This window comes from Brassica napus, chromosome C6 (assembly GCF_020379485.1).
Source record: "Brassica napus cultivar Da-Ae chromosome C6, Da-Ae, whole genome shotgun sequence".
NCBI lineage: Eukaryota > Viridiplantae > Streptophyta > Magnoliopsida > Brassicales > Brassicaceae > Brassica > Brassica napus.
Window position 1 is genome coordinate 46,547,117 of NC_063449.1, and position 68,213 is coordinate 46,615,329.

A 68,213-nucleotide genomic window follows, 5' to 3' on the forward strand; every position below is an offset into this window, starting at 1 on the left:
AACTGAAACCGATATAAACGGTCGGGTCAGGCTGAGGATCCGACGGTCCATATCATCCGTACCCGACTCCGTTGTCTCTTCTTCTCTATGCCTAACTCCTCGAGCCTCGAATCTTTCTAACGCCGAGATTTTCTCCGTCAACACTCCTAACCGTTTCTTTAACGGCGGAGGAGGAAGTGGTGCACTTCAGTTTTATAACGGTAATAACGAGATCATGTTTTGTAACGGTGATCTAGGCGGTTTCGGGTTTACCCGACCCGGTTGTGGTGTTAGCCCTAGGAGGCTCTCGGGTTATGCTTCTTCCGATGCTTACTCGTTGCAGCCGACGCCACGTGCCTCGAACTTCAACGAGCTTGACGTTAACGGAGCCGGTACACCTGTTTGGATGAAGTCTCCAGCCGCCGGGAAAATATACCGGCACGCGGCGTCGCCGAAGATGACGTGGGAGTCAGGGCAGAGACATGTAGGCAAGGATAGTATCAACGGTACGTTTTCTTTGAAAGATGTGTGGTTAAGCACTGACACGACGCCGTTGAGTCGTTTTCCTTTGCTTTTTTCGTATCTTAAATTATTTATTTCCTATCTTTTATTAGTTTGTCTTTAGTTTTATACAATCTGACGAATAGAAAAAACCTTGGGAGGCTACGTAAAATACAGCTTTTTCAGATTAAAACTTGCTTAGCTTATGTCACTTTTATCGTACAAAACCCAAGGAATACAAATCTTACTAATTGAAAAACAATTAATTAATTTCACTTGATTTAATAATTTAGTGTGCATATTTTGAATTTTGTTAGCAGTATCATTTATCTCGTGTTTTAGAGCTTAAGATTCTATTGAAACAACATGATGAAGCATGTTAATAAAGCGGACCCCTCATACCACCCGCGAGCTTACTATAATCAATAAAAATCACATATATGGTGAACAAGATGTTGACTTTTTGTATTCACAATTATTTTGGTCTCACAAGTCAATTTTTTTTTCCGAGAAAGAGAGATGCTATCATATTCCTTCAGCACGTGTGTAATCATCAGTGAAACCGACGCATGATTTTTATATACTTTCCTATTTAATTTAGTATATGTTATTAGTACATCCCACAACCAGGAGTAACACGACTACATATTAGTGTATGCATTTGCTGACGTGTATAGATGATTATTTATCAATTCCAGAGAAGGAGATCAGCTTCAGAGACGCACTTAGGGCTGCACCACCGCCTACGGCAGCCGGTGTTGCTTGTTCCATGGAGGAAGGAGCCGCCGGAAAAGAAACAGCTCCGGTTGCTGCTATTGGCAGGCAAGAAATGCCAAGTGCCGCTTTGATGGTGCGGCTCATACTGACTGTCGTGGGACGCAAGCTTTCTCGAAACCCTAACACCTATTCTAGCATCATAGGTCTTGTCTGGTCACTTATATCCTTCAGGTTAGTAATCAATTCTTTAAATCCTTCTAGAATCATATATCTGATAGTTTTTTTCTGCTAAAAACCATATATCTGATAGTTAAATTTAGCTTTTTATAACAATGGATGAGCAGATGGAATATAGCGTTGCCAGATATTGTTGCGTTTTCGATCAAGATAGTATCAGATGCAGGTCTTGGAATGGCCATGTTCAGTTTAGGTATGCTAATTTTCTTATTCTACGTGATAGCTAGATAAAATCTTTTTGTTTGTAAGCATATAAATAGTACATTTAAATTTACAGGTCTATTCATGGCGTTGCAACCAAAGATGATCGCTTGCGGGGCGAAGAAAGCAACATTGGGGATGTTGATTAGGTTCATCTCAGGTCCGGCTTTCATGGCTGCTGCTTCAGTTCTTGTCGGATTGAAAGGTTCTAGGTTACATGCAGCCATCGTACAGGTGAACAGTTTTTTTTTTTTTTTTTGACATCAAGGTGAACACTGGTTTAAATGAGTATTCAGAGCCTACTTCGATTTAGTCTATAATATTGAAAAAAATATAATGTCGATTATTTGTGGTATATTAGTAAACTTGACGAGACCTATATGTTTTTGTTTCATGTGTAGGCGGCTCTACCGCAAGGAATAGTACCGTTTGTGTTTGCCAGGGAGTATGGTTTGCATCCAGACTTGCTCAGTACATTGTGAGTTTCTTGTTCTTTATTTTTTTTTTAATCAGTTATACTTAAATGGTTTGAGTGTTTTATAATGTGGAAGTTTATGTGTTTATTGATGTTTTGTTTTCAGGGTGATCTTTGGTATGATAGTATCTTTACCAGTAACTATTCTGTACTACGTACTCTTGGGCCTATGATTCACAACAACATTGAAGAAAGAAATATTCACAATAAAGGGACGTGGAAATAGAGACTAGTGAGCGCTTACGAGTTGTTCTTAAGAGCTTGTAAGAAAGAGTAGCGATTACATTCAAATTAATGGTCAATGACCCAATGGTTATGAGAACATTTTAAATTATGTACTTAATTAATATTTAACTTTGACCCTATTGAAGGTAAGTGCATGTGACTAGATGTTAAGGTTAGAAATCAATCGTGAATATACGTTTGATTTCTATGAGCTGAATGGTTTTGTGATGTACAGACACAGTGAAAGCATGATTCATATAGGAATCATCATGAAAATTCTTGTCACAAAGAACCAAAATTAAACCAAATATTATGCAGTAAGAGTTTATTGCTGGTCAATGCCCCCCATAGCTACTTAACTACGTTGTAAACTAGTATGTAACTAAATAAAATTTAGCATTGATCCTATTGAGGTTAAGTGCATGGATTGTTCTTTGTTTTTTAAAGGGATTGAAAGCCAAGTTTTTGATATAGAAAAAATCATAAATATATTTAATATTTAAATAAAAGTAAATATTTTTATATTTTGATTAGGGTCCCCAAAATTCCATGGTTCTGGACTAGAGGATTAGGTTGATAACTAATCCTGAGTATTATATCCACGTTTGATTTCTTCGAGCTAAATGGTTTTATATACGATGTATAAGTGAAAGCAAGATTCATATAGGAAATCATCATGAAAATTCTTGTCACAAAGACCAATATCAAACCAAATAATCTCAAATTTATTATTTATTTTTACTATACACTTTTCAATAATATCAAATAATCAATTCAAATATTTTTAATTAACATTTTTAAAATATACAAAGTATTGTAAAATAGAAAAGATAATACTTATAGAATAAAAAGTCATAAAATTTTATTTTCAGAAATGCACAGAGTATTATGCAGTATGATTTAAATGATATTGTCAATTAATTGACTCTCAAATCTTATCGTTGTTGATACATACTTGAGAGTAACGGCCAAGAATGTAATTAAAAGCCAATTATATATGATCGGTACCATTAACTACCAAACAAATTAATAAAATTGCATCTTGATGGCCAAGAATAACATTAAAAATCTATCCTATACTAAAAGGAGCAAATAAAGCCCTCTTAAGGCCTCCACGTCAGACTGAAAATTCAGCCAATCACGTTGCAGCATTTCCTCCACGTCAGACAATAGAATCGCGGTTTGGGCTTTTGTGGTCTTTGGTTTTGTAGTTTGGGTTCCATGCTCTGCACCGATGATCGATTTGTTCTTCACAAACAAACGATCGATGGTCAATTGACTTTCACGATGTGGAGTGAAACGAATCGTCATGGAAAATCTCTGAGTTAAATTTCTATTGCGTCGTTTTGTATTTCCTTTAATTAATGTAAATGTCTTCATCTTCTATATTTTCTCTCTCAGACCTGCAAACTCTGCAACAATGGATTCCACGGACTCTCATATCCTCCCAATCTCCACTTCCCAAACCGTTCCCTCCGCCGCTCCTTCTTTCGTAGAATCTCAACCACATCGTAACCCATGTGTTCTCGCCTTCATCAACCGAGTTTCAGAAACTGTCACAATCGGATCTTTGTGCTTTTTCTCACTGATGTTGGATCTTTTGTCTCGGCTGTTATGGTCGGAGTCGGTCTTCCTTTTGTTTTTTCTTCATCTTTTGTTTATTTTTAAGTTTAAGAGTCAGAAAATCTCATTTTGGTTAATTTTTGCTTGATTCCTGGATTGCTGATATAAGCTGTGAATTGAAATTTAGGGTTAGCTTTCCTGAAAATATATGGATTCGTTAGATAGTTTTTTGTTCCTCTATTGAAGAATAGCATGGCTGTATATGTTTATTGACAACATATGCTACTGTTTTAGGTTCCCTTTGGTAAAATTGTCCGATGTAGGAGTGTTCGGGTAACGATCAATGATCTCTATCTTTTCGATCCTCATTGTTTAACCTAACTGGATATTTTGTTTCATGCCCTAATTGTGTATAGCAATATGTGCTTTAAAAGAAGTCACTTGCAGTGGAAGTTTGAGCTCAGGCTGGATGCAAATTTAATGAAATAAGATATATATTTTTCTCTGCAGGGAAAGAGTTTGTTTACCTCGTGAAAAAAAAAACAAATGATCGGTTGACCGGATGGGTTCTGCATCGACGGTTCTACACTGGGTGCATGAGAATCTGAGCAAGATAGATGAAAAGAGTCTCTCTTTCTGCAGCCGGAGATGGTTGTATTGCAAAGGTAACTTCCACCAAGGAAGCCCATTTATTCATTCATATAGAGAAAAAAAAATTTCATAGGCTACATCTTTGACCTTATGAGTCAAACTGTGTACTTCTCAATCCTAGATGATAGAAAAATGAAGAACCCAAAGTAGCAAGGAAGGTGCGTGTCCAACTTTTTAGTAACCTTTTTCTTAAAGACATGAGATACATTTTGACATAGATTGCAAGAACAGATGTTGAGCTACAAGAACACTTCAACACTGACTCTGTCTTTACTCTTGCTCATCAAAAAATTCCTTCCAGTACTCCGATTCTCTTTATGTAAGCTATTTTCTTAGTATTTCTGAGTTTCTTGCTAATCGTTATAAATATTATTGATTATCCCATATTCTCCCAACATTGTCATGTTGCGGTACCACCACTCGGATTATTATTTCCCCTTAACCTGCAATGCTTTCTATTTTATTGTTTATTTTTACTGATTTTGTGTCTTTGTATTTGATTCACATGTAAGAAGAACAGAGTTTTGGCTACCTGGCTCAGGGCCTGATTTCGGTGTGCCGCCTTTCTCCGGTATCATTGCTATTATCCTTTTAAAAATTTTATTAGCTCTTCAAGCTTTGTTAGAAACCAACATGATCAAAATCAACCAACCGTGACCAGGAACCAGTTTTTGGCATCAGCTTATTTCAAACCCTGAAACTGCAAAGTTTTCTTTTGTCTTGGACTAATATTTTCATGTAATGACAGTCTTAGCAATGTGGATTGCAGCTGCGCTTTGGGAACTTTAAGTTTGTGTAAAGATCAAGAAGTTGCTTAACTCTAAGCCAAAGCTAATCTTAAATTACACTAGCAAAGCCAAGGCTATCACTTCTCATTTAGTCCTCTTTTCAGTTTTCATATGTAGTGGTTTCGAAGAGATCAGTGTATTCATCTTCTAAGCTGGGAAAAGACTTATACAAGCTGAACTAAAGAAGTATGTTCCTCTTATAGCTCCAGAGGTTTTGAATGCTTAAGATAAGGATGAAAAGATCTATGAAGATGCATGTGTCTATGAGCAAGGTTTCCATGATATATACCATAGTACGGCTGAGGACATGAGCCAAGCCATGAACAAATAAATCATTCTTGAACTGATGAAACTCTCTTTTTGTTTCTTTTAAACAACTTATCCTTTTCTCATTTGGATAGAAAATATATTTTCTCAGCTAATTTTGGTCTGACATGCAGACTTGAAAATGATAGTCTACAGACGAGAAAGAGGTATAGGGACTAAGAAAGAAGACATGAAGGAAATTTTGTCTTAAGATTAAGCTAAAGTGATTCTTTGGTTAAATCATTGTCACATGAAAGATTATATGTTCATATTATATGCGGTCTTATATTTCTTTGTCGGACATCTATATATGTCATTTCAAATACTAACAAAGTAAAACTTGGAAGCTAGGAGAAAGATTTTATATGCTCTAATTCAATAAAGCATTAACTGTTATCCATTATTTATGTTTTTCTTATCTCGACATGCATTTGCAATGTAAACACAAAGTCAAAATATTCCATAACCGATCTGGGTGAATGGGCATCATATGTTGTGTTACAAACACTAGTGATAAACTAAAAGACACGTGGTTAAAAATTATGCAGATATAGTAAACAATCAGCATTAACTTAAATAAAAACAATCAGGATTATTAACTTAAATAAAAACAGTAGAAACGCTTATTTTTAAATCTCTATAATATTATTTGAGAAGTTAGTTTCCTATGTGTCGTGTTCATGTTACCTCTCATGGTGGTTGATTACGATGATACCCTTAATGAATCAAATATATATACTGTAAATATAATTATTATTATTAGATATTTGTTTTATTATATTTTTCCCTTTTATTTTGGTTTCTTTTTTCTTTTTCTTTTCGAATAACCTATATAATCAAGAAAATTTATAAATTTAAAAAATGATTATATCTTTTATATATAGTGTAATTCATAATAAGGAAAGTTCACAAAATAATATTGATTTTAAAGTAAAGAAATAATCTTCCCTTTTAAAAATAATCTCAAACAACATAATATAAAATATTAAGCATTTTATTTAAATCAAATAATTTAAAAACATAAACTAAGATAGCTTTAATGAAGAAAAATTAATTTAATCATTTTTATGTTCTCTTTATATTTTTCAAGTAACATATATGATAAATAAAATATTTAGAAAACTTTAAAACGAAAATATTTTTTATATAAAATGTGACTTCATAAAAAGGAAAGTTTTGAAAAATAATCTTGATATTGAAGTAAAGAATTAATATTCATTTTTAGAATGTATCGATTATGTTTTTATACAATTTTGTAGTTGTCATCACTTTATTTTTATAATTTTATTTTTGAAAATTAACATATACCAAATTACTAAGTCCTATAAAATTGACATAGTCCTATGGCTATTTACAACTAGCCAATTCATAAATATATATATACACATCTAAGATGAAAACCAAAATAATGCAATGAATACAATAAACATGATTTGGTTGAATTAGGTTAGAAATATTTATACTTCAATTGGACAGAATCCCCTTTCTATTATTTGAGGAGATCATTTTAAAACAAACATTAACTTCATGTGTGATTTATAACTATGCCATTGCTTAGGTGTCATCCTCACACTCCAGTTCAGAGCATTATTTAAAAGTTAGAGCATTATTTTAAAAGTCCATCCTTGCCTAGAATATTTACCTTTCATGCCACTATAATGTTCATATATTATATGCCTCATCATTATATCTCATTCTGAAACTGTTTTGAATAAATAGTTTCAAAATATGTGAAGTTGAAGGACACGTTTACTTATATAACTATAAATACTTGAAATATATACACTTAAATAACAATAATCCTTGCTTTGTCTACATATATATATAATGTCTCTATCTTCCTCAAGAACAAAACTCTCACCTATTTCTTGCAGGTCAAATAGGTATTTTGATATCAAGGTTGTCTAAATAGTTTTTTTTCTGCCGTCTAAATAGTATAATCCCTGTTACAAACTTAATGATACACGTACATGGTGGAACATATGATTTGTTGTATTCTTCTTTTTTTATCAATGAATACTTTTATTCAAACGTGCAAGACAAAAGCTTGCTGGGGAAATAACAACCAGGTACCAGTTTGAGAAAAACAACAATGAGAAAGCAAAAACCATCAGTAGATGCCAAGCAAGAAACCTTCACGGGAAGGAAAAAAAAAGAGGATAGAAGCTCAACCCTTCTTTAACTAACACTCCACGTAGGAAGACTCGGTTATGGCATCTGAGAGCTTTCCCTCACTTGAGCTCTAATGGATTTGTTGTATTCTTACAATGTAGAAAATAATTATTATTTCAACCTTTCGTTCTAAAATATTTCGACATATTAAGAGGTGCTTGATTACGTAACTTAAAGTTTAGTCAAAGGTATCTTCGGATACACTCATACACGTAAATGGTGAAACATATGATTTGATCCTCCTCTTAATATATAGAAATACAACAAATCATATGTTGTTTTGGATGGAGAAACGATATACAGAAATACAATCAAATCATATGACTTTATGGGGTCTTTTAATATCAAATCCGATAATATTTTTTTCTTTAATTTATTTGATTTTTTTGCTAATTTTACGTTTGACCGTAATTTATGCAGTAGATAAAATTTAGGAAACTGATATACACAATTAGTGCAATCTGGTTTCGGTTAATATAGAAAAGTTAGTATTAATTTATAGATAATTTTTATGACCAATTTAAAATTATATACGATATTGTAGGGATTTTTCCTCTTAATTTCACCATGGAATATATTTGATTGACTCAATTCATGTGGCCTAAACCCTATCAGTTATGACTATATATATCATAAATAACTGATTTGTTTCCTTAGAATTTGTTCCTTTTATATTTTATTATTATGTCACCTATGTTTCGTTTTATCTTATATTCATCATTTATATTATGAAAACAATAATTCTATTTTTTATGTTTACTTTTATCTTAAATTCATACCTAATTTTATATAAGTCTTTGCTTACTCTTATAGATTTATTTCCACGAACTATATTTGTAATACACCTAACTAATAATATATTTTACAATGGGATATAGTGTACCACATTAGACAATAACGGCTAACAGACATTTTAAAATTTCTGTTCATAAAAAGTAAAGAAAGTTTTTTAAAAATAGTGTTTGAAGTTTAACAAAACAAATATTAAGGACATGAAGTAAGAAAAAAAACAAAATCACTATTTTAAATGTTTTTACTGGAAATGAAAAAATAATAAGAAATTAATGTTTTTGGATCATAGTTTTGGACTAAAAATATATTGAAAACTCCTCTAATTAGTATACAAAAAACTCCTCTAATTAGTATACAAAAATTCATGTTTGATAACAGCGTAATAACCTGATTGTATTTAAAAAAAATAGTAATTTTAAATCAACTAATATATAATAATAAAATTTAAATAAATTGTGAATATATATTGAGAATATTTTGATTATCACTTTACATTGAGTTTTAATCCAGATTAATATTTTAGCTATAGCTAGATTCTAAGATTTGTTTTTGCTTATAACTAAACAAATAATATAGTAATAATAATTGCTGGAAAAAATATAGTAATAATAATATTTTCATAGATTTTTCAGTGTATTTAGCACATGCAAAAATTTTAGAAGTTTTTTATTTAAAGCAATGAGTATTTAAATAAGCTTTACTTAGTACAGTTGTAAAAATAGATTATAATAATAATAAAATATATTATAAAATATTAAATAACATAAAAATAAAAAAAATAAATATGATATAAATAATACATATAACAAAGAAATATGTGATGTGGAGATTACAAATATATTTTCCTACTAACCTAAATATGTAAGAAAAAATATTTTGGATTAAAAAAAAATTGTAAGTTTTACTCATTTCTGATTCAATTTCTATTTATATTTTTATAACATAGAAGTAATATATTGTAATATAGTTATTAAATACAACATTATTTGTAATATAGTGTATGAACTTTAACAAAAAATATTAAAGACACGAAGTAAGAAAAAAAACTAAATCACTATTTTTTCAATGGAAATTAAAATAATGAGTATGACTGGTAACCATCGCAAGAACATTAAGAATGAATAAGAAAATAATGAATAGGAATAAAATTTTGAGAATGATGAGAAATGATGGTTTTTTATCAAAATTAACAAGAAACAATTTTGTATTATCATTCTCTACAAAAAAAAAAAGAGAATGAAAAGGAGCGAAGATGCACAGCTATACCTCATAAATGGTAATTTTTATAAGGAATGTTGTGTTCTTCTCCTCATTCTCTTGGTCACCAGTCACCCCCAATAAGGTTATATCGAATTAGAAATAATTTGTATTTTCAATTTGTGATATTAGTACAAGATTTTAGAATGTTTTTACTGGAAATAAAAAAGTAATAAGAAAATAATGTTTTTGGATCATAGTTTTGGACTAAAATATATTAAAAACTCCCCTAATTGATATACAAAAATATATTTTGGATAATTCCATACAATTTTAGATAGTAAAAAAATTGTAAATTTTACTCGATTCTAATTCAATTTTTATAACATATTAGTAATATAATGTAAGAAATATTAAATTAAATGTTATTTGAATAAACCCGGGCGTAGCCCGGGCAAAATCTCTAGTAACATTAAAAATGCTTTTAGAAAAAACCACGGCGGTACAAAGGGATTATATAGAATCTTTTAATTTAATTCATTGCTAAAAATTGTAATTAGAGACGAATAAAACGCCACGTGGACGAATGCCGTGAGAGCCAAGTGGAAGAACTTGTTATAGTCAAATCAAAACCAAAGGCAAAAAAAAAAAGAACGCCCCTAGTAAAGGCAAAACCCAAAACTATCGAATGGTTTGGACCGTATGGTTTATCTGTCAACATACCCTCCTCACTATAAATACACATTCTCTCATCTCTCACAATCAAACACAAACAAAACCCAAAGAAGATCTAAGTTCATCATGTCTACGACCGGACAAATCATTCGATGCAAAGGTTTCATTTTTTATATTCTTGTCCTTTTATTAATAAGATCTCACCATTTGAGGGTTTTTGATCACAACTGTTCCTATGAGTTATGATTACAAAACGGTGTCGTTTTTGGTGGTTGTAGCTGCCGTTTGCTGGGAAGCTGGAAAGCCACTAGTGATGGAGGAAGTGGAGGTTGCTCCACCGCAGAAACACGAAGTTCGTATCAAGATTCTCTTCACTTCTCTCTGTCACACCGATGTTTACTTCTGGGAAGCTAAGGTAAGAAGAGATCCCCAAGAACTCATGTTCTGTCTCTAGTTCTGTAATAAACTCACTTACTGTCTTCCACAGGGACAAACGCCTTTGTTTCCACGTATCTTCGGACATGAAGCTGGAGGGTAAAAGAATCTCTCTAGTCTTGTTTCAGTTCTGGTCTGCTTTTAAGGGTTTAGAGATTTGAGTTTGTTGATCTTGTTTGTTTGTGTAGTATTGTGGAGAGTGTTGGAGAAGGAGTAACTGATCTCCAACCAGGAGACCACGTCCTCCCCATCTTCACCGGAGAATGCGGAGACTGCCCTCACTGCCACTCCGAGGAGTCCAACATGTGCGACCTTCTCAGGATCAACACCGAGAGAGGAGGGATGATACACGACGGCGAATCGAGATTCTCCATCAACGGCAAACCGATCCACCATTTCCTTGGGACCTCAACGTTTAGCGAGTACACCGTGGTCCACTCCGGTCAAGTCGCTAAGATCAACCCTGAAGCTCCTCTTGACAAAGTCTGCATCGTCAGCTGTGGCTTGTCTACTGGGCTTGGAGCTACTTTGAATGTTGCTAAGCCCAAGAAAGGTCAGAGTGTTGCTATCTTCGGTCTTGGCGCTGTTGGATTGGCTGCTGCGGAAGGTGCTAGGATTGCTGGTGCTGGTAGGATCATTGGTGTTGATCTTAACCCCAAGAGATTCGAGGAAGGTTAGTTTTAAAATGTCTTTTCTATGATCGCTCGGACAAAACTAATATTACATGTTTTATTGCAGCTAAGAAGTTCGGTGTGACGGAGTTTGTGAACCCTAAGGAACATGACAAGCCAGTTCAGCAAGTCATCGCTGAGATGACTAACGGCGGTGTGGACAGGAGTGTGGAGTGCACTGGAAGCATTCAAGCCATGATTCAAGCCTTTGAATGTGTTCACGATGTAATATTCAGACCAAACCATTCATAAACTGTGGATACATATGTCTGAACTTATGACATGTGATGTTTGTGGTTACAGGGCTGGGGTGTGGCGGTGCTGGTTGGTGTGCCGAGCAAAGACGATGCTTTCAAGACTCATCCAATGAACCTCCTGAACGAGAGGACACTCAAGGGTACTTTCTTTGGGAACTACAAACCCAAAACCGACATTCCCGGGGTGGTCGAAAAGTACATGAACAAGGAGCTGGAGCTTGAGAAGTTCATTACTCACACAGTGCCATTCTCTGAGATCAACAAGGCCTTTGACTACATGTTGAAGGGAGAGGGTATCCGTTGCATCATCACCATGGGTGCTTAAAGAAACTACATTTCTCCTTTACCAATAAATGTCTACTTCGAGTGTTTTTAGTAGACAAACTATTATTGCTTTTGTGTTTTTAAAAGTCCCCTACTCTTTTACCATATCGTTGTAATAGTTTTCATAAAAAAAAGACAATTCTCTTTTTCTCTTTTAACTGTGTGTGTGATTCAACATTCGGAATGCAAACGAACTAACCGTAGTGACTCAAAAGAGGTCTCGAGCCGCCATTCTCTTTGCTTCTTGCTCAGAGGTCTGCCTTTGCCTGCCTTCTCACGGTTTACTCTAATATCAGCTATCCCCCAAACGCAGCTTTTGGCTTCAACATCGAAAGAAACAAGCCTGAAGATACCATCACCTTCTGTCTCAGATTCCTCGTTAGCGTACCTCACATACATTGACCTGTCCTTGTACCGGTCAAGATCCTGAGGAACTCTTACTACTCTTTCAACACCAGGAGATGAAACCTGTTGCACACATGGTTCAAGCTTTTGTTGACTCTTTAAATCACAATGTTAAATGAATCAGAGGGTCAACCATTGTTCTAAAAATCGCAAATCCGTTCTAACCGAAATAAAAAATTTTAATCTAATTTATACAATTCAAATCGGTTTAAACAACTGTAAGTTTAACTGTCTTAAATCAGTTAAAACCATGTTAAATCGATCTAAATTCACTTAAATCTATTAAATTAAATAATAATATTTAGATAATTCATCAAAATAACTTTATATTTAAACCTAGAAACTGAAATATCATATATATATATAAACGTAAATATATTAAAACTAATAACTAAACTAAACCTCTAAAGAGATGCTGTCTGGTATGGACTTGGCGAGTTCAGCTTCAGACAGTTTAGCTCTGTAGATTTTTGAATACGCTTCGATGTCCTCCATCGTTGGAGAACCGGACTTGTTACTGAGCCGCTCGATCCTCACTTGAACGGTGGAGTTCGGTAGAGTCTTGAACGCGTAAATGCCTAGCTCACCGTTAAAGGACTCGCATGATTTTTCAGCTAAGGACAATGCTTCTTTGTCCCATGTTGTTCCTGCAAGCTTAATACCTCCTCCACCACCTCCATCTCCAGCCTGAAATGTCAAATCTAGAGATTGAGAGATGCAAAAAGAAAAAAAAAATTGTAACTTTCATTAACTGGGAACTTACATAGAGTTCTTCTTCTTCCTCCTCTTCGAGGTAGAAGTCGTCTTCTTCATCAGTTAGTAGCTCTGCAACATTGCGAGAGATCAATGTTTGGACTAAAAAAATGGAATCTTTAGATTAATACTACGCACCGTCTAGAACATCTTCGAGAAGAACTTGCTCTTCCTCTTCATCTTCATCTTCTTCTTGGTTTGTTGATTCTTCTTCAATGAGTGATTCGTCTTCTTTGTTTGGTTTTGGTTCGAAGATAGTCGTTTTAGTGTTCTTCTTCTTCGCGTAAGTCTCTATTGAAAATTTCGGATACTGAAGGTGAAACGGCGTCGTTAAGCGGAGACTCGTTCTCGGAAGGAAACGATTAATGGCGGGAAGTCTGCTACTTAAGCTAGAAGCTGGCAGAACTGAAATTCCCCGACAAGAGTGATACGGTCTGAAACAACAGATGAAATCCATTTTCTTCTCGACTGTGTCTTCTACTTGGCCTGAGGAGCCAAAACTGCGGCTAAGATGTTTGGTTCTCGTCGCTTTAAATCAATTTCATCGGTTAGAGTTGGTTTACTTATATGTCGGCCCAATAACACGACCAGCCCATATTTTTAGCAGACCGTCGTGTTTATTAGCATTGGGTTACTATATGGGCTGAGAATGATGTGGCGACAAATAATGGGCTTGGACTTTCAATTACGTAATAGGTGTTGAGTAACGCCGGATTAGTTAAAAAGTTTTTGGAAAACGAAATTTAAAATTTGGCATTTTCGAATATTTATTAGTAAGATCTGACTGACGTGAAAGTAACTGTAAGGCCTGGTTCTGGAAAGAGTAAACATAAAAATAGAGCTAATTTGAGTTTGAGTACTACTATCTCTGTAGCTCGGCCACTGCTGCGCCGTCGGATTTTTCAACAGTCTGTCTGAGGATGATGTGAATAAAACCGGACACTGACACATCTCTCTGTCTCATCTCTGCAAGTAATCTTACTTCTTGTTTTTCTCACACAGCTAAATAAACATTTCTCTTTTTTTTTCTTCTTCTGTCATATGGGAACTAATATTATTCACCGCATATTCGTCCCAGTTAAATACACACAATAATGCCATTATAGATCGAGATGGGTTGCTCGACAAAACACGATCCGAAAGTCATCTCTAGAGATATAAGTTCGATAAACACCAGAGCCACTAGTCTCACACCCCAAACTAAAAACAAATATTCCCTTCATTTTAAATATTTGAAGCTTTAGAAATTTGTTTTTCATTTTTAAATATTCTCTCGCGGCCGAGATTCGAATACCGATGGTGATTAACTTGAGAGCAAATTAAAACCTAGTACGGTAAAGCCACCAGGATTCGAATTCCGGCCACCGGAGAATTAATATTTCAGCATCGTCAGGAACAGAGAATCGACACATAGTAACACGTAACTAGTTTGGACCACTAAAATATTCATGTATAATTCAAAGAAAAGAACTAGTGTAGTCTATTTTATGAGTAGGTGTATAGTTAATGATGTTTTTGTTTAGAGAATATAAAAAATTAAATGTTTTCTTAATCTACGTGTCTATTTCTAAAATGTAATTTAAAAAAAAAAACGGAGAGAGTATAACATAAAACTAAAAACAAGTTTCACCTAGGATCAAATCCACCAATGTAATCAAGAGGTGATAGTTTGATGGTAATCTTGAGATTCAACATATATCCACGTCGTACATGAGTTTGATTAACGCTGGGAACTAAATTATTATTGTTTAGCTAGTTTACACTTGAGTTTTGGCCCATGTTATTAACATTGTGGACCGCATACAGACAATCAGTCTATTTCTTGACATTAATCAGAAGGCATCCAAATTCGAATCAGGCAACGTGGTAATCAATCCACTCTGTAACATTAGATATGGTTTTTTACAGAACTGATCCGATCATCGATAAAGTATAACAAAATCCACCAATGTAAAAGTATCACGTCAAACCACACTATAGCTCCAATATATTCAAAAATATTCTTCTAATATGTGCAATAAACCTGTCAAGTTGGATTTCAAAGAGTTAAATTTATTAAAATGTCATATCATTAATAAAAATAGACACATTTGTTTTTGTTTGTTATATGTTTTATCGACTGATATAGTCGACTCTTGAAAACATGCATTTAGACCATCATTAACTTCAGTCTCTTAACTGGAGTTCTTACCTTCGGGTAAGAGACGATTTTTAACTTTTCTTTGATTTTAACTAAGAAAAGGTAAGAACCGTCTCTTAAATAGAGATATAAGAGCCGTCTCTTTGGCGAAAAGTGTAAAAAAAAAATGTCAAATCATGAGTTAAGAACCCCGGCTAAGAGACCGAGGTTAATCATGCCCTTAGTATAATAGAATGCACTGATACCACACTGTTTGACTTGGATTTGAAATGTCTTCCAACTAATTCTAGGGAGCCAAATTGCCTGTTACCAAACTATTTGAGTTGAAATTCATATCCAAGCCGACTATATACCAGCAACCTTGTTCCAATCAAAAATCAAACACAAGCAGATGTGTTTACAGCATGCCTCAAGTTTTTTACCATTAGATTACCACTACATAATTGTGGAGGTCAAGGTGATTCTTTTTGTTTTGCTTGGCTCATTAGCAATCTCTCTCACCGTAGATTGCAAATCAAGTGCTATTTAATGACAAAGAACATCATTGTTTCTTCTCTTCATTCATCTAAATTGTCCCTCACTTCATTCGTTATACAGGTCAGTGATGTATTCCATGTTAGTTATATTTATGCCGAGTTTCTTACTCAGTTAGTTATATGATTTTGGGATTTTGATAATTGTGCGCATAAAGCATCTTGATAATCAAAAGGGTTACTTTCACTGTTTTGAAACTCGGTCTCGATACTGGACAACTTTCCAGATCACCAAGTTATTGGGTCAACCATAGACGAACCGTCGATTAATAAATTCTTTAATCTTTTCATATAATAATATATTAACTATTGAAAATATAGTAGATATTCTATGACTTTAAAATATAAAATATATAACTTTAGTTTCTTTATTTTCATTTTCATTTGACACACACAATATCAAAAATAATTTGGATTATTTAACAATTTTGTAAATATCAAGACTAAACATAAATATTTAAATGTCTAATATGAATGATAAAATTAAAATTAAAATCTAAAATAAATCAAAAGTAAAACATCAAACTGAAATAGATTGTTGATAACAAAAACAAACTAATACTAAATCACATCAACTAATTTTCTCTCTATCATCGTTCAATTCATTTTATTAAGAGGCATAGTAAAAATTTTATCAAAAATTCAAAATCACAATTTTATCTGTATTTATAAAGAATCTGGAAGTTTAGTCAAAATTTAAAAAATTACCATCAAGATTTTTTGGGTGTACTATTTCATCATCTTTGGGATATTCTTCAGCAAAAGCATTCTTTAATTCATTATATTCAAGCTCGCTAAGTTAAAATATAAAACATATATTATAATAACATAATCAAAAAATCTAAATAAGTACTGTAACTGAATAACAAGTTTTAATGGTTTTTTGCAAATTTTATTAGGTTATAATGGTTTTTTTCTTAAAACCTAAAACGGATTATATATCGGGTAACAGGGGTCTAATTTAACACTGGTTACTTTTACTGGATTTCTAGATCAGACACCGGATATTAAAATGAACCATTTGCATGATATATCATCAGACAAGAACTGATAGAAAAGTAATTTTCAAAATAAAATCAACATCTAAAAACTTGTCAAGACCAAAAAGTTAAAAGACAAAGAAACGAACTGCGCTCATCCCTCTAAGATAACTGGAAACCACACGTAGTTTTAAAACCAATACCACTCGTTGTCTCAACAGCTTCACCTCCATCATCATCAAACATAGACCAGGATCCTTTCTTAGAACCAGAGACTCTTTTCTCAGGTAGCCACTTGGCTAGCATGTATCTGGTAGTCCTCCATGGCGGTCTAGACATTCCTTCTTTCTTCATGGACTGTGTCATCTCACCAGAAACCAACGAAACAACTCTTTTGAGTCTCTCCTCTGTCGCCACAAACACTGTCGGAAGCATCTGAGTCACGTCTTTGTAACCTTCTGTCTGTTTGGCTAACTCAAACTGAGACTTGAAGTCAAGATCAACAATGAGACGTTTCATCTTGCTTCTGTCATCACCGCCGCGACCAGTCGCCACCATGACCTCAATGTACTCGTACTTCCTCTTGCACTTAAACATTCTGCTACATCCTGTGTAACATTTTCAAAATTAAAAGAAAAACTCTTCAACTTTTGCAAAGATCAAATCACATGAATACTTTTCTAAATTTTTATTTTTAAAGCCAAAATGATATTTTATTATTACCTTCACGGCGATCAAAAGAAGAATCCCACGAGGTTCTATAGATAGAGACATCATTGTAGCCGTCAGATCTAAGCTTGGAGACAATTTTTTTCATCACATCTCTCTTCTCATCGTCTCCTTCGTATGATAATCTTCTTCTGATAAACGACTTTACCTTCTCTTCCATTTCCTTCTCCTTTTCTCCTTGCGTCCGAAGAATCTCCTGAATATATATTCAACAACTCTTTTTTAATTATTTTTATGTAATATATTTATATGTAATATAAGATATAATATTGTTATGAAGCAAAAACAGAAGTATGCATCGACAGATGGAAATAGACAAGAGACCTGAAGGGTTACTAGAGCAGTTGAAGACTTCTCCATATGATTGGGGACGGTGACCGGAGGGACGGTGACCGGATGGACGGTGACCGGAGGCTCAATATAATCCAGCACAAGCTTTTCCAGATCTTCTTTTCCCAAACTCCCCATAGTAACTATTCTCACCTGTCTCTTCCAATTCTTCTAGGTTTTCTTTTTCTTGGAAAAAGTTAGAGAGCAAAAAATGACTTACAAAATACAGTCTATATAAAAGTGTGTGACGTTTGACCAAAAAAAAAAAAAAAAAAGTGTGTGACGTGTGTTAAAATCTTATCATTATTGTTTGCCATATTATATGAATTGTTTAATATTAGCATTTCTATTATAAATGTTTGTTGTTAAAATAACACTTTCAATTATAAGAATTTCTAAAATAACATGCATCTGACAAGAAAAAACTAAATTAATCTACATATATATATATATTAATCTTACTTTCATTTCTTAAATGTTAAACCCTAAACTTTAACACTAAACCCTAAACTCATATATATATATATATATATATATATATATATATATATATATGTTTTTCATATTTAATAAAATTATATTATAAAAAAATTTCAATGTGTGCTTATTTTGTCAAAAACAAGATTTAATGCTATTTGAAAATGTTTCTCTAATTTTTAGTTATTAAAGAATTAAAGTAATTAAAATGGTTGAATTTTATAGTTTTCAAAGCATTTTCTAAAATACTTCTTAAAAGTTAAGTTCATAAAATTTTATTTTGGTTCAGTATAACTTAAGAAACATTGAGTGAGCTAGTCATCTTATCTAAAAACTAGTTATAAAATCTAATGATAAAAACTTGATAAATAGTTATGTAAAAATAAAAGTATTTATTGTTTAATAATTTATATTTTTTGTTATTTTTAATTTTTCATGTTTTTCTGCTCTATAATTATTTGTATTATTATTTCTGCAGAGGTTTACGATTTATTTTTAATCGTTTCGTGCGGTTCTGACTAGAGCCAAAAGTCGAACATCCCAAAAGCAAAAGAAACAGAATTAAAAAAAAAACAAATACAACATAAAACCTAGAAACAAGTTTCACCTAGGATCAAATTTCCCAATGTAAAAAAATCCACCAATGTAAAAGTATCATGTCAAACCATATACTATAACTACAATTCATTTCAAAAATCTTTCCCAACGGTTGTGTCATTTAAAACCCTATTAAGTTGGATTTTCAAGGACTGTATTTATTAAAATGTCATATCAGTAATAAAAACAGATACAGATTTGAAGAGCCCGAGATAATTTCTTCATCGTCCTTCTCTTTCTTTTTTTGTTTGGCTCTTGAGCACTCTCTCTGACTGTCCACACGTAGTTTTCAAACCAATAGCACTCGTTGTCTTAACAGCTTCACCTCCTTCACCATCATCAAACATAGACCAAGATCCTTTCTTAGAACCAGAGACTGTCAAACGGTTCTCAGGTAGCCACTTGGCTAGCATGTATCTCGTAGTCCTCCATGGAGGTCTAGACATTCCTTCTTTCTTCATGGACTCTTTCATCTCACCACAAATTAACGAAACAACTCTTTTGAGTCTCTCCTCTGTCGCCACAAACACTGTCGGAAGCATCTGAGTCACGTCTTTGTAACTTTCAGTCTGCTTCACTAACTCAAACTGAGACTTGAAATCAAGATCAATTATCAGACGTTCCTTGCTTCCGTCATCACCGTCCTGTTCACTTGCCACCATGACCTCAATGTACTCGTACTTTCTGGTACACCTAAACATTCTACTACATCCTGTGTAACATTTTCACAAAAGCAACAAATAAAAAAACTTGACCTTAGTACCAAAAAAAACTTGACCTAACTTTCCAAAATTAAAGGAAAAACTCTTCAACTTTGCAAAGATCAAATCAAATGATTACTTTTCTAAATGTTTATTCTTTAAACCAAAATGATATTTTATTATTACCTTTACGGCGATCAAAAGAAGAATCCCACGAGGTTCCATAGATAGAAGCATTGTAACCATCAGATCTGAGCTTAGATACTATCCTTTTCATCACGTCTCTCTTCTCATCGTCTCCTTCGTATGATAATTTTCTTCTCCTGATAAACGACTTAACCTTGTCTTCCATCTTCTTTTCCTTTTCTCCTTTCGTCTCAAGAATCTCCTGTAAATATTTATATGTAATATAAGATGTAATATTTTTGTGAACCAAAAAGGAAAAGTATGCATTGACCGATGAAAAATAGATAAGAGACCTGAAGGGTTACTAGAGCAGTTGAAGACTTCTCCATATGATCGGGGACGATGATCGAAGACTCAATATAGTCGAGCACAAGCTTTTCTAGATCTTCTTCTCCCAAACTCCCCATAGTAACTATTCTCACCTGTCTCTTCCAATTCTTCTAGGTTTTCTTTGTCTTGGAAAAAGTTAGAGAGCAAGAAATGACTTGCAATAGAGTCTCTATATATGTGTCGAAGTGTGTGACGTGTGAATCATTATTGTTTGCCATATTATATGCATTGTTTAATTTTAGTTCTCTTATAAATTGTTTGTTGTTGATGCTTTAATTTCTGAACGTGAGTTGAGTGGTGACTTTTCCTTTTTCGAATATCTTCGAAGTACAATAATTTTTCTTTTCAAGTCACAAATACGCAACGGTTGAAAAAGTCGGTTCATGTCATTTTCTACTTGTCGTCTATAGCACATATTTGATGAATGATACGTGGATGTTTTAGATAAAACTTTGTAACTTGAGATAATGTTTTTTGTCTTGATTTTTATAAGAAACGTTGGTTTAAATAAACAAAACTAATTCTTCATCTTAGTATAGCAAACACGAACTTAAACAGATTAGCAAGCTGAGGCAGTAGCATTGCCTATGGGCGATGGCTGTGGTGGAGATGAGAAAGCTCAGATATACAAAAGTCACTTTTGAAAAAGGCCTATATGATCATTTATCAAGCTCAATCATGAACACTGTGTGATGCATCGATATATATCTATCCCAAAGATATCATTTCACTATCATCTACTTATAAATATAGTTTTCTTCATCTACCTCGCAACAAACTTTTTGATGTGGATAAAATTACAAATTATGCTATGCTACCAACTGTATGCTACATAATGGAAAGCATGTAAAAAAGTGGAGTGATATGTAAAATATATTCTAATGAAATATTTGGCCGAGAAAGAAATAGTTTAGCATCTTATATTTTTGCTTAAAAAGATGAAGGTTGATTTTCAAAAGGTAAATGGTGACAAAAAAATTGCAACTTTCTTTGGTGTTGGTGATATTCTTTTGAGTAGCTTAATGGGTTTACTTAACTTAGTCAATAAACTAGAAAAATAGTTATTTTTTGGAAGTTACAATGTCATGATAGAATGTTTAAAGAGGTTTATTTAGCAAAAACTTAACTTAATATCGTTTTCGGAAAAGATGATTATATTTATTAAAATGGGGTTTACTATTAGTATCAGTAACGAGATGGTGAGAAATCTACAAAATGTTAAAATATCCTCAAAATCGATAATTCTGAATTCAATTGAAAGAATAATATGTAGTAGAGACACTCAAAGATTCTGACTGTAATGTTATATTAAATTGTTTGAAAGTGACCTTGCGAATAAGGATGTCGGTGACCTATACCGAAAGTCGTATAATGGTGCTGCACAAAATTAAGTGAATAATTGTTAGCGGTGCTAAAAAGATTCATTAGTTAATTTCGAATGGTGATGCAATGGTTAGATAAATAAGTTATGATAGTGTAACAAAGATTAGGTGAAGAGTTGGACACAGCATTACAATATGGATATTAGGTTTTACTGGAGGTTGAAGACTATTTGTTTGTTAATCTTTGGTTTGAGAAAAAGCTTGGAAGTTTCAAGTAAATACTATCTAATGTATAAGTATGTCTAAATTTAATTAGTATAAAACTTTTTAAAAAGAATCCAGAAACAAAGTCATTTAGATTCTGCGTTTCAACCCTAAAGCTAGTAATATCATACTAATCGCCATTTGTCTTTACTCTTCACCATAAATGAAGTTGGGGTTTAATGGAAAAACGAAACTTAAATTAATTAATAACCATCCATCACTCTCAACTCCATATTCGAAGTTGGGTTTAATGGAACTAATGTGGACTACTCTTTTGTTGGGGGATTATTTCCAACAGTGACGGTATTTCCATCAGGAAGAATATAACTGTTTTCTTGCTCAAATACGTGAAGACTAACCCCAACAGCGGTGATTTTGACGAGCAAAAGGAGTCGCATCATCATTTTAGCTGCCGGTATTTTCAACAGCGACAAGAACAACGCCGGGAATCTTTGTAAAAGGTGTCTGCAGCGACAATCCCATCCATTCTCCACCATTTTTTCTGCCTAGTTTGTTGTTTAATTATTGATGGCCAAAATTGATCGCAGCGACACTGCTCTGAACAAGGCCTGTATAGCATAAGAATGTTTGCTGAAATGTGATTATGATATGTTTCAGATTTTTCATGGACTTAGAAGAAGCAGAAATGATATCAAGATCAAGTAGCCATATAGTGCGAAGGAGAACAAAAGAGTTAGTTTATATAAGATTCTTCCTGACGGTATATAAAAAAAATCTGATATGGAGTATAGAAGAACCAAGTACATGCGTGTGAGACCATCATTTTGGAGAGACAATGAAAGAAGAAGATTGTGATCAGGTTCTTCGTATCTTTCGTACACATGACGAGGCTGATAGATTTGGGTTTAATTATGGGTTTCCAACTTAAAACTAATTGGTGATTACTGGATTGATCATAACCCTTTATATATTATTTAATATCTCTTAGAATTTCCGATGTGGGATATATATCCCTAATACCCTTCCTCGAGATAATGGTTTTTATCGGCCAGAAATCTCGAAACTTTAGGACATTTATACTCGGTCGAGCGAGTTTAACACAACTTTTATACCCGGTTGTAAGGGTTAATCATGACCTTTATATCCGGTCAGAAGGGTTAATTTTAATTTTTAATTAGGATTTTAGGGTATTTAAGATCTGGGATCTGATACCGTATTAGATTCGGGTTTAATTATGGGCTTCCAACTTAAAACCAATTGGTGATTAGTGGATTGGCCCTAACCCTTTATATATTATTTAATGTCTCTGAGGAAGTTTTCAAAAGAATAGATTAAATTATTTTTGCAAAATTGTACTAACAGCCTAAGAAATCTAATCTATTAATACAAATTGAAATTAACCCTCAGTTTTCCTTAAATATTACAAATCTATACCACTAGCTTAAACCATATTTAACACTTAAATCAAACCATTTAGATATAATTTAAATAATTAACCAAACCGTACAGTTAACCAAACAAACGTCAATTCATTAACATTACTAAAACCAGAATTAATTAAAAATCTTAACTATTCATCACCTCTTCCTATAAGCAATCCAAACTCTTATAAATTTGGAATCATACCAAAAATACAATGGCATCTTCTTATCCTACACCGATCCACTATAAAATTATAACCTTGGCAAACATAAAACACATAATTATCATATATTCAGTCAATAAAAATTCAACAAAGAACATATTATTAGTTCATTACTCTCCGGATTACTAAGTAAGCATAAAAACTAAGAAAAAAACATTTTTTATCATTTGAATACATTTTCCATGGATAATTCCAATTATTTTTATATATTAAACCATTTGATCAATATCAACCAACAAACATTTTTTATATCACAAGCATTTGGTTAATATCGACTAACAAACCTTTTCACGATACAATTTTTAAAAATATAATAATATATAATTAGTTATACGGTAAATATTAAAAAATATATTTGCTAATTATAAAAATAAATAATTCTTTCAAAACAAAAAAAAATAAACACCCATACCAGCGTCCAGGTCAAAGTCTAGTACAGTTTAATTGGGTTTATCCTTATCAGCTGTACTAAAAGAATTCCTAAAAACCAGATTTCAGCTGAGTGAACGACACTTTTAGCGCAAATATTTTCCTAAAAAGTTCATTACATTAAGTTGCACTGATTTGTTACCACTTATACAAAATTATATTTTTTATATTTACTCTATTTACTGTTTATACAAAGTAAAATATATACTTAGTATTACTGTAGGGGTTTGATTGGTATTAGAGAGTAATAAGGGGTAAAAAATAAATAGAAAATAGCTGAAAGAAATAAAAGAAAAAGGAAATGGAACAAATTGTTTTACTCCAGCTAAATTCTAAGTAAAATTGTGTGTAAATTTTTTTTTGTTCTAGAATAGTAATTAGAGCAAATTGGTGAAAATAATATTTCACTTGACCGGTATTTTCGGTGGAATTTGGAGTGATGAAATTTTTAGAGTAAACATTAAACATTTACTCTATGGGTGTGAATGAAAAGCACGTATAGTGATAACTTTTCTAGCCATAATTAATTTTTGAGAAAATAGGAAAAAGAGATACTTTCAATTTAGGTTTGTCTCAATATAGGACTTTTAAAATATTATTTAAAAAAAAAATTAGATTCTTATTAATATTATAATATTTAATATTAAAAAGTAAAAACAAAAGAAAGAAATAGATAAAAAATACATGGTACAATAAAAAAAGACAAAGACATCCGATTAATCTATCTTTTTCTCTGCTGATCCCCTTCTTCTTCGATGGTGATTTCTTGTTATTTTTCACAGGGTTAAGTGTTCATCGTCTATGTTCTCTCTATCTTCTTCTCTGCTTCTTTTCCTCTGTTTCTTCTTATTTTTATTGGTTATAAGATGTTTAGCAAGACAATAAATCATAGAAGATGTTGAAGTATTTTATTCAATTACGGAAATTACAATTTTCCCGTAATTAAAAGTGTCTCTTTTAAGGGTATTTTATTAAAAATTAAAAATGTTTTTTTTTCAACTCTCTCTTAATTTTTCGCTCAGTTCCACTTATTTTTGTCAATCAGATGAAAATAACTCTTATCTCTCTTACGCTTGATACTGTTTAAATAGAGATATATACTTCACTTTATTCTCTCACTGTTTTGGAAGTGAAAAACAAACTACACTAGACTTTTCTTTTTTCTTAACTTTATTACTCCACTACTTTTTCCTAATTACTCTATTTGACTTATGGCTCAGTTACTCTATAATTAACCAGTCATACCCTATCTTGACCATACAAGCGCATCCTATGTTTAGCTAAAATAACTGTTCTTTCTTTCCCACTTTTTCATCTACTCTCATTTCTACTTTTTGTATTTTTTCATTTTACTCCAAATATTACCAATCACATTTCGTGTATGATTGGATGACACAATGGACGTTAATAAATTGGAGTAACAAAATATTCAGCTAAGTTATGAAGTTTTTGTCCAATCAGGATAATTGTTTATTCAGCCTATTTACGTTAAGGAAGGAAAAAGAAGAGTAAAAGAAAGGCAATGCATTTCTCTATATCAAGTGAGAAAAAAAATTTAGATTAAGTGAGAAAAAAAATTTTACTCTCGATTTCATTTTATTTTTCTCTTTTTTTCATCTTTTTTTCCTCACACTTTTACTCCAGCTAATGCCAGTCACACCCTTCATATAAGAAAATGTTACGTACTTTCCTGAAAATATTTGTTTTTGATGGAGTTTTAGAATATGTTACTCTCCATGAATAAAATATGTTTTACTGAATAAATTCTGACGTAAAAAGGTAAAAATGCCCTATTTTGGTATAGAATAAGAAAAGAGAAAAACATAAAAATAGAGCTAATCGAGTAAAGAAAAGATCTTTGTAGCTCGGCTGCTGCTGAACTGCTCGTTGGATTTCTCAACCTGCCAAATGATGTAAGTGAAACTGACACAACTCTCTGTCTCATTTCTGGAAGCATTCTGATTTCTTGCCACACATGGCACTATTTTTTTCTTTTTGAATTTTTTTTAAATTTATTCAAACAAAAAAACTGTTTTACAGAAGACTTACCACTTCAAGTAACAAAGAGTAAAAGGAATCCCAGAATACTACTATAGAAAGAGGAGAGAGAAATTGAGAGAGGATTCCCGGCCGACGGCGAGGCTCCTTTACACCGTCGGTCCGGTTTTGTTTTTCAAGTTTCTTTTAAACGTGGGTTTATGTTTTTAGATTATAGATCTGTTGGATTTAGTCTCGGCGGCGCACCTATCTACGGTGGCCGTCCGATTTTGTCTCGGGAAGTGATGGCTTTCTCAACATCTTCTTCGCCGATCTCTGTTTCCGGGAGACGGTGGCTTCTTCAGCACCGAAATCGCCGGCTTTTGGTTCCGGGAGGCGGTGGCTCTCTTAGCACCGCTAGCGCCGGCTGGTTTCTTGAGTTACCCCTCATCGATCTACGAATCTGAGCCTCTTTTGTTAATCTGCCTCTCGTTTCTGAATCTGGTTCCGCATGCATGAATGTCGGAGATGATGATCGATTGTAGGCGATTTTATTTTCTATCAAATTCGTAGATCCGACTAGTTATGATTCTCGGTATGCGTTGGTTGTATACGAGTCGCGGTGGATAGTTGGTTTTGAATGGTTTCAACTCAAATCCGATGACGGCGTCGCGGTTAGTCGTCGCATCGCGGATTCTTGAGCCGAAGGAAGAAGAGAGGGAGGTGCGCGCTTCGCGCGGATCGAGCGGCGCTCCTCAAACTAGGGTTTTCGGAAGTTGGGCCTTTTGGCCCATAATGTTAATTGTATTTTTCGCCTTGTGTATGTGGGCTTTTGTAATGTTTGGGCCCTGACCTTTTAGGTTTTTAAACCTCTTTAATAAATTCAGATGGAAAAAAAAAAGAAGACTTGCAACTTTTCATGCTACATTCCCTCAAAACAATCTCAAAGATAACTATAAAACTCCATTATCTACTACCAAACCAAACCTCCATAGTTTTCTCATACTTCCCACCCTTCTTCACACATGGCACTATTTCACATTAAACCCCTTCTTTATGTCTATATTTATATAACATTCCACAATTTCTCTAACTGTATTCTTACATCCAAATTTTGGGTATTATTAACTATTAAAAATTATATTATTACGACACTATTTGGGAAATTCTTCGTTAGACATTTTGTGATTTATGCTTTGACTTCTATATCTAATTTCCTAGTAATTTCTAACCAATTTTCACTATTACATCAGATTATGTATTTTGGTATAAGCGAATGTGATGGGTTAAGTTTTTGAATTTTTATTAAAGTCAATAACACGATTCTATCTTCAAGAAATATTCGTCTGGTGGTAATATTCTATTAAAAATGTCATATCAGTAATAAAAACAGTCAAAGAATTGAGGAGCTCGAGACTATTTCTTCATCATACTTCTCTCTCTCTCTCTCTCTCTCTCTCTTGCTTGGCTGATAAGCAGTCTCTGACTATCCGTTTCAAATCGAATTTTCTATTCATTTATATAACTAGATCCTCTCTGTTGCTTCCCTATCTTTTCATCGTAAGTGCCTCCTCTCTTTAGTTACTATTCATTTAAATGATGAATTTAATTTTGTAGTAGCATACAATGCATTATCTCTTTGTTAATTACTTATCTTACTTATGATTTTGGTAAATGTGAGTTTAGTCGAAGTTTCTTTCAATATCTCGGGGATTAACTCGAAAGACTAAAGCGTGAAGAAATAGATAAGACAAAAGAAGATTACATACGAATATAGAGTTGAGAGTGATGGATGGTTATTAATTAATCTAAGTTTCGTTTTTATATCATTGATATCGGTTTGATTCGCCTCATCATTCTTATTAATTAGGATATGACTCTGATTTAGATATATATATTGGAAAGCTACCAATTGGCTACATTCTTTAATAATTGACGTAGTGCATATAACATATTCAAGCAAAATAAAAAAAATTCATCCCAACTTCATGAAAGCCTGTGGTGGAGTCTAGAGGGTTGAGCATTTACATCAATTATTGATTTAATCGTCTGAACATAAAGTTCAGCCAGATATTTGTCAAAGCGAATATTTATTTCTCTTTTATTTTTTCTAACCAAATATTTTGATGTGATCCAACTCAGTTTTACTATGGTATATCATTTCTTTATTTACCCATTGTTTCATTAAAATCGTATTTTCGTTTATAAACCTTTAATGATGAAATAATATTACATAACAGAGTCTTAAATTAAACCATAAAAACAGTGACCAATTCCGACTTATAGAAGACGCTAGTGTTGATGGTGACCATTAATAGCATTAATCACACGATTTATCTGAATGTTTTACATTATTGCTTAAAAAAGTCTCCACGCAATTTAAACTAATGAAGACGCGTTCGAATATTTGTGACAATAATTTTAAAACCAAACATGGCATTTCTATAAAAGATAAACCTCTTCCTTTTGTAATGGTGAAAAAATCGTGTGTTCTTAACGTTAATTATGTTATATATTATGACAAAAATTATAATTAGCAAAAACAAGAAACACATAGATGCTAATTATAAAAAAAAAAACACATCTAATACTCCATTATGTTGTCGTTTTATTTCTCATCTCATGTCATTCAAATTTTAGGGCAGAATATATATAAAAGCTTTTTATTAACACTATAATAGAATCTTAGACTAGAGAAACACATAGATGCTAATCATTCAAATCTTTCAAAGAAAATCAAGAAAAGGTAGTCGAGTCCTCTAATCAGTATTATCCCACATAATCAAATATTTTGAACCATATAAAAGCTAACATTAGATACTAAAATGGACATTTAAAATGAAGACAAAACATATTATACTTTTATTTATATAGGCTATTGATACAAGTAGAAATGCAATACAGCATCAGAAAAAACCTGATACAACAAGCCCCACTTCACTTCCTTAATTTTGTTGAACATCCCCGAAAGAAAGGAACAATCATATGAAGCAACAAACAGAAATACAACTAATGTTTTACCCGCAACAAACAGAAATACAACTAATGTTTTACCCGCAAAAAAAACACATCTAATGCTCAAAATCCGACCTCAACTCTTTTTTAATTTTATAGAAATTGATAAACAAAAAAAAAACTTGGCGCAATCCTCTCAGAAAATAGGAAAACAACACTTAGTTTTCAAACCAATGCCACCACGACTCGTTGTCCCAACATCTTCACCTCCTTGACCATCATCAAACAAAGACCAAGACCCTTTCTTAGAACCAGACACTCTTAGACGATTCTCAGAGAGCCACTTGGCTTGCATGTATCTCTTACTCCTCCACGGTGGTCTAGACATTCCTTCTTCCTTCATCGATTTTTTCATCTCATTACAAACCAACGAAACAACTCTTTTGAGTCTCACTTCTGACGCAACAAATATTGTCGGAAGTATCTCAGTCACGTCTTTGTAACATCTTGTCTGTTTCACCAGCTCGAACTGAGATTTGAAATCAAGATCAATGATCACACGTCTCAGCTTGTTTGCATCATCACCGTCGCGATCACTAGCCACCATGACGTCAATGAACTCGTACTTTCTTGTGCAACGAAACACTCTACATCCTGTTGTGACATTTCCACAAAACAACAAAAAAAATTAAAATTTTGACTTTCTCTAACTTTCAAAAATCAAAGGAAAAATTCTTCAACTTTGCAAAGATTAAACAGATTAATACTTTTCTTAATTTTCTTTTATAAAAAAATGTGATATTTTGTTATTACCTTCAAGCGGATCAAAAGAAGAGTCCCACGAGGTTCTAGAGATAAAAGCATCGTAGCCGTCAGATCTAAGCTTAGAGACAATCCTTTTCATCACATCTTTCTTCTCATCGTCTCCTTTGTATGATAATTTTCTTCTTCTAATAAACGACTTTATCTCCTCTTCAATCTCCTTCTCTTTTTCTCCTTTTGTCCCAAAAATATCCTGTAAATATATCTATTAAGTTTTATACAAAAACGAGAGATAGAAAATGCATTGAAGGAAGGATGAGAATAAATATAGTAGACCTGAAGAGTGATAAGAACTTTTGAAGGTTCCTCCACATCATCGGAGGCGACGATGATCGGAGACTCAATGTAATCGATCACAAGCTTCTCCAAATCTTCTTCTCCTAAGCTCCCCATCTTGAATATTCTCACCTTTCTCTTATGGTTCTTCTTCTTTTCTCAACAACAGAGAGAAAATGAGTGTTTTTTTTGGTTATTTGTGAAGTAACCAAGAGATGAAAATGTTCAGAGAGAAAAAAGAGCAGGAGCAAAATTATTTATAGAGGTTGTAGATACCGTTGATGTCTTGTGACAGCCTTATCCATTTCTTGTTTTGCAATATTATATGAATTGTCTGATTATTCGTTCCCTTTTTAAAAAAGTTTGTTGTTAATGCTTTATTTTATCTCTGAACGTGAGCGGTGAGACCTTGATCTATATGGTTTCACTTCTTTGAACAATTTTTTTCTCTTTTCTCAGAAATACATTAATTTTGATGTCATACGTGACGGTAGCAAAAGTCGTTTCATGTCATACGTGATGGTTGAAAAAGTCGTTTCCTGTCATTTTCCACTTGTCATATATTCGATATACTGTATTAGGAGTGGATATTTTAAATAAAAATTCAGTCTGAAGATAACTTATTTAAGTCTTGATTTTCATTGAGAAATCAAATAGCTTAGTTTTTTTGGTATGAAAAGCTTAGGTTAATTCAACGAAAAAGATTGTTTATAGAAAACAATTATAAGTTTCATTAATATTTTAAAGTATTATGATGTGTATAAAGTAGTTATGAAAATAGAAAAATATATTAACTTAGGAACTGTTGATCAAAACTAAAAGGTATCCATATTATTTGAGTAAAAAAAAATATGTTTGATTCGGACCGATCTGCTGATTAAGCGATCTGCCTCGCGAGTCTATTCAATTATCAAAGTAGACATATACAATATCATAATTTGATTAATGTAGGTTTACTATTGATCAACCTTGTTGTAACATATTTGGAAGCAAGATTGTCTTATGTTGCCCATTCAAACCTATGATAGCTAATCCATATTATAACTTTTTATAGATTTGGCTTACACGACGACGACACATGCATGTGTGTGTGTGTGTGTACATACTAATCAAAATGATAAAATGTTGTCATGAAGATTGAATTATCTAATAGTACCAAAAGGATTGGATATATAAAATATGGGTTTAGTCAAAACTGAATATATTAAGATTATTTTACATATAGTTTTGAAATTCCGAGTGACGGTAGCTGGTATATAAGCCAACAGTTTTGATTTGGATGATATATAGTCCCCGGGAATTTTTAATATTTTCATATGAGATATATATAAAAAGTTTACACACTATATCATTTGAGTTTTTTTTTTTTTTTTTGTCATCTGTTAGATTAATAATCGATAAGAACATCAAGAGCAACATTCAGATATAGAAGATCAGCCACAGAGAGGAACTCCCATCCAAAAAACTTATCACACCAACTACCCAATCAAAGCTACCCTTCTCCACTATAAAATAGTTGGTTCTCCACTATAAAATAGTTGGTACATAGACATAACATAAGATTCAAAAAACTAATCATCGATCACATGACAATGATCAATTAAGTAGAAGACGAAGCTTCCTCATTCTCAAACAATTCTCGTAGCTACAAGAGGCCACCAGCCGCAACATAGGATTGCAGATAACCACCTTTCTCCGCACTTTGAACTATGAGGAAAACCTTTCTGTTTGTTGATCTTTCTTCTTTTACTACTCTCCACCATTCCACTTTTCTCAATATGTTCTCCAGCTCAACGTATTACCTTTTAAATTAGGCCACACTTTGGGTCTGAGGATCACCTTTGTGAGCGTATCATCATCCAATGCAATAATGACTCTGTTGAGATGATGAAAGCTTAAGCTCTCAAAAGACCACAACTGAGCTTTGTATTTTGCTTCATCCAGAGACTTGACATTAATGAACACTCGTCCACTATGCATGAGAATTTTTCCCTTTTCATTTCTCACCATCCAAGTTCCTCCACTTTTTGATACCTTCTTATCAAAATGCACTCTAATGTTGCACTTTATCCATCCTGCTCGTGGCGGCTCCCAACATTTCCCAACTGCCTTCGGCGCCTTTTTCTCCTCCTCTTCCTTCTCTCTTTCTTTTGCGTCTTTCTAAATCAACTAATAAAAAGAAATATTTTCAAATATAAATCGTAAAAGTAGCTGCACAGCCTACGCCTGACAGTTGATTTAGATGGTTTAGTATGGTTTAGTAATTGACTTGATTTACAATTTTATTTAAGCTAACTCTTCTTTCTCGTCTAACACTAATGAAGATATTTTATAGAATCTCTTTCTCTCAAGCTTGATCACCCTGAGAGAATCTGAAACAGGCTGCGTGTGCTTTAACCACAATAGTTTGTTGAATTTTCATTTTGTTTTTTTACAGGGAGATGTATTGATATAAGTGGTACAAAAGCTTTAGACAAATGTGTATTTTTTTTATTTCTTTTTGCGAATTGACACAACAATTGTCTAATGAAAATTGGATGTTTAGTAAGCCACGATTTGGTTAATTACGATGATGATAATGATGTTGTGGTACTTGCAAACTATCCCACTAAGTGTAAGTGGAGTCAAAGATGTAAAGCCTAATGACAAAAACAAAAGTAGGTCAGGTTTGAAAAAGAGAGAAGGTTTGAAAAAGAGAGACACTTATTAGTTAAGCATGTGATTAATTATTAGAGCGTCGTCGTGGAGCTATAAGCAGGAACCTTGACAAGCTTATTCTCCTTCATCAACTTCCTAACCCTCTCAACATCTTTCCACATCTCTCTCGATGCATACACATTAGCCAAAACCACATACACTCCATCGTTCCACGGCTCAAGCTCAACCATGTGTTTAGCCACCCACTCAGCCATCTCAACATCCCCAAACTTCTCACACCCACCCATCAAACACCCCCAAACCACCACGCTAGCCTTCATCGGCATCCCTTCCACCACCATCTTAGCCTCCTCGAGCCGCCCGTCCCGGCTCAGCAGATCAACTACGCATCCGTAGTGAGACAAACCCGGTTCTAAACCGAACTCCGACTTCATCGTTTCGAAATAGCCTTTCCCTTCTTCCACATGACCTCCATGGACGCACGCACTCAGAACACCAAGGAACGTGATACTGTTTGGTCTCACGCCAGCCTCTCTCATATTCCCAAACCCTTCCAACGCCTCCACCGTCCTCCCGTGAGCTGCGTAGCTCATGATCATAGACGTCCACGAGACTACGTTTCTCTCAGGCATTTCATCAAACACTTGACTCGCTAAATCCATACGCCCGCACTTCCCATACATATCAACAAGCGAATTCATCATCATAACATCAGACTTCTCTTCAGGCTTAGCCTCAAGAACGCATCTATGCAGCTGAAAAGCCAACCCCAAGTCACCCAAGCCACCGCAAGCCGAAGTCACACTCACCATATTGAAATCGTCAGGCTCAAACCCGTTCCTTTTCATCTCGATAAACATCTCCACAGCCTCCTTGGCGCGCGCCGCTTGGTTCAGCCCTCCGATAATCGCGTTCCAAGACCCTAACTTTCTCTTGGGATTTTCGTCGAACATCTTGCGTGCGTCCCTAACTTTCCCCGCTTTACAGTATAAAGTGATGAACCCGCTCTCGCAGAACTCGTCGCGCGCGAACCCTAGCTTCGCCGCGACGGAGTGAAACTGCTTTCCCAACGGGAGATCGTGGATCTGGACGGCGGATTTGGTTACGATCGGGAGAGTGTACCGGTCCGGTTTAACGTCTGATCTCACCATGTCGATGTAGAGTTGGATTGCGTCGAGAGGGGAGTCGTGGCGGAGGTAGGCTCGCATGATGTTGTTGCGTAGGAAAGGGATCGGGTCTTGATCGAGGATGCGAGATCGGAAGATGTCGCCATGGATGCGGCGGACGCCAGCGAGGCTGTTGCTGTTTGATAGGAGCTTAGCTAAGAACTTGTTACGGTCTTGAGGGGAGAGAGATGAGATAGGGACAAAAGGTTCATCTATGGCCGGAGTAGTATAATGATTCCGAAGGTGAAAGACGGTGAAGTAATGTGTTGCCTTAGTGGTGGTACCATTAGGCCTGCAGACAAGACTGGAGAAGAAGACCATCTGTGTCTTTGGTTTTTCTCCTGATCAGAAATGCAAACAAACATTATATAAAAACCAAACATAAAAGTACAAAGTTTTATTACATTAAAGATGTTATAGAAAAGGCTCAAACTCTTCTTAAAGATCCAAATATAGGAAGCTTTGAAAGACTGTATTTGACAAGTTCAGGAGCCTTCTTACTACTAAAACATAAACACTGAATCAAAAGCAGAATATCCAAATAAGAACTGAACCATGTGTTGGAATCGAAAGATCAATTTGTGCTGAGACTTTTTAACGATCACCACGTTCGAAATTGATCTTGGTTCGACCAGAACCACCATAGTCATCGCGTGAAGAGCTGCCGCCACCGCCGCTTGCTCTCATAGTTCCACCAGATCCGATTTTGTCCAAAGGCTTCTTCTTGCCTTTGTTCACATCAGACACGAAACGGTCCAGACCGAAAGGATCTTGTTCTTCCTTCTCAAACTCCACAGGTCGTTCTCTCTTGCCCGACCTCTCGGAAGCACCGGTGAAAGCTCTGTCTGGTTTGAACCTCTCGGTGTTCTTGAGCTTATCGAGCTGCTCGTCTGCGTTTCCGTACATTTCTTCATCCGTATCCTTCTTAGGCTTGTAGAGCGTTGAGAGAGTGGGTTGTGCTGTGAACAAGCCTTTGTCGTATACGTTGTACTGGTCGTCTGTTGCGAAACCTGAATCCATTCCCTTCTCTTGGTTGAAGAGACGTTGATCGTACATAACTTCGCCGCCTTTGCCTCCTGTAGAGGCCATTCCAAGAGCCACTTTCTCACTGATATCACGGTCTCTGTCTCTCGTGATCTTGCTCTTCTTCCCCATGGCAGCATCTTTAGCTTCCAACCTTCTCTCCCTTTCTCTTTCATGGCGACGCTCTCTTCGGATCTCCTCCCTCCGCATCCGATCCCTCTCCTCTCTACTCTCCTTTGGACCTTCCCTCTCTCTTTCCCTTTCCCTCTCACGGTCGAGGTCATAGTCATAATCACCTCTCGGGTCAACACTCTCACTCCTAGCCCTGTCTACAGAGACAGGCATGCTCGCAGGAGCACCAGTTCTCTCAGCACGAGCTTTCTGAGCAAGAGCCCTCAACTCCTGCTCTTTTCTCTCCTTCTCCTTCATCATCATCTCCTTTTGCACCTTTGACCGCATCGAAACAGCCTCCCTAGCTTTCTGCTCAGCCACATAGAGAGCCTCAGATAGCTTGGCAAAGTTATCATTGATCTGAACGTCTTGCAAACCTCTCCCATCAGCAGCGAGACGTTTATCAAGTGGGATAGTGTAACCCTTCGGATTCTTCCAGTTTGAGATACAAGGAGGGATCTTCCAGTCTTGCTGGTCCTTGACTGTAACAGGCCTGGGCGGCGAATGCATGACAGGAACAGGAGGAGAGCCAGAAGCCTTGGGGACTCTCTTGTGCTTAAACTTCGGCGGATCAAGAGGATCCACAGGCATCTCCACCATCCTAATAATCCTCTCTTTAGCACCCGAATTAAAAGCCGAAGACTGCTGAGACGGCTTATACTTAATAAAGTTCGAGTCTCCTGACTGCCTCGGGACATTAGTAGGCTGCGCAGCACTCAGCCTCACATTCACAATCTTCTCCATAGCAGCTTTAGTCTCTTCCGTAGTCTCCTGAATCTGCTTCTGCAACTCCTCCTCCTCATCCACAACACCATCCTCTCCCCCCTCGTTCTTCAGCACCTTGGGGATAATATCCTTATGCTGAGAGTAAACAATCTTCTTCGAGTTCTCGTTCTGCCTCACAATAGCATCAAACACCACATTCCCCTCAGCATCCACAGTAACAGGAAGAGTCTTGGCCCCAGGCTTGTTAGACTTATTCTTCCCCATCCCGAGGGGATACTGAGCAACGTGTATCTCAGGGAAGGCGCCACCGTCTCCAAAATCCTCAGGGTTCCTGGGACGGAAGCCTTGACGCTTCAGGTAAACAGGCACTGCTTTGAAAACCACGGCGGCGGTTTTCTCGGACTCGGACTCGGTGAAACGGTTCTTGAACCATGGATCGTTTGAGTGGTCGTAGAACGTGGTGGCTGTTGATTTGGCCGGAGGTAGACGGTCCTTAAGAGACGCCATGGTAAGTAAGTAGCTCGACGAATGCTCAAAACCTGCAAAACAAGAAACAGGAACGATACTAATCAGAACTTACCAGAATCAACGGTGGTGATTACACAGATCCATCGAAATTAGGGTTTCTGACGATGAAATCGAATTAGATCTCTATAAATTAGGGGTTCTAACGATGAACTACAATTAGATCTCAACTGGTTCCGATTAAATCCTAACGAATCTGAGCGGGATTCTATACTAAAGAACGAGTTAACGATTGGTGAGCTATGAGATCGATAGAAAGCTTTAAAAACAGCAGGAAACGAAAGCGAGAGGAGAAGATGATGGAAGAAGCTAACCTCGTAGGAAATTAATCGACGGGATGAGCGGATTTGAGAGGGAATAGACGCGGCGTAGAACGACGAACGGAGGTGAAGCTTCGTCTCTGAGGAAGAAGGATGATTAGGCTCGATGAAGCCTTTAGGGTTTGGTTAAGATGAAAACATTGTTTTATAGCGGAGAGTTGTGAGTCGGTTATTTAGCGATCCTTTTTCCGGTTTAAGTCGGTTTACGAAACTATTAATAGCGTTGCTTGGTAGATTCGTGGGCTGAGCCCAAGTGCTTAGCAAGTTGACGCCTTAATTACTGGGCCTTGTTGTGGATACGCTGATAAAAGTTTAATATTACTACCAGTTTTGGGCTTTTGAATATCTCTATGGCTCATGAACCGAACCCTTCCTATTTCTACTAGTTCTCGCTTCTCTCTAATCAGGTAATAAATGTGTGAATCTTCTAGCTAGGAAAGCCAGTACCTTACAAACAGATTGGATAATCTTCTAGCTAGGATTGCATGTTCTGTTCATGTTTAAAAACCATATAATATCTGGTAATGATCAATGAAAACAATACTCGGAAAAAGTGGATTGCACACTTAATTTCATTTATGGTCTATAAAATATCAATGGTTAATGTGTATATATCATTGTTTCCAAAAAAAATTAAAATATACTACTTCCTCCGTTTCAGATTACTTATCGTTGTAGAGTAAAATTTTTGTTTCAAAATAAATGTCGTTTTATAATTTCAATGCAAAATTTATTGATTTTATATTTTAATTTATTTTTTAATTGGTTGAAATGTGGTTAGATGTATTGGTAATGATGTTTTTCTCTAGTAAATATACAAAATTAAATGTTTTCTTAATCTGTGTGTCGAACTCTAAAACGACAAGTAATCTGAAACGTAGGGAGTATATGTTAAGTAATTGTTTCAAATCCATAAATCTCATAATCGGTTTTGGATAAATCCATTTCATAAAGAAAATAAATGTTCTACTCAAGAACAAAAGATACCCATCATAATTCGATCATGCAACCCTACAGACGACTTATAGGAAAATGTCCAGACAGCGATCTATAGGAAAATGATGTTGCAACCCTACCGGCGACTTATAAGTTATAACCTCTAGAAATCAATTATATACATATTAGCCTCAGCCCCGATACTACAGACGACTTATAAGTTATAACCTCTAAAAATCAATGATATACTAACAAATTAGCATCAGCCACCGATCTTTATAAACTAGGAGAATAGACATGCCCTGGCCACGACTTACCACCTCCAGAAATAGATGGAATTTTTATATCAACACGTTAGACTTCAAATTTATTACTATGAAAGTCTTCAACTCGACATACTAATTTTAAAATTATTTAGTCGAAATCAACTATTAACATTTTTGAAAAAGATTTTTAAATAAATTTTCAACTCTTGTTTTTTGGATAGTATAATCTATTAAGTTCCAATCAAGTTTGACAATTTTAATGTGTTTTCTTAAGATATATAATTTTTATCAAAATTTTAATAATGACTCTATATATAGAGAGAATAACCATTTCCAGATCTTGTCTGATGGTCTAGGAGCTGGCTCTCCTTGCAGATCTCTCCCATGCGACAAATTATAAATTTAATTAACAAGTTCTGCATGAGTTCGAGTTCACAAGATGTTCTCGGAAAACGATTAACTTTGATAGTTTAGGGGACGATTTGGTTCTTGAAAACCAAAGGCATGACCCTTCTCCTGTAGGATTCGCAACACTTTTTTTGGAAGTTCTATTTCCGATCATTAAGCATAATAATTTTAATTTACATACATCTGACAAAAAATCCTGCATTATTATAAAATGTATACTACTAGTATATAAAATGGGTCCCCATTAAACTATCAAAACGAATCATCTATATTTGAGCAAAAATAAAAATAAACACTGTGCTCGTGTGTGGAACCTCCGTTGACCGCGGATCCCGATGGCAATGGCCTTTTCCTACGGAATAGTTAAATGCATTATTAATTAACGTAACAATTAATTTTAGTTTTTTTTTTTGAAAGAACAATTGATTTTAGTTTAAGTTAATGTACGATAATAGTTTTAAATGGTTAGCTTAATCACCTCATGTGGCGGGTGTTGATTGATGTTTTCGTCGAGGAGAGACTCAAGCAATACTTGTTAATTTGCGTACGAAAAAAAATTGAATTGTTTAAACATAAAATAAAATTTCGTCTAAGAAAAATAGAAACAAATAAAGAGTTCTTGTTAAATCAACGTCGTCGGATTTGCATATGAGTTAGTGCATGCACGTGTTAATTCAAGGGTCAAGTCATTAACTAATGTCATAAAGTCAAATAAAGATTAAATCATAAGTATGCTTAATTTACCTGCAATTTGGTTTTGGCAGAACAATTAGTAAGAACAATAAGTTCTTACTTCTCTTGTATATCAATTTTTGATATTTTAGTCCATTATAGCAGCAGAGTATAAACCCCTATATACTAATTGAAGATCATTTAAAAAATTGTAACATTAAGTTTGTACTAATTAAAAAAAAATTTTGCTTAGATGTCACTTAATTAGGATGACAATTTAACTTACGTGGCAGCTTACGATCAATTGGAAAAATGTTTGTCCAAATTCAATTACTAGGAAACATTATATTAACCCAACATATAAGAAGCGTATATTATTTCCATAAATAAAAGGTATGAAATTACCTATTATGATTAACTTATATATGTCAATTAATAATTATGAATAATAAATATTTGATAACAATTTTTTCATTCTTCTTCATTTTTTTTTTAATTTTATATTATTGAAAAAAATTAAACAATCACATTAACCATATAATAAAAAAATAGATTTTTTTTATATGTTATAATTTGATCTTTTTAAAATGACTTTAAATTATAAAAATGAGGAAATTTTATATGTTATATTTTAATTTTTTTAAAGCGACTTTAAATTACAAAAATGAGGAAACCGTATATGTTATATTTTTTCTTATATGTTATATTTTGAATTTTTTAAAACAACTTTAAATTACAAAATATAAGTTTTCATTAAGAATACGACTAAAAACATTTAAATGACATATATCAATTTGATGGTTGATCTCAAACCTTTCAAAACCATATGGAAGATAAATGTCAAAATAATTCAATTGTGGAAACAGTAATGTTTACTTTTTTCAAGAATGTGTTTGGTGAAAAAAAAAAATTTGTGTCATAATTTGTTTAATGTCCAATCCGATCAACCCATGATATATTAATTATAGTTTAGTTCTATAATTTTTAATAAAAATTGATCCGGTCCATATAATAACAACAAAAAAAGCATTATATATGTATAAAAAAAATGATCAAATATATAATAAAAATTATCGATAATATATAAAAATAAATTAATTCATCATGCACAAGACGCATGTTTTATCAACGTAGAGTTTTAAATGCAAATGTGTAAGCTTTGCTTTGTAATTTTTATTACACATTAATAATTCATTTTAAGTAGTTAGCTCGATCTAACAAGGGAAATTTTGTGAATTAGGTTCAGAGGATGATAATAAACCAATAATTAAGTACCAAGTTGGAAAGATTCCATATATGCCAGCTAACAATCTATCTGAGAACACATGATTTAATTAATTATACAGATTAAACATTCAAACTAAAAAGGTATACACCAGCCTATAATATACCTTCATATAAATAGTTCAATGCTCGAAATATTCACCCTACAAGCATTTATGATGTTGCTAAACCTACACAAAAAAAAGCAGAAAATAGTTATCCTACAATCATATTGGCCTGTTAGATATTGCGTGACTTGTTTTAGCTTCTGTTCTAGAAGATCCGATCACAGTACAAAAAGCACTATGAAACATACTATTTGATCAAATCAGGTTTAATCGAGTATATTAAACACTGTTGTGAAACCAATAATTAAATAAACCTCAAAGAAAATGGTCTACAATGGAAAACAAACAAGTGAAATTAAACTAAGGAAAAAGACAAAAGCTGGAAGAGTCAAAAGGTTCACCCATCGAAGTGCCAGTTTCGTCGCTGTGGTAATAAAAGCTATAACAGTTATTAAAATACCAAGGCGAACTAGGTGGATACGCCGGGTCAACGTACACGAACTCGCTCCACGGCTCATTGTCTAGACTCGGTAACTCGACTATCTCGCTCAGTTCTTCCGCCGTTGATGATGCTGCTTCTTCGCTCGACGGTGACAACGTTAAAGACGATGTAAACGACGAGTAGCTACTTGAAGAAGATAACTGCAACTCGGGGACAACGGTGGTGGGATCAGAGATCACGACGGCAGAGGAGGAGGAGGAGAAGTCCATGGCGGCGGCTACGGCGGCTGCAGCTTGAACGTCGCGTGGAGAGGAGGAAGCTGGACGGGGAAGGAAAGTGGCGAGCTCCGGGAAGTTTAGGACAGCGGAGGCTCCTTTGATGGTTAAAGCAGCTGCATCGTGTGCACGCGCCGCCATCTCCGCCGTGGAGAAGGTGCCGAGCCAGATTCGGCTCTTCTTGCGCGGCTCACGGATCTCGGAGACCCATTTGCCCCACGTTCGCATCCGTACTCCTCTATAACCCGGATCGGGTCTAGACCGTTTCTTGTTATTTGTTCGATGGCTCTCTTCATCTTCTCGGTGGGGATGAGTCTCCTCTTCCACCGGAGAAGGTTGTTTGACGGAGGAAATGGATGACTCGGTCATTGACACGTAGGTTTTGATGACTCAGTGGGTGTGAGGAGAGTACGTACGTATTAGGTAGGGTTTATATAAAGGCTTGAGAGAAAGAGAGAGTTGAGAAAGTATTGAAGTGAAAATGTTGAAGTTAGGAAAGGACAGTGGATCGCATACTTGTGATGACAGGTATGTTCACATTTACGTCAATATATATACTTGAAAATGACCCATTTAATTTTCTTTTATTTAATGTTGGTATTTTTACACTAGGGCTAGTAAATGTTTATTTATCTTTTCGTGATAACCTATGCATGGTCCATGGATGAACTTGATTGTTTGAATATGGACTAAAATTCCATTTTGCTATAGAAAATGGAGATTTGTTAGAATAAAAATAAGACCAGCAGGATGTTGATAAAACAAAAACACAATATACTTGTAAACTGTGAAATATATTACTATAGGGATTTAGCAATTTTACGCGATATACATACTATATTAGGTAGATTATTTTCCGATTTAAATAAATGCTTATATTTGAAACACTGTATGCTAATATCAAAATGGAGAGATAGAACTAGATAATATACATACTTATATTTTGTCTTGTTGTGAAAAGGAAAAAAAATGATACAGTACTATGGTATATCATAGAAATTAATGTTTTTCGGTGGAAATCAAGTGCCCCAACTAAACCCGACCTGGTATTCTATCGAGAACTAACGCTTTCATCGTCATTGATGCTTTGTTGCTTGCACCTTTCTATGACCTACTTTGTTGAAGAACAAATAGGTAGATAATCTATTATATGGTATAGTTATATGAATTTCCTAGTCTAGAAACTCGGGTTTTTAGGTTTAGACTTGATAAAAATGCAAATAGACAGATCATAGAGTATGATTTACTGTTAGGTTAGAAACAAAATTAGAAGGAAGGGAAGAGGAAAAGAGATAATTAAAGAGACCCACAAGGAGTGAAAGCTCTTTGCCCCATCTCAGCATGGCATTTCTGACAACTGTCAACACCCTTCTCACATGCCTTTATTTTAAAGTCTCCCTACTTTTATTATTTAGCATTCTTTTATAGAATTCGATATTTAATGCTTAAAAAAAGATGTGCACAAAAAAAAAGATGCTTATTTACCACACATATCATCATCATTTAAATACACTTCACTGTTTGTTTACTTCAACTTCTTTTTTAGGTAGTCGTTTTGATCGTGACGTTTGAGTACCTGACGAGAGTATCATTGTTATGTATTTTGACATCAATGCTATTGCTAGATCGTAGCCATTATAATTGTGATATTAATGTTACAAACATGTCGTTTTCTTACGAATGGTAAATACAATATGTTACTATGTCATATTGTATTTTCTAGACAGCTATTTATGCGTCTATCTCTCTGTGTATGTTTATATTTTATAATGGCCACGTTAATAAAAAGGCCGGTGTAAAGTAGTATATTTTAATATTCAGAAGTAGTATTTCTAGGTAGTGTTCGCTTCTATATTGCAGTATGAACACTGATATTCAAAAACTAACTTACATGGATTCTGTTGAAAGTTTTATTTAATCCTTACGCTACATATATTGAATTGATGATGATGAACAAATGCGAAAGGAAGGCTGACTGACTAAGTGAAAATATAATTTAATTAATATTATACCAACAAAATAAAATCGAATGAATATACATTTATATTATATTAATTTCTAAATTTATGCAAACCAATAAGTCCCCAACTGTACTTAGGTGGGGGTATTGAATTAAGAAATTTGATAGAATTCGAAAGAATTATGGTTTCCAGCAAATTCTTGTGTTATTCAATTGTGTATTTTATCAAATCTTTCGAATTCTTGTGTTATTCAATTGTGTATTTTACTAATTTATTTAAATTTTAGTGTTATTCAATATTTGGTAAATTTAATAGAAATGTTATTTGAAAGGAATTTAATGGAAAATGTAATGTAAAATGCAAATGATCAATTCCTTGATTTTACGAAGGGATTTGTTATTTTTAGAACCAACTTGACCCCATGGTAACCCACTATGTCTTTAGAAGACATATCACCTACACCAGCCCAATTCCACGTCTCTCCTCTTCCAAAACCGGAACCGAAAAACTGAACTATAACCAAACCGAATTACCCGAAACCAAAATCGGACCGCCTCAAACACCCGAATGGTTTCTATATTTCTATATCTGAATAACCGAATCGGAACCGGAACCAACGATACCCGAATATCCGAGAAAAAAACAAGTTTCAGCTCTTTGATATAAGATAAAATGTCATCAGTTCCACTCAACCCGAATACTCAGGGCTAATTCACCCAAAAAGATTCCTTTAGTAAAAAAAATCTATCTACAAAAAGTAAAATTTCCGCAAGTGTCTTATTTTGGTAAAAAAAATTTCAAGAGTTAACTACTAGTTGTGTATTTTTCCGTTACCATTCATAGCGTTAGTATTACAATTTGAATTCCATCAAATTTATTTACATTCATTTAAATTCTATGGCAAAAGGTAAACATAAGAATTAGACAATTGCATTAAAATCTCATAAAATCATTTAAAATACTGCAAAAGTTATTAGTTGTGAATTTTTTCAAATTCCTGAATTCAATACCACCCCTTTAGAATCTGCTCGGACAATTATAAACATGATAAATTAGTATTTTCGGCTGTTGTAAAAGTTTATAGCTAGTTAATTTAACCCAGTATATAACTATATAATTTTTTTAATTCGTCAAATAAAAACTATACAATTTTTTTGAGAAAGTATACTATACACAAAATGGTTTCTTGAAGATAAAGATGTAGTTTTCTTATGTGTTTAGTACATAGTTGAAAATAGATATAAGTTGCCTTGAAATTAGATATTAATAACATGGCGTGCCACGTGCGTTACACTAGGGTTTCCATGCTACCATCAATTACGTAATGAATTCATTATCATTTTTTTCTCATTCTGAAAATCTATCAGCATCCATTCCTCGCACTAAATTGTTGTGATATTTTTAGACGAAAAAATACATACAGGTGTGTCGTGTGTGTGTATCACTATCGCTATCACTATCATATAGTATGTTACTCCATGCTATTAATCGACCTGCCCGTTTTCCTCTTGCTCTATTGATCTGTTTCATTTTCCATTTTTTTGTTTGCATAAGTTGCATGGAATTATAGTTCAGCTCATTAATGTCTCAATCAGCGTGCAAAGAGTTTTAGGAGCCAATGGCAAATTTTAAAAATAAATTTATATACAACTATAATGAAAATAATTTTCTAATACAATATATCATCTTTGCCAAAAATACAAATTTAACTCTTCTAAGAATAAGTTTATTACGTAAATATGTTATATTATATCATATAAGAAAAAATATATGGAATCAGAAAATGAATTAACCGATTCTCGTGGAAACTGTTTTTTTTTTTTAGAAATAAGTTTAGCAACTAGACTAGAAATTATTTTAAAATTTTGGGATCCTAAAGAAAATAATATTATTCGGGAGCCTAAGACGAATGTTTTTTTCAATACACTATAGACACACTTCTGGTATCAATTTATAGTATAGACACATTCAGAACCGTGCTTACCTTGAAGTAAAAAAGGCATTCGCCTAGGGCCCTGTAAAATTTTTGGAGCCCTAATCTCTAATTTTTTGTACCTAGTAGATATTAGTTAGATTTTTACCAGATTTCAGATTCACTTTTTGTTTGAAACTTTTTTTGTTAGAATCTATTTTAGTTAAAATCCTAGAAACTTTAATTATTTTTTAAAATCATCAACTTCTAAATTCTAACCCATGCAAATTAAGATGATTTGCTTAGAAAATCACAGAAATAAAAATTGAAGCAACTTTTGTTGACTTTTAAGGTTTTATCTATTATTATCCGGTTTTATATATTTTGTATCATTTTTCTGAATATAAGTAAATGTAAAAACATTTAAAAGTAACTAAGTTTTAGAGATTTAATATTCTTAAAAGTATCATCATTTTAACACAAAATTTTAACCTTCATTTTTATGTTACCAATTTAATAATTTACATCACATTTTATACACATTTTATATACTATGATAATTTGGTGAAAATTATTAAAGAACCAAAATAAATTAATCAAAAATTTTACATTCTAATTTTATCATTTTTTATTTTCTAATTTTTATTCCATGTGGAAAAATAAGTTATTTTGAATTATTTCATTTTAAATATAATACGCATAAAATTATATAAACAAAAAAAATATAATTTCGCCTCAGGCCCCTATATCTCTTCGCACGGCACTTGACACATTATATGTTGTTTCATATGTGACATGTTATTAGTCAAATTCGTTAACACCTACATAGATATTATCGTCAAAAATATAAGTAGTTTTGGCTAAAAACACGAAGGTTAAGAAAATTATTATGTTTTTAAAAAGTATTTTATAATAAATAGGTTAGATATAATTTAACCAATAAAAAATAAGTCTATTTAAATTGATTGGTCACACTGTATTCAATAAATGTAAAAGTTATTTAGAACTATGAAAACTACTTAAATTTTGAAACAAAAACATTTCCCTAAAACTACTTACAATATGAAACGGAAGGAGATAATAGCAACATAACCTAATCCATAAAAAGCGTCGTGGTCAGCATTTAATTATATCAGCTTATCAATGATGTACAATACTATACATCTTATTAATCACAATTAATAGATTTTGGTTTACCGGAAAACATTGACCTAGATTGATCTAGCTAGATAATAGCAACATAACCTAATCCATAAAAGGCGTCGTGGTCGGGAGTCCCGCGGATATTTACGATGGCTGAGCTCAGGCTTATGGCACCACGTGTAAATAAATAAATAAAAAACTAGTAGCAATATATTATGAAATTAGTTTAAATATTGATTCAGGGAAATTTTACTATAAAAGTTACATTGGTGACTCAAGACAAATCAATGACGATATTTATATTATAAATATCAGATAATAATCAGGATTATAGCGTCTATGGTGGTAATTTTTGTTTGCATGGTGTCATCCATCATATATGAATAACTAGGGAATAAAAGAAAATCACGTCTGTTCTGTTTGAACTTATTCAACAATTAGTTGGTAGATGAACAATCAATGGGCTGGGACCAGTTTGGGCCTACAAGCATAAGAGGTTAGTTAACTGTGGGCTTTAAATAAATGGGGCCCAATTGAACCCCTAAATTTTCCAACTTTCACAAATTTGACCACACAATCTCAACAATTCAGTACATACTCCCCGTCCTTTTTCGCTTGTCATGGTCATAATTATAAATCGGCACGCACCTAACCAGTAAACCACTACCAGGCCAAACGTCTACACTAAGGGGGGTGTATTTAATTTAACATTTGATGTGATTTGATTTTTAATGGGGTTTTAAATGATTTCAATAAGTTGCAAAGATTTAAGTGATTTTTGTTAAACTACTCTAGAATATCACCTAAAATTATGGGATTTGAGTTTTAATTTTTTTAACTAAGAAATCCTACCCAAACACCCTAAAATCACCTGAAAACTTTAAAACTCCACAACTTAAAATATTTTCAATAACAGTGGATTTCAGAGTACTTTAAGAAATGTCAAATTCAATAACAGTGGATTTTAAATGAGTTTTTAAAATTCATGTTTCAATAACAATGAATTTGTCATTTAAATACAAATCACCTGAAACTCTCGGTTGAATACATCCCCCTAAATATGGTCTACATTCGTGTTTGCACACTAATTGATTATATTTAGTACTTTCACCTACTGAATAGTTGAGTAAATTATTTATCTGCGAGCTTCATTTATTTTTCATCGACCTCACAAATAAATGATTTAATAGAATCTCGTTTTGTCAAATGTATCCCGAAAGCTATTTTATTGTGTTAGTTGAAGAGTTGTTAACTTTAGGTGTGGATGTGTTTTTTATAAACATAAAATGCAAAATTAGCATGTGAATAATTGATACCGGACCGCAAACTGAAACTCACTGGTCAAATCATGAAGACTTTACAAGTGTATCAACATCAAATCATCAATGTTACATCGATCTATTCATATTCTGTTGGCACATATCATTCTCACATAACTTCTTGGAATATAACATGTCCGTCTCCGCCAAAAACTCATAACCATAACGAATGGAATGGTACTATTATTATTTTTTGGCACAAACGAAGGTACTAAGATATAAACAATTGTCTTTCCAAAACCATTGTACTAACGAATTTTTATGCCGTAGATGTTTGCACTGATTATAATCCTTTATATATTAATTGAGTCAAACTAACAACAATGTTTTGTAGCTGCATACCATCGTGAAGATGAAATTTAGAATTTAAAAAAAACTAAGTTGGTTCATCTTAACTTATATTATACTTTTTATTAAACTAACTATTAAATTGATAAATAGTGTACAAAAAAATATTCTCGCACTTTTTAGAATAAAAGCTACGAAATTGTCTAATATGATTAACGTATATATGACAATTAATGATTATGAATAATATATATTTGATAACAATTTCTGTATCTTAGCTCTTTTTTATTTAATATTACATTATTAAAATATATTAAACAATCACATTAACCATATAATAAAAAAAATTAAAATTTTTTATATGTTATATTTTAATTTTTTAAAACGACTATAAATTACTAAAAACGTTAAATGTCTCACATTAAAATTTTGTGATCAATTTTTTAACTTTTTTGATAATAACAAGATACAAATGATCATAAATCGTATGAATATGAAGACTCATTTACTAGACATTCATATTATTTATTAAATATAGTTTAAAATTAAACTATGTAACATAGAAAAATACTTAAATATGATAATTTCTAAATTTGTATTGAAAAAAATATTTTAACCTTAATATTTTAATTTTAAAATTTGCATTAAAAAATCACACATTATAAACTTTATGTTTATCATATGAATATGAATTATCAATAACAAATATTTAATTATAATATACTATATATCTATGTTCATGTCATTAAAATTTAGTTATATACTATATATTCTTTTACAGTGATCAATAAATTTTGCATTTCATCAAAAAAAAAATTTAGTTATATACCATATAAAATAAATAAAATGATTGTTTTGATTTATTTTCCAAAAAAATATTGTAAATAAACAAGATATATTGTTTTGATTTATTGCTTAATCTAATTTAATAACATACATAATACGTAAATGAATACAAATAAATAATAATATATAAAAAAATATTTTTATATATAACATTCAACTTGCGCAATTGCGCGGGTCTTAAGCTAGTAATATTGTATATTATTAATAAATATGATTGTGCTTGAAAACTAAATATGTATAACCTAAACTAACAGATCATACAACTTAAAAAATCTTGAAGATTATATAGACTGATAAACACATAGGTTTTATGACATAATGACATGAAAATTTCACATTATCACGCAATCAAGAAAAAGTGATCTTACAAATGTTCTTCTTTTCTTAAATATTTATAAAATATATATCTTCTTTTTTCGCTTAAAACACTTTAGATAAGTTATTCAAGAAAAAAAAACACGTTTTGAAGTTTTGAACTCCTAAACTTTATGTTAATCGTCTACTGATCGGTCTTTTCATCATGATCTTCCACATATCTCTTCCAAAGCCAATGCTGTCTCCACAGAAGATAAACCTCTTCAATAGGAACCTGCTTCGTCTCCGGCAACAGAAAGTAAACGAAACTTCCCATCCCGAACACAAGTCCGGCGAACAAAAGGAATATTCCGTACTTGAGATGACATAGCGACACGAGGAAACACTGCGCGATAAGCGCCGTGAAGAAAAGGTTTACACACACGACAACACTCTGACCAGCTGATCGTGTCTCTAGTGGGAATATCTCACTCGGAACTAACCATCCCATTGGTCCCCATGACCGACCGTACGCCAACACAAACAGACAAATAAGGATCACAAGGACCAGACCTAGCGACTTCGGTAGCTCTTTGCCTTCCCCAAACTTCAAGGCTAGTGTTACTCCTACTACGACCTACAAAAAGAGCATTTTAGGGTTTTAGTGCTTTTTGGGAAGTTACTTGTATATCAAGGTAGGATTCCTAACTCATCACAAGTTAGAAGCCCTAGCTCATAGCAAAAAAAATATAAGCATTATGGGGTTTAGGGTTTTTATGGAAGTTACTTGCATCACAAGATAGAAGCACTCACCATATAACAAAACATCTCGAAGCTAGCTTCAAGAAGAAGGAACCTTCTTCCAAATTTATCAGCCGAGTACATAGACATGATCGCGGCAATAACTAACGCAGCGTTTGTCATTGTGGACGAGATAAGCGACGCAGAACCACCAAACCCTAAACTCTGGAACATAACCGGAGCATAGAACAAAATAGAGTTCATTCCCGTTAGCTGCTGAAACGCAGGAAGACCAATAGCTCCAATCACTAGCTGCGGTCTGTTCCTCCGAGCAAAAAGGTTCCTAAACGGATTCTTCACGGCTCTCGCAGCTTCACTAGCTTCAACAAGATCTTGAAACTCAGCTTCGATGTTGTTTGTGCCACGTACTTTGATCAGTACTGCTTTAGCTTCCTCGAGCTTCCCTTGTTCGACGAGACTGTTTGGTGTCTCCGGTAAGAAGAGTCCTCCGATGAACATGAGTGTAGCTGGTACCACGGCGAGGCCAAGAGAGAGCCTCCATCCCCAAGGATGGATTTGGTCTGTTTTGTAGTTTATCAGATTAGCCACTAAGATGCCTATGCAAGTTGTTAGCTGGAAAAGCTGGTTCACGGTTCCTCGGATCTTTGCTGGAGCCATCTCCGAGAGGTATAATGGAACCGCCTATAAACGCAAACACATAAATTAAATAGAATGTTAAAAGTATGGTCGATTCTAATTGCCGGATGAAATATTCGTCTTAATTTTTATATTTTATAAGTAGGTCGCTCCTAAATTGTAAAAAAAAATTATGAAGATTAACTTAAATTTTTTAATTAACCCCTAAATTTCAGATTCAACTTTTGTTAAAGGTAAAAGTGCATGAACCGGTTTAGTTGTTTAGAATTTAGAGATTTGCCTGGTTTCCGAATCCAATGCCTATTCCAAGGAAGATTCGACCAAGGATCAACATGAGGATGTTCTTGGCGGCAGCATTGGCAACTCCTCCGAGGAAGAAGCTGACGGAGCCAACGAGGATGCTTCCTCTTCTGCCATAGATTCTTGTAACATAAGAGGCTCCAAAAGTTGAGATCAAACCGGCGAAGTAGAGGGAAGAGGTGAAGAGTGTGAGGATTTGGTTGTCGTATTTGCAGTAATCTGTTTCGTGCATATGGTTTTGCTTTCTTTTATAGATTCCTGGGAAGAACTCTATCAAGAAATCGTCCATTGATGTAACACCACCTGCGGTTAACGATGAATAAGAAACAAAACCGAGAATGAAGCTTGCATAAGATACTTGGATCAGAAGAAACTACATATTTTGAGCCGAGGCAATATACAATGAACGAGGCTGTAACTGGTAATCTTTTTTAGTAATGTACGGAATCAAATGAATTAAAATTAATCGGATGAAAAATAATGGGATAATGGTATTTTGAGGGATAAATGAATGTAATTTTTTTTCAATTATATTTGATTTATCCCATTCCTTTTTTTTTTTTGAGCAACGATTTATCCCATTCCATACATTCATTTAATTCCATACTTTTAATTTGATTTATCCCATTCAATATATACATTTAATTCCATACTTTTTATTTAATTTATCCCATTCCATATATTCATTTCATTCCATACTTTTTTATATCATTAATGGTTTTCAATGTCATTCACAATTTTTTCCATCTACCCCACAAGAATGTGTGGAAGAAAATAAATTATTTTCCATTTAACCGGTATAATATTTTTGGAATTCATATGAAAAGCTAATTACACGGTTCTATTCATAAAAATATCAGCGAGTTGCTGAACTTTGTCGGAAAGAGGACTGAGTTTTTCGGACAAAAGCAGATCAAGAAAGCTAAGGGTAAGAAATAGAGAAATTAACACAGAAAACCGTATGTTGCTGACGTTCTTTTGAGTTACAAGAAAGTAGATTTGGTTCTTAAGCAAGTGGAATTTATACAAGAAATAGCTAGATGGAGAAAGCATAGATAATTACCAGAGACTCCGAGATCATAGCCGAAGAGAGACCCTCCTAAGGATCCAACGATGCAAGCAAATATGAAGTAAGCAGTGATACGATGCTCATAGAGATGAGCTCTCTTTAAGGCACCTTCGTCGGCAAGAACTCCACCAGCCATAGTTGTACACGTTGTAATTCGATAGGAGCAAATGTCTTTGTAGCTTTGATCCAACTACTAGTAGTGAGTATAATCAAAGCTCTTGGAGATAAAAGGTTATAATAGGAGATATACTTTGACTAGTTCGCTCTCCTTATCCCTTCTTATAAGGAAAGGCCTCTTGACTTCATCTTTGTTATTTAGTCCATGGTGGTTGGTACTATTTAATATTTCCTTCGTAAACTACTTATTATAGATGCATGATGTACTTCATATAGAATACCCGATCAAAAATATTAAAATACACAAAACATGTGTCACTAATTGTGTTTTTATTAACGAGATAAATAAAGACCCTAAACGTACGAAAGTTGCATGTGAGCAATTCATGCAAGTTTTTCCGCATTTTTTGTTAGGTGTGCACTGGTGCTTAGTACATGAGTGGCTGAGAAGAAGTTAAAATGCTCTTTTCATCACTAAAAATTCTCAAAATAAATTAAGAAAGTAGGTTATATAAATGGTTCGGTTCAAACTCTATTTTTTATCTAATAATAATATTATAGATATCAAATGAGTATAATAGATTACATGAAATATTTATTACAACAAACATTTTTTTTAAAGCAGTAACACGATACTTTCTAACTCTTCACTAATTATCAACAATGGGTTACAAAACACATTTAGTATGCTGAAAATGTTCAAAATTAAAATTACGATAGTTCATGGATTTTTTTTTGTGTTTGTCTAACTTTTTAAGGCTGATACCACGAATATAAAAAATCTCCTATATACTAAAGCGCAAGTCGTCTTGCCAATCAAATTTTGACACATGGCTTGTGCTTTAAAATTAATTTGAAAAACAAAAAATTAAAGCACCTCTAACATTTGTCTCTAAACCGATCTTCTAATATTCCATGATCTCTACCTTTTCACTTTTAAATTTTCTAGCATTCGGAGAGTTTACAATGGCTGGAAGATCAAAGAGTTCCAAAAGAGCAAGACTTTATGAAAGTGATTCAGAACAGATAAGCGACCATGAGGTATATATTTTGTTGTTGCTTTTGTCTGGTTTAAGTTATTTAGATGGATGTGTAAGTGAATTTATTTGGTTCGAGGATGCTATTATAGGTGGAAAGGGAGAGTGAAGATGATGATTTATCTGATGGGTATAAGATGGCGAAGATGATCATAGCATGGAAGAAGATGATGATGTAGGGAGTGACGAAGGAGACAATGAGGAAGATGATGTGGTGGAGAAAGCGAAGAATTTGATCATATGATAATGAGGAAGAGAGTGAGAGTGGTGCTGAAGGAGATGATGACAATAAATGCTTCTAAGGAAGAGCTTGAAAAAGAGTAGGAGCTTCGTTCTCGAGAACAGTAAGATTTATCTTAAATTCTTAACTATCTCTACTTTTGTCACTTTATTTTTCCATCATGGTAGAGTTTCTGTATGGTTTCTAGAAACGGTAGATAGTCTTGTGGAAGTCTTTTATTGTTTAACTTAGCTCATTATCATAAACAAGAGTATTAGCTGGATTTAGAAGTAGGTTTGAATTTGTTGAAACCAAAAAGAGTCACTAATAACAATTTTATACTTCTTCATGGGTATAAGGATTATACTAAAGAATCTTAAGCATGATAAGAACGAGGATGTTGCTAAAGGCCAAGCAGTGAAAAATCAGAAGGTATAACATTGATCTACTAAATGCATGTAATGATTTAACTATGAATTAAAATACTATTGATTAAAATAAATATATTTCTTATATTTAATCAAATCACCAACATGAGTAGTATACAAATAATTTACTTTTAAAACTTAAATATAAAAAGAAATACATTTGTACAATTTACTTTTCTCAGTTAAAATTTTCAAAATATATAAATTTCCAATACACAAAAAATATTTTTTTTGTTTTTTTTTGCTGCTAATTTGTTCAGTTTGCAAGTTTATAATAAATCATATCTAATACTTAGACTATTGACTTATTTTTTATAACTATGGTGTATATATATTATCCACAATTTATGTTTTTATGCAAATACAATTTAACACTCCTTGGTATCTCTTGACAACCGAGAATAGTAGAGACAAACAACATTCATGGTATATTAACCCAAAATGTATTATTAATCTATAGTATTAAAACAGAAGTCACGACTTAATTCATGTGTGATTTTTTTAATTTGGACCACCCTTAGAAAGTTGTTTAAATTATTTTTTGTATAAATATTTCAGCTATTTGAATATTCTATAACGAACAAATCAAATAGATACTCATATATTTTCTCTCAAATTGTATCTGGATAAAAATATTTTCATATCTTTTTTACAATATAAAATATATTTCATTTTTCATTAAAATAAAGCTTTTAAATATTCAATCAATTTCGTATTTGTTTAAAATAAATGTATATTTCATTTTTCACTTAAACAAAAATTTAATTTTTTTTAGTTAATTTCATGTTTATTTGAAAATTAAATATATATTTCATTTTAACTAAAACAAACTTTTAAAATATCTAATTAATTTTTGTAATTATAACTAATCTCATGTACAATATTTTACTAAATTTACGATACTAATTTAATATAATAATTTTCAATTAAATTTTTTATCCTTAATCAATAAGATTTTTCAATTTAGAATTTTATATCACATGATTTAATATATGCTATCACTGAAAATTCAAAACATATAAATTAAGTTACTGTATGTGAACTATAAATTTGTTATGTTTTAAAATGTTATATTAAACAATTTTTAAAATATTATAGTTAACCATGTAAAATAAATAATCTATAGTATTAAAACAGAAGTCATGACTTAATTCATGTGTGATTTTTTTTTAATTTGGACCACCCTTAGAAAGTTGTTTAAATTATTTTTTGTATAAATATTTCAGCTATTTGAATATTCTATAACAAACAAATCAAATAGATACTCCTATATTTTCTCTCAAAATGTATCTGAATAAAAATCTTTTCATATCCTTTTTACAATATAAAATATATTTCATTTTTCATTAAAATAAAGCTTTTAAATATTCAATCAATTTCCTATTTGTTTTTAAAAAAAAATGTATATTTCATTTTTCACTTAAACAAAAATTTAATTTTTTTTAGTTAATTTCATGTTTATTTGAAAATTAAATATATATTTTATTTTAACTAAAACAAACTTTTAAAATATCTAATTCATTTTTGTAATTATAACTAATCTCATGTACAATATTTTACTAAATTTACGATACTAATTTAATATAATAATTTTTAATTAAATTTTTTATCCTTAATCAATAAGATTTTTCAATTTAGAATTTTATATCACATGATTTAATATATGCTATCACTGAAAATTCAAAACATATAAATTAAGTTACTGTATTTGAACTATAAATTTGTTATGTTTTAAAATGTTATATTAAACAATTTTTAAAATATTATAGTTAGCCATGTAAAATAAAGAATTATGTGTATAAAAATGAAACTAATCACCCGCACGGTTGTGCGGGTTCGAAATCTAGTTTATGTTTAAAATTGATGTTAAATTTCCAAAAAATTAAGATTTTTTCCCGTACGTAGTACGTGACCGCTCACTAGTATTATATCTATCTATAACAATAAAGGAGAGTATTCCTTCTTCTTCTGCTGCCACGTCAGCATTCCCCTCTTCATATTGCGCCACGTCAGCCGCTTCCCTATCCTTCCTGAAATTGTTCGTGAAAAAACTTTAGTGATCTGGGCTGTGTTAATTATTATTGAGCTTTGTGTAATTAGTAAATCCAGTCTAAATATTTGTAAAGTGTCCCGTAGTCTTCAAGCCCACTTCTAGAGTACCTCCCCTGAAATATCAATCAGTAACGTTACCCACTACAAACTTGTAGGTAATCAGTATGGATTAGCAAACTTGCTCAGTAATCAGTAATGACAAAGTTGTAGGGTCTGCTTTTTTCCACGTCGGCTGTTCCTAAAGAAGCTCTCTTCGCGTGAAAAGCATTGACAGGAACGAAAGAGGATGCACTGGTGATGCATTGTTGAGGATCAGACAGCAGCAACATATATCCCAAATCAGACAACTCTAGCTGATAGAGACACTGGTGAGGATGATTTAGCTGAGGCGGAAGAGCGTTCCGCGCAAGAAGATGCGTAACGAGTAACGACCTACAGATCGTGAGAAAGTGTTAGACGACATCCTCATAACTATGTTGCACTCCAGGCTTTAAAAAAAAAAACAAATTTAAAGGACTACGACTACTACTATATTTAAACTATGTTTATGAGTTTTATTCTTTTTGGTTAGTTATTTCGACCAACCTCTTCCTTTTTATATTGAATAAATTATGATCAGCTGCGTCCTCAGTACTCTCGGTTTATATGCGCCAAACCCCCACACATGGAGATTGATTTTAAACAAGGCTTCAAGTGGTTTTAAGCAGTTGGTTAAAAAATCTATGTAATCAAAGCTCAAAAAAATGGAGGATAAAAGCAGAATTGCCAAAAAAATCGAATACGAATTCATGTTCGAGTACCCTAATAATGACAGACAGAAACACAGTTTCATACTGATTGTTTGTAAACTTACTGAAGTTGGATTAAATAATATTATATATATACAACTAATTTATTTTAAATACAATTACAATGTAATATAATTTAATAATAATAATATTCAATAATAGGATATAATAAATTATTAAAATATTATATGTAACAAATTCAATGTACAAAACATATTTTGAAAATTCATAATATAATTTCTATTAAAAATCTTGATTAGTTATTCGTACAACACCCCCAGAACATCACCCTCTCAACACACACCCTTTCCACTACAACATTTACGCTACAAAATAAAATTTCAACAAAAAAATACAAACAAAAAGAAACAAAAAATGTGCCACCACTTAGGTTTCAACTAGGTCCGAGCATATAAACAGAGTACCAAAACCGAATCTGAACCAAAGCGAGAAACTGTATCTTAAACTTAATCAAAGTTCACAAATAATCGAGCGGTTCCTATATTTTTGGAACCGAAAAACCGAAACCGAACTGAACTGAGAACCAAATTCCGAATATCTAAAATACAGTTCACAAACCAAAAATATTAACTATGTTAAATTTTAAAATTACCAAAATATAAAATACTACTTATAAACCAAATACCAAAATATCCAAAACATCTGAATATTTTTTTACAATTTTTTAAAATTATTCGAATTACCTAAAAGAACTGAATTACCCAAATAGCTTTTATTCTGAATATTAAAATTTATCATAATTACTCGATATGTAATTTGAAAAACCAAAAGTATGTTAACCGAACCAAACTCAAACGGAACCAAATTTTATAAATAACCGAACAATTCAGTTATCTCAGGAACCAAAAGACAAAAAATTAACATAATTAAACCAAACGTCTGTACATGATTTCAACTGTTTGGAGAACAATTAAACACATATCTAAAAGGCAACAATTATAATCAATAACAATTACACCGTAGATGTTTCAAAAAAATACATTAAATTTATGAAATAGGTAATAGAACACATAGAGAAACTATGTTCTACTAGTTATATCAGATCCCGCTCGAAGCGCGATAAAACCACAAGTAAATGATAAAATCAAGAAGTTTACTTGTTTGGTTAGAATTAATGTCTAGTTGTACCATCTAAACAGTTTTATAAATGCCGACAAGAGAAACTGTTTTATAAATATCTATGTCTAACTAAAGGTATAACTTGCATTTTGTTAAAGATTTGATATTTTTTTTCACTGTATATTTTTTAATAAATCTGTTTCTCCAAAACTCGAAAATTGGATCTTATAGTTTTTTTTTTGGAAAAAAAACTGGATCTTATAAAAAAATAATTAATCTCTGTTAAATGAGATGAAGGGTTCGACGTTTGAACTTTTATGTAAATGTTGATGTAAAAATACACCAAAGAGAATGTGACACGTCAGTAAATTAGAATCGTAGCTTCCCGCAACAGTCAAAGCACAAAAAGGGAAAATATTAATTAAAAAAAAAAAAAAAATCTCGATTTTTGTTAATTCTAATCTTTTTCTCCCATCGATACGAGCAACTCCGAAGGGGACTCTGCTCTTTTTCTTTTTTTTTAAAAAAAAATTGGGGAAACGAATTTGATCCGCGGCTTTCAAACTCGCGTGAGTTGCAATTTTCTCGTTCTATCGATCGTCTTTATTGGGTCGGCGATTTAGGGTTTTGATGCGTTGAATTGCGTAGATTGTTTCCCTCCTCTCTGTGAGACATTCTGGGTTCCGAAAGATTTGATTTTGATATTAAAAAGTTAAAAAAAAATTTGATTTTGATTATAACCCCCAGTCTAATTCGTGTCTTGTTTACTTATAATGCAGGTTGTTCAAAAAGATTTGATTTTTGATATTAAATTGTTCAAAAAGATTTGATTTTGATTATAACCCAGTCTTGTTTTCTTCTTTTTTTTGTTCTTGTTGTTTCCTGAATCAGTTCTCACCACTGCCATTGGATCAGTGTTTGGTATCTATAGAGAGCTATGGAACACTTGTTTTGGTGAAAGTGCCTTCCTCTTGCTTGATGTGGAGATATTGAACTTTTTGCTTTCACTGTTTTCAAAATGGAGTGGAGAGGAATCATCTGCACTCTCTTCTTTATTCTTTCCATTGGAGAGTCCTCAAGCAGATTCCAGATGATTTGGCTTCCTAACCTCGGTGCTGGTGTTGACGTTGCTGGAACATACTTCACTTGGCCAATCTTAAGTGCCAGCGTTTTCGTTACTGTTGCCATCCTCATCTCCATGTATCTCATCTTTGAGCACCTAGCTTCTTATAATCAGCCTGAGGTTGGTTTGTTCATCTGTATAACTTTTTTCACTGATTAAAGCTGGAACATTGCTAATTGATCATAACTTTTGTTACAGGAACAGAAGTTTCTTATTGGACTTATTCTCATGGTCCCTGTCTATGCCCTGGAATCGGTATATGATTGATAAGCTTACTACTATATATGTTACATCCCGTATTTGTAGCTCAGTTTCCACATTTAGAATAGTTTCCTGATTCTTTGATCTATATGATTCTCTTCCTGCAGTTTCTGTCTTTGGTGAACTCAGAAGCAGCTTTTAACTGCGAGGTGATTCGCGATTGTTATGAAGCCTTTGCACTCTACTGTTTTGAGAGATACATGATAGCTTGTCTAGGTAAATGATGCTTCACATTTTCTTGATTCACTTGAAGATATCTTTGGGATTCTTGTTTTCATCTCTGTATCCTCCACAGATGGAGAAGAACGTACGATTGAATTCATGGAACAGCAGACAGTGATCACCCAGACCACTCCTCTTCTCGAAGGCACATGTTCTTATAAAGTTGTGGAGCATCCTTTCCCAATGAACTGCTTCCTTAAAGACTGGAACCTTGGTCCTCAGTTTTATCACGCTGTTAAAATTGGCATCGTTCAATATGTATGTCACTGTCATTAAAAAAATCTTGTGGACTATTATGCTCTATGATCTTCTATTCAAACTGACTTTAAAAAAATTTCTGCTTCTTCAGATGATACTGAAGATGATCTGTGCTCTATTAGCAATGCTCCTTGAAGCCTTTGGAGTTTATGGAGAAGGCAAGTTCCAATGGAACTACGGGTAATCTTCTTTCTTTTCATCATCCATTCTCGTCGGGATCCGGGTACAACCTAATGAAACATTCAAATTAAGAAAGTAGGATTTTCTAAATTTATTTTTTTTGTTTTAAAATGATAGATTTTCTAGAATCTTAAAGTGCTTTTAGTAGTTAATGTTGATAAGTTATATATTTTTAAGAAACATTAATTGAAAATATTTAGTTATTAGAAAATGTATAATAAAGTAAACAATAAATTTAATTGTAAATATTTATTATATTTTTAATATTCGTGAATACTCTAGAAAATCTAACGAGTACTAAAAGTTCTTAGGAAGTGTTTATAGTCTCCAAAATCTCAGATCCGGCCATGAATGTGTTCATCCTTGTCTTGATTCTAACATGGTATGATTATTGTATGTTGTCTCGTTTGCAGGTATCCATATCTGGCTGTAGTCCTGAACTTCAGCCAAACATGGGCGTTGTACTGCCTTGTACAGTTCTACAACGTCATCAAAGACAAGCTAGCACCCATCAAACCATTAGCCAAGTTCTTAACCTTCAAGTCTATTGTATTCCTCACCTGGTGGCAAGGCATCATCGTTGCGTTCCTCTTCTCCATGGGACTCTTCAAAGGGTCTTTAGCTAAGGAGCTCAAAACGAGGATACAAGACTACATCATCTGCATAGAGATGGGTGTTGCCGCTGTGGTTCATCTCTACGTCTTCCCAGCGGCTCCCTACAAGCGCGGGGAGAGATGCGTCCGCAACGTGGCGGTGATGTCGGATTACGCGTCTATAGACACGCCTCCTGACCCGGAAGAGGTTAAGGACAGCGAGAGAACGACTAGGGTGAGGTACGGGAGGCATGATGATGAGTGGGAGAAGCGGTTGAACTTCCCGCAGAGCGTGCGGGATGTGGTGGTGGGGAGCGGGGAGATCATTGCTGATGACATGAGGTTCACGGTTTCTCACGTGGTGGAGCCGGTGGAGAGAGGGATAGCGAAGATTAACAGGACGTTTCATCAGATATCTGAAAACGTGAAGAGGTTTGAGCAGAAGAAGAGGAGGACTAAAGATGATTCGTATGTGATTCCGCTGAATCCGTGGACGAAAGAGTTCTCTGAGGTTCATGAGGATCTCCATGAAGGAGGGAGTGTGAGTGATAGCGGTTTGGGGAGTACAAAGCGGCGTCAACAGTCTAGAGTCTCGGGACTGTGGAGTAGAATGCGAAGGTGAGGACGAAAGAGTTCTCGTCTTCTTGACCATTTCGACAAAAGAAGCTGTAGATGTTTATGAGATGATGATGCTAATGTGATGGGTTACTTACACAGAGGTAACAAACAGATTGCTACTAACTAGATTTCTCTGCTCTTGATACAACTTTATGGAGAAGTTAGAATCTGTATTTCGCTTATGACAGATGTTTACACTAAAAAAGATTTTAAAAAAAAAATTGTTGTGGTTAGACCGTTAAAGAATCTTATCCTAGAATTTGTTGTGAACCAAACTTCCACATGTTGTGTTGGTTCTCATTTCTCGAATCTACCATTCAAGATGGATAACGTTATAACCAAATGTTGAAGAAATCGTTAATCAGTAGTAAGGTATTCTCTATGGGAATTTAAAGTTTAAACGGGAATTAGGAGTTAATAAATTAATGGGTAATTGCACTAGATAGCCATAGAAATAAAATATATTAGCTTAGTGGAGAGGGTAGTGTTAACATTTCTAATTCACGGTAATAACCCTTCTAGCTAGAGTGTATTATGTCATCTAGTTGTTATATACATCACATCTCGCTGTCCCACTGTTTCTCCCTCTCTATCTTTCTCTCCATCTCTCTCTACATCCTGATTTTTTTTCTTTAATTCACTTTCATTTTTATCAGATTCTAAATACTATTAATAGAAACTTTTAAAACTTTTGACTTCTTAATATGAAAATGTATGAACATGTCCATTCACTATTAAAACAATAATTAATAAAGATTTGTCAAGTATATTCCATTTATGAAAAATTAATAAAAATTAATATTAATTATCAAAAAAAATATTAACATTGTTAACACCACCGTAAACCTTAAACCCTAGGGTTCACCCTTTAAAGTAGGATTAAGGGTTCACCCTCTAGGGTTTAGGGTTTGCAACATAGGGTTTAGGATTTTGCTAATGTTTTTTTCCTTTCTTCGGCAATTAACTTTATGATTAATTTTTATTTTTTTATAAACAAAATGACTTGATAAATTTTTATTGATTATTATTTTAGTGATGTATGCACTCGTTTATCTCGGGGTGAACATGTGCGTTCATTATTAAAATAATAATCAATAAAATATTCCTTAGTCATAGACATTTCATAATTTTACAAATGTGTACTATGATATTTATTTTGTTTCATTCTATTTGGGTTTATGATTTATATTTGGATTTAAGGTTTAGTGATTAGGATTTATGGTTTGATATATTTAGAAGGCAGAAGTGAAATTATGGTCAACATTAAATTTTGATATTTGAGTTTAAGATTTATTTTTGGGTTTAGAGTTTAATTTTTAGCTTAAGGTTTAGTGATTATAGTTTATGGTTTAGTATTTAGAGAGTGAGAGTAAAGTTAGGGTCAGTTTAGATTTTAATATTTGAGTTTAAGATTTAATTTTTGGTTTAGGATTTAGTGATTAGAGTTTATTGATTAATATCTAGAGAGTGAAAGTGAAATTAGAGTCAGCTTTAAATTTTAATATTGAACCGTTACATACAACACACTCTCATGTTAATGTTTGATATTTAGTAAAAATTATTTTTTCCGACACTCTTCTGACACATAACTACTTCCCTATAATAATACCTTTCTAATTCTACGATTGGATACCTACCTATAAGAAACAATGGATTTGGACTCCTAATTATCTTTGTATTTGTGGTTACCTAAATAATATTTTATTTGCATGGATTCCTAATTATCTTTGTATTTGTGGTTTTCCATCCAATTTGGCCTAAATTAATTATATATTTATATTAGATAATTTATTTTAGGTTTGATTATAAAATTATTTCGATGAATTATAAAAAGTAGATATACAAAAAGATTTAGTTCAAAAAAAAATATACAAAAAAACAAAATTTTGAACTTACACTTATTACTAAATTTAGGGTCCAAATGGTAACCATTAAAATAGGAATATGAATCAGTAGGAAATGAATGAATAGAAACAAAAAAAAAGAATAAAAATAAATATTTGTTTCTTTTGTTCCATATCAATTTTGATATGGAATGTTTTTCTTCTATAGTTCCTTAAAATTCAAAGAATCACACGCAGCGAAAATTCTCTATAAATGGTGTAATTTTAAAAGAATGAGTAGGAATTGACTATTCTCATTAATTTCTTATGTCACCATTTGGACCCTTAACCGATTTATACTAATATAGATCAAACTAGACTGTTTAAATCGATTTTTAACCACTTAATTTAGTCGGACATCTTACACTGTTTTAAGAATTTTGGTTATAACCATTCCAAAGAGGTACAAGCTGCAAAATAACTAGTAAAGAAGAGAAGAACATCTTCAGACATAGGGACAAGAAAACAGAGTTAAACTAATGAACCAGAGACTTGCTACTTTAGGTATAGAGTAGAACTGAGTAGCATACAATGTAATAATAAAAACAAATCAAAGATTGTTCTTCATCAAGGCATAGACTTAGCCATTTGTCTGAGAAGAAACTTCTGAATCTTTCCAGTAGAAGTCTTAGGAAGCTCCTCCTGAAAAACCACATTCCTCGGAACCATATACTTTGGCAGCTTCGTCTTGCAAAACTCTCTTATCTCTCTCTCAGACACAGACCCATCAAGACACTTCAAGCTCACAAACGCACACGGTGTCTCTCCCCACATCTTGTCTGGCTTAGCCACCACAGCCGCCTCCTTAACCACAGGGTTTGTGTACAGAACCGTCTCAACTTCCTTACTGCTAATGTTCTCTCCTCCGCATATGATCACATCCTTTGACCTATCCTTGACCTCCAAGTAACCGTCCGGGTGCATCACACCCATGTCTCCTGTGTAGAACCACCCGTCCTCTCTCATACTCGCCGCGGTGCCTTCCGGGTCTTTGTAGTAACCCAGCATAACCGAACCGCCTCTAAAAACAATTTCTCCCACGGTTACTCCATCGTGCTTAACGCTTTTACCAGTTAGCGTGTCCCTCACGTCAACTTCTGCAAACACAGCCGTTCTAATCCCTTGCCTTGATTTCAGTTTTGCTCTCTCTCTTTCTCCAAGACCATCCCATTCCGGCTTCCACGCGCATGAGACATTCAGACAACCAGTTTCCGTCAGCCCGTAACCGTGTCCCACATCAAAACCTAGACTCTCAGCGCTGGAGATAACCGTCTCCGGTGGAGGAGCTCCAGCTGTCATAACCCGAACCGGTTGTTTAAGCTGTCTCCGAGATGGAGAGTTTGTCAACATGTTGAGAACCATCGGCGCAGCGCACATGTGTGTCACGTGATGCTTGTCTATCGAATCGTAGATAGTCTTCGCGTCAACTCTTCTAAGGCATATGTTTGTAGCCCCAACAGCGGCTGTGGCCCATGTGTAGCTCCAACCGTTAGCGTGAAACATCGGTAAGGTCCATAAGTAAACCGGCCGGTTAGGCATGGACCAGTCGAGCAAAGAGTTAATAGTACTCATGAAAACGGCACGGTGGCTAAGTACTACACCTTTGGGAGACGACGTCGTTCCGGAGGTGTAGTTAAGCACCATTGGGTTCCACTCGCTGCTAGGACGCACCCACTTGAACGTCTCGTCTCCTCTCTCCATAACACCTTCGTACGTGTCTAGAAACTCCACGTTAGAAGATAACGACATGTTGACGTCATCTTGGAGGAGGACGAGACGTGGCTTCTCGTTCTTGGGCAAGAACGAGACAGCTTCAAGAACTAAAGAACTCGAGTGGTGGTCGACGAAAACGAGCTTGGTTTCGCTGTGACGCAGGAGGACTGAGAGTGCGTTAGCGTCTAAGCGAGGGTTGATGTTGTTGAGGATGGCCCCGGACATAGGAACCGCGAACTGAAGCTCGTAGACGGAAGGGACGTTGGGACCAATAACGGATACGACTTGGCCACGGTTGATTCCGAGGGAAGGGGAAGATAGAGTCGAAGCTATGCGGAGACATCGGGAATGAGTTTCGGACCAAGTACGGACGGTGGTTGTGTGGAGGAGGGAAGGTGAGTCGCCGTAGACAGAGGCGGCTCGGTCTAAGTAGCCGAGAACTGTGAGAGGTGATGAGTTTGAAGGGTGTGGGAGTAAAAGTTCCATAGTTGATAATGTCTTGATAGTTTAACTATAATGTGTTTTAAGTTATTACTTTTGATACGGCTTTAGTGGAATATATATAAATATTTTGTTCGTATGTGGTTAGGTGAAATAGTAATCATTATCTTGCAACATTATATTTCTAGGTTAAGCTAATACTAGAATTACAAATAATCATGAAATATAACTTAGCTTTCTATGTTTGGGAATAATCATATCAACTTTTGAAGAACAAAAAGTGTGGTTTAATTGTATTCAAGTATACATATAAAATAAAATATGAAACAAAGAATTAATAAATTTTCTTTGGAACTAACGTGTACGTATCATCGTTATAAGAAGCAAAACAAATTTAAGCAAGATGAATTAAGTGTACTAATCTGGTATTAGCTATAATAAGAGATATATAGTTTGCATTAAAAGAAAGATATTATAACAAGACGTAATTGCATATATCTACCGACAAACATAGTAAATTGCCTCAACGACCCAGTTAATGCTGAAAGGTTGTTGCCTGTTGGAAAGTGGAAGTTTGGAAACCGCAACCTACTATTCATTTAAATTAAATTTATCCGAGATGTAAAGAATTGCGAAAATGCTTTATTGATGTATTTATATTTCGAAGATTGTTAAGACAAAACGACATACTCGATGTTTTATTAGGGAACGTGAATACATTATTTACATGCAATATGCATGCGTGGAATGAATTTAGAATGCATATTTATCACACACTAATTAGCCATTCTCTTGTGTCATTTTGGGTTACCAAACCTTTTTAAATAAAGGAAGCACGAAAAATAATCTGCAAGTGTATGTTATACGTTACACGTATCGATCCAAGATGGCAAGATCGTAACCTAGATTCATGTGGATAACCCTAAAAAGGTTAATTGGAAGGAAAGTGTACAAAAATGAAATATCTCAAACTTTCCTAATATTGAAATTGCAAATAAAAAACATTTCTACTACATTTCTTTGAATGAAACGTAATTCCTGTCTACATATTTATCTAACCGGTAGGTGTCATTGCAGAAAAAAAAAGAATTGTTTCGTTTTTCAATAAGATTATGATGCACACTATATTTTTAACTTAAAAGAAACCTTAATGTACGACTATATATTAAGATTCAACACAAAAGATAGACCTAATTAAATATCATTGGCAATAATGGCAGCAATTGTTAGAACACAAATGGAACATGATGGGAAGATGGTATCATGATGGGAAAAAGTTAGAATACAAGTCCCAAAACCTTTGTTCAAAAAAAAAAGTCCCAAAACGTTCATCTCTCTAATGAAATATACTCCAACATTAATGTGATGATATACCCCTTCTCTTCATTTGATACTTATACTGCATCTTTAATCCCCAAAATGAAATATTTTTCAGTATGTACGGTGAGGCCATATCAATTTTTATTTTTTTTGGTAAAAAGGCCATATCAAGTTTGTAGGAATTGTGGTATTATTCAGTGCCACACCTAATATATTTGATATGCATGTATAAATTTTATAAATTTCCAGACGTTATATAATTCATAGTAGTACATTCTCAAGTTGAAGACAAGGGCATGTTACAATTTTAGTAGTACATGATCTTAAATGTCTCCTAACAGGTTGTCTGGATACAAACGATTAAACTAAGAACTCGAAATTTATGTAAATAATAAGATGTAATTTGGATTAAAATTTATAAAAAAAACTAAGAAGCATCATATCTTCGGTCAAGAACTAGCTCATTATAAAGGTGAGCAGAGTGCAAAATCAACATCCCAATAGACATTTGATTAAAGAATTAAATCCTAAAAATGTGGTCTTTAGAAACCCCTGTCCTACTTTGAAAAAGTTAGGAAGATGAACAAAGACAAAAAAATGTTTTTAGAGACAAGAAATGTGTAATAGTCTGCCTGTTTTTTTTCTTGAACCAATCATCTCATTTAATGGATTATGAAGTCACATCTGTTCTTGATCTTTCAATGTGTCAGCTGCGTTAAGAAGCATATCCATCCCTCCTACGCTATTATCCAACCCTCCTTTGCCTTTACTTCCCGGTTTGCTCTCGTTCATCTTCCCTTTCAGTGTCTGCACAGCCCCCACCTTCTTCTTCTCAACCACATTTCGAAACTTGCGCACTTTCTGAATCGCAACTTTACAAGTCCTGCAAAACCATTCTCCATCTGGAACCGACGCACACGGAGGCTTCATGCAGTAGATGTGGTAAGCATCATCACACCCGTCGCACAAGACAATCTTGTCATCATCCTTGTCGATTAAGCAGTTTCTGCATAAGCACGAGGAGCAGTACCAGCTGACGTTGTGTAGCTTTATCTGCTTTGAAGTCAGACACCTGATGTGGTAGTACTTGTGTGGGCAGAAAGGGTGATCGCATGTGATGAACCTGTTCCCATCGCCTTTCTCCACTTTTGTCCCACATGTCCTGCAGAGTTCAGAATCTATCTTTGTCTCCATGGCGTCATCTACATGATTCATCATGTTGGATGTTGAATTCTCTTCTGATCCGTTTGATTCTTCTTTACGTTCTGCACTCGAATCATCAACGCATCCGTTCTTATCTGTCTTTATCAGCAGCTTTTCGGTTTTCTTTTTCTCGCACACAACGCAATTCTCGTGAGGTGATCCGAATCCATTAGCTGTGCAGTTTAGGCAGTACCAAGTGTCTGAAGACATCTCTTTCTCACCAGGATGTGCACATGAGACATGGTACATATCTTCACAATGATCACAAGCTAAACAGTCCTTTACCACTGCCTTCTCTCCACATAGCTTGCAAGCGTCTTCAACACTGTCGTTTCTGGTGGTCTCTACATTAGGATGAGGGTTAGGTTCCACAGTGTTGAACTGCTTCAACTTCCAGATTTTGAGAAAGAACAAAAAAAAAAGACATTAGGGGATTTATAAAATAAAAGTAAATTGAAAAAGATCATTTATTCATGAGCCTCACCTGTTCGGTACAAGAGGCTTTTGAAAGATCCAAGAGACTACCAGCAAGAACAGCCATACCATTACCAACATCCTGTAGTTTTTTCCAGACCTGTAATCAGTAGTTAGGTTTAGTACTAATCTAACGCATAAGTATCTTCAGGAAAAACACAGCCACATTGCTTCAAGTTGAGAGTTTTGAGTTCATCATACTCTATAACATGCATAGTTTTGAGTTACCTCTTGGAGATCCGTTGAGAAGAGCACATTTGAACCTTCATAAGCACCCTCTTGCATCCTGGTGTCTATCAAAGTTCTGCAGGGAAGGTCTTCAATCTTGACCCCTTGGAGATTCTCGGAAAGCAACTTACTGAGGGAAGCAAACTCCTTTGAAGCTAAAACTTGAGACAGAACATTCTGGCAACCGGCTGTCACAGTCTCATACTTGGGGGGTTCGGTTGTTGGTTCATCTGGATTTGAAAGCTGGGGGAGTTCACCAGTAAGATGAGTTCCTCCGCTGGACCTTTGACCATTTAATTCACAAGCGACAGACTCCTGCGCAAACAAGAACGAGCTACCATGTCTTAGAACGAGCAAACAGGAGTTTCATCACACAAATATAATGAGACCAGTTTCAGGATTTGACTGCACAATGCAGCAAAACACTTCCAAGATTCTCAACAAGCACAACATCAATGGAAATCTCTTATCATTTCTATAGCATTTTCCTGAATCTAGCTATCACACACAACACACCCATGTCGTCTGGAAAAAAACAAGAAACAGT

At 33.7% G+C, this 68,213-nt stretch overlaps 14 protein-coding genes and 1 long non-coding RNA gene across 17 annotated transcripts in view; 4 read left to right on the forward strand and 11 right to left on the reverse strand.

Annotated features, from left to right (window-relative positions):
- The window catches only part of LOC106392159 (auxin efflux carrier component 6), a 3,341-nt gene extending 856 nt beyond the window's left edge, over nt 1-2,485 (forward strand). Inside the window, exons 2-7 of the mRNA XM_048761515.1 lie at nt 1-485; nt 1,179-1,428; nt 1,542-1,627; nt 1,712-1,869; nt 2,037-2,113; nt 2,217-2,485. The exon at nt 1-485 is cut by the window's left edge and continues 150 nt beyond it. Coding sequence (XP_048617472.1) covers nt 1-485; nt 1,179-1,428; nt 1,542-1,627; nt 1,712-1,869; nt 2,037-2,113; nt 2,217-2,283 — 1,123 coding nt within the window. The 3' untranslated portion in view covers nt 2,284-2,485. The remainder of the gene's footprint in view (nt 486-1,178; nt 1,429-1,541; nt 1,628-1,711; nt 1,870-2,036; nt 2,114-2,216) is intronic.
- Nucleotides 2,486-3,741: 1,256 nt separating this feature from the next.
- LOC111202422 lies at nt 3,742-5,759 on the forward strand. Of its 2 annotated transcripts, none has more exons than XR_007325344.1 (2): nt 3,742-4,868; nt 5,062-5,759. It is a non-coding gene; the product is annotated as an uncharacterized LOC111202422 (long non-coding RNA). The 2 variants fall into 2 exon arrangements; XR_002655405.2 differs by having other exon boundaries at nt 5,065-5,759.
- A 4,696-nt stretch (nt 5,760-10,455) lies between these two features.
- On the forward strand, nt 10,456-12,324 carry LOC106392161 (alcohol dehydrogenase class-P). Its single transcript, XM_013832947.3, has 6 exons — nt 10,456-10,639; nt 10,758-10,894; nt 10,967-11,013; nt 11,103-11,587; nt 11,653-11,810; nt 11,889-12,324. The coding sequence occupies exons 1-6, from the start codon at nt 10,507-10,509 to the stop codon at nt 12,165-12,167; spliced, it is 1,239 nt and encodes a 412-aa protein (XP_013688401.2). The 5' UTR covers nt 10,456-10,506; the 3' UTR covers nt 12,168-12,324.
- Nucleotides 12,274-13,859, reverse strand: LOC106392162. Its single transcript, XM_013832948.3, has 4 exons — nt 13,463-13,859; nt 13,335-13,396; nt 12,974-13,258; nt 12,274-12,634 (listed from the first exon to the last, which is right to left on the reverse strand). The coding sequence occupies exons 1-4, from the start codon at nt 13,779-13,781 to the stop codon at nt 12,338-12,340; spliced, it is 963 nt and encodes a 320-aa protein (XP_013688402.1). The 5' UTR covers nt 13,782-13,859; the 3' UTR covers nt 12,274-12,337.
- A 2,673-nt stretch (nt 13,860-16,532) lies between these two features.
- On the reverse strand, nt 16,533-18,174 carry LOC106394299. Its single transcript, XM_013834877.2, has 3 exons — nt 18,031-18,174; nt 17,701-17,902; nt 16,533-17,585 (listed from the first exon to the last, which is right to left on the reverse strand). The coding sequence occupies exons 1-3, from the start codon at nt 18,172-18,174 to the stop codon at nt 17,140-17,142; spliced, it is 792 nt and encodes a 263-aa protein (XP_013690331.1). The 3' UTR covers nt 16,533-17,139.
- A 484-nt stretch (nt 18,175-18,658) lies between these two features.
- On the reverse strand, nt 18,659-20,381 carry LOC125589169. Its single transcript, XM_048761517.1, has one exon. It carries the CDS (start codon nt 19,809-19,811, stop codon nt 19,332-19,334), a length of 480 nt encoding a protein of 159 aa, XP_048617474.1. The 5' UTR covers nt 19,812-20,381; the 3' UTR covers nt 18,659-19,331.
- Nucleotides 19,903-20,404, reverse strand: LOC106356026. The gene is made up of 3 exons (XM_048759979.1): nt 20,291-20,404; nt 19,998-20,199; nt 19,903-19,922 (listed from the first exon to the last, which is right to left on the reverse strand). The coding sequence occupies exons 1-3, from the start codon at nt 20,402-20,404 to the stop codon at nt 19,903-19,905; spliced, it is 336 nt and encodes a 111-aa protein (XP_048615936.1).
- Nucleotides 20,405-28,764: 8,360 nt separating this feature from the next.
- LOC106395297 lies at nt 28,765-30,209 on the reverse strand. Its single transcript, XM_013835794.3, has 3 exons — nt 29,979-30,209; nt 29,694-29,895; nt 28,765-29,534 (listed from the first exon to the last, which is right to left on the reverse strand). Exons 1-3 carry the CDS (start codon nt 30,093-30,095, stop codon nt 29,077-29,079), a joined length of 777 nt encoding a protein of 258 aa, XP_013691248.1. The 5' UTR covers nt 30,096-30,209; the 3' UTR covers nt 28,765-29,076.
- Nucleotides 30,210-32,597: 2,388 nt separating this feature from the next.
- LOC106392164 (pentatricopeptide repeat-containing protein At1g77170, mitochondrial-like) lies at nt 32,598-34,218 on the reverse strand. Its single transcript, XM_048761518.1, has one exon. The coding sequence runs from the start codon at nt 34,121-34,123 to the stop codon at nt 32,708-32,710; it is 1,416 nt and encodes a 471-aa protein (XP_048617475.1). The 5' UTR covers nt 34,124-34,218; the 3' UTR covers nt 32,598-32,707.
- Nucleotides 34,153-36,722, reverse strand: LOC106392163 (SNW/SKI-interacting protein). Its single transcript, XM_013832949.3, has 2 exons — nt 36,562-36,722; nt 34,153-36,261 (listed from the first exon to the last, which is right to left on the reverse strand). Exon 2 carries the CDS (start codon nt 36,227-36,229, stop codon nt 34,397-34,399), a length of 1,833 nt encoding a protein of 610 aa, XP_013688403.2. The 5' UTR covers nt 36,230-36,261; nt 36,562-36,722; the 3' UTR covers nt 34,153-34,396.
- A 3,708-nt stretch (nt 36,723-40,430) lies between these two features.
- Nucleotides 40,431-41,420, reverse strand: LOC106395309 (ethylene-responsive transcription factor ERF037). The gene has a single exon (XM_013835810.3). The coding sequence runs from the start codon at nt 41,264-41,266 to the stop codon at nt 40,541-40,543; it is 726 nt and encodes a 241-aa protein (XP_013691264.2). The 5' UTR covers nt 41,267-41,420; the 3' UTR covers nt 40,431-40,540.
- Nucleotides 41,421-48,682: 7,262 nt separating this feature from the next.
- Nucleotides 48,683-51,779, reverse strand: LOC106392165 (sugar transport protein 14-like). Its single transcript, XM_048761519.1, has 4 exons — nt 51,422-51,779; nt 50,339-50,661; nt 49,474-50,103; nt 48,683-49,297 (listed from the first exon to the last, which is right to left on the reverse strand). Exons 1-4 carry the CDS (start codon nt 51,561-51,563, stop codon nt 48,866-48,868), a joined length of 1,527 nt encoding a protein of 508 aa, XP_048617476.1. The 5' UTR covers nt 51,564-51,779; the 3' UTR covers nt 48,683-48,865.
- A 5,808-nt stretch (nt 51,780-57,587) lies between these two features.
- LOC111213064 (protein LAZ1 homolog 1-like) lies at nt 57,588-60,637 on the forward strand. 2 transcript variants are annotated; one of them, XM_022714723.2, is made up of 7 exons: nt 57,588-57,718; nt 58,041-58,392; nt 58,471-58,527; nt 58,641-58,749; nt 58,829-59,013; nt 59,105-59,193; nt 59,607-60,637. In XM_022714723.2, the coding sequence occupies exons 2-7, from the start codon at nt 58,168-58,170 to the stop codon at nt 60,406-60,408; spliced, it is 1,467 nt and encodes a 488-aa protein (XP_022570444.1). In that variant the 5' UTR covers nt 57,588-57,718; nt 58,041-58,167; the 3' UTR covers nt 60,409-60,637. The 2 variants fall into 2 exon arrangements, with proteins under 2 accessions (XP_022570444.1, XP_048617477.1); XM_048761520.1 differs by having other exon boundaries at nt 57,628-58,392.
- A 2,019-nt stretch (nt 60,638-62,656) lies between these two features.
- On the reverse strand, nt 62,657-64,547 carry LOC111213067 (probable acyl-activating enzyme 4). Its single transcript, XM_022714725.2, has one exon. It carries the CDS (start codon nt 64,484-64,486, stop codon nt 62,855-62,857), a length of 1,632 nt encoding a protein of 543 aa, XP_022570446.2. The 5' UTR covers nt 64,487-64,547; the 3' UTR covers nt 62,657-62,854.
- A 1,613-nt stretch (nt 64,548-66,160) lies between these two features.
- LOC111213062 (PHD finger protein EHD3-like) overlaps nt 66,161-68,213 on the reverse strand; it is a 2,909-nt gene continuing 856 nt past the window's right edge. The window contains exons 3-5 of the mRNA XM_022714721.2: nt 67,667-67,981; nt 67,449-67,538; nt 66,161-67,354 (exon numbers count right to left, since the gene is read on the reverse strand). Coding sequence (XP_022570442.1) covers nt 66,440-67,354; nt 67,449-67,538; nt 67,667-67,981 — 1,320 coding nt within the window. The 3' untranslated portion in view covers nt 66,161-66,439. The remainder of the gene's footprint in view (nt 67,355-67,448; nt 67,539-67,666; nt 67,982-68,213) is intronic.

What these genes read in the sequence shown, in the direction of transcription:
- LOC106392161 (XM_013832947.3), top strand. Translation starts at nt 10,507, where the DNA reads ATGGTTTATCTGTCAACATACCCTCCTCACTATAAATACACATTCTCT. An exon ending in TTTACTTCTGGGAAGCTAAG is followed by an intron (nt 10,895 to 10,966) that starts GTAAGAAGAGAT and finishes TGTCTTCCACAG; the next exon opens with GGACAAACGCCTTTGTTTCC. An exon ending in CCCCAAGAGATTCGAGGAAG is followed by an intron (nt 11,588 to 11,652) that starts GTTAGTTTTAAA and finishes GTTTTATTGCAG; the next exon opens with CTAAGAAGTTCGGTGTGACG.
- LOC106392162 (XM_013832948.3), bottom strand. Translation starts at nt 13,781, where the DNA reads ATGGATTTCATCTGTTGTTTCAGACCGTATCACTCTTGTCGGGGAATT. An exon ending in TCTCGAAGATGTTCTAGACG is followed by an intron (nt 13,397 to 13,462) that starts GTGCGTAGTATT and finishes GCAATGTTGCAG; the next exon opens with AGCTACTAACTGATGAAGAA. An exon ending in CAGACAGCATCTCTTTAGAG is followed by an intron (nt 12,635 to 12,973) that starts GTTTAGTTTAGT and finishes TGTGTGCAACAG; the next exon opens with GTTTCATCTCCTGGTGTTGA.
- LOC106394299 (XM_013834877.2), bottom strand. Translation starts at nt 18,174, where the DNA reads ATGGGGAGTTTGGGAAAAGAAGATCTGGAAAAGCTTGTGCTGGATTAT. An exon ending in CTGCTCTAGTAACCCTTCAG is followed by an intron (nt 17,903 to 18,030) that starts GTCTCTTGTCTA and finishes ATATATATTCAG; the next exon opens with GAGATTCTTCGGACGCAAGG. An exon ending in TTCTTTTGATCGCCGTGAAG is followed by an intron (nt 17,586 to 17,700) that starts GTAATAATAAAA and finishes AATGTTACACAG; the next exon opens with GATGTAGCAGAATGTTTAAG.
- LOC125589169 (XM_048761517.1), bottom strand. Translation starts at nt 19,811, where the DNA reads ATGTTTAGGTGTACCAGAAAGTACGAGTACATTGAGGTCATGGTGGCA.
- LOC106356026 (XM_048759979.1), bottom strand. Translation starts at nt 20,404, where the DNA reads ATGGGGAGTTTGGGAGAAGAAGATCTAGAAAAGCTTGTGCTCGACTAT. An exon ending in CTGCTCTAGTAACCCTTCAG is followed by an intron (nt 20,200 to 20,290) that starts GTCTCTTATCTA and finishes AAATATTTACAG; the next exon opens with GAGATTCTTGAGACGAAAGG. An exon ending in TTCTTTTGATCGCCGTAAAG is followed by an intron (nt 19,923 to 19,997) that starts GTAATAATAAAA and finishes ATCTTTGCAAAG; the next exon opens with TTGAAGAGTTTTTCCTTTAA.
- LOC106395297 (XM_013835794.3), bottom strand. Translation starts at nt 30,095, where the DNA reads ATGGGGAGCTTAGGAGAAGAAGATTTGGAGAAGCTTGTGATCGATTAC. An exon ending in AAGTTCTTATCACTCTTCAG is followed by an intron (nt 29,896 to 29,978) that starts GTCTACTATATT and finishes ATATATTTACAG; the next exon opens with GATATTTTTGGGACAAAAGG. An exon ending in TTCTTTTGATCCGCTTGAAG is followed by an intron (nt 29,535 to 29,693) that starts GTAATAACAAAA and finishes ATGTCACAACAG; the next exon opens with GATGTAGAGTGTTTCGTTGC.
- LOC106392164 (XM_048761518.1), bottom strand. Translation starts at nt 34,123, where the DNA reads ATGGTCTTCTTCTCCAGTCTTGTCTGCAGGCCTAATGGTACCACCACT.
- LOC106392163 (XM_013832949.3), bottom strand. Translation starts at nt 36,229, where the DNA reads ATGGCGTCTCTTAAGGACCGTCTACCTCCGGCCAAATCAACAGCCACC.
- LOC106395309 (XM_013835810.3), bottom strand. Translation starts at nt 41,266, where the DNA reads ATGACCGAGTCATCCATTTCCTCCGTCAAACAACCTTCTCCGGTGGAA.
- LOC106392165 (XM_048761519.1), bottom strand. Translation starts at nt 51,563, where the DNA reads ATGGCTGGTGGAGTTCTTGCCGACGAAGGTGCCTTAAAGAGAGCTCAT. An exon ending in CTATGATCTCGGAGTCTCTG is followed by an intron (nt 50,662 to 51,421) that starts GTAATTATCTAT and finishes CGTTAACCGCAG; the next exon opens with GTGGTGTTACATCAATGGAC. An exon ending in TCGAGATGTTTTGTTATATG is followed by an intron (nt 49,298 to 49,473) that starts GTGAGTGCTTCT and finishes CTCTTTTTGTAG; the next exon opens with GTCGTAGTAGGAGTAACACT.
- LOC111213064 (XM_022714723.2), top strand. Translation starts at nt 58,168, where the DNA reads ATGGAGTGGAGAGGAATCATCTGCACTCTCTTCTTTATTCTTTCCATT. An exon ending in CTTCTTATAATCAGCCTGAG is followed by an intron (nt 58,393 to 58,470) that starts GTTGGTTTGTTC and finishes CTTTTGTTACAG; the next exon opens with GAACAGAAGTTTCTTATTGG. An exon ending in CTGTCTATGCCCTGGAATCG is followed by an intron (nt 58,528 to 58,640) that starts GTATATGATTGA and finishes CTCTTCCTGCAG; the next exon opens with TTTCTGTCTTTGGTGAACTC.
- LOC111213067 (XM_022714725.2), bottom strand. Translation starts at nt 64,486, where the DNA reads ATGGAACTTTTACTCCCACACCCTTCAAACTCATCACCTCTCACAGTT.